The following is a 72,089-nucleotide window of genomic DNA, read 5'->3' on the forward strand; positions in this document are numbered from 1 at the left end:
ATATATCAAATAATTAGCATCATGTATCATAATTATGCACTATGTGTTGGTAATAAGAAGGTAACGATTTGAATGTCCTGTTGTAGTTGTAATGTGATGAATGTTTGTAATATGTGTACAATTCGCATCCATGTATGTATATATATAGCGATCCAGGTATTCATATCATCTAATAAACGACTTCCATTATGAGCATGTCATGATATCGGGCCGACCATCACTGCGCTATTGAAACGTTGTGTTTTAAAGCCACATACTCCCAAAGAAATATTTACATTTCGAGCTCTTTACAGTTTTTCAGACTTGATATATATCTAACAAATCATTGCGAATTAAAAACTGGAGGAAAATGTGTATTTATGAAAGTATACGGGAAATTCCCCAAAATAATACCTGGGTCCGACAGACCAAGTTTCTATGCGAAAAAGTCCCATAATGCAACGGGCGGGTTATCGGTCTATACAAAATGGCTTTTGAAATGCGTGAGCCTGCCAAAACACAGACAGATTCTGTCAAAAAGAAACGTAAAAGGGACTGAAATCGGCAAAAACCGATTACTTCCTTAGAAATAGAAATGGCTCGTTCAAACTTAGCGAGAGCAGAAAGGGGAACAGACTCGACTCCGATTTTGCCGGACGTCTATTGGATTGCTGGTTAGCTTTTGAACACTGTCAACGTCACTGATCTAAAATTTTATCGATGTTTTGTTGTATGCATATTGCTACATTTTCAGGTTAAGTATTTAGATAGATGTATGTTTGTTTCTTTTGTTCATTGATTACGCGAATATTCTGTTAATATGCTAAATGGAAGCATTATTAGGCAAAGTTCACGCATACTCGATATGTAAACAACGGCCATATGTGAAGTTAATGTGCACGTTGTTATAGCCTCGTTCTCGGCTCCGTAACAACTCGCGATAAAAATAAATGCGGAGAGTTGTGTTTATCCACTGAAGTCTCAAGGACTCCCCGGGTCAAGCGTCCAGGCCAGTGGTCATTTTAATATTAGGAGAGCGTGAATGAGCATCTTGGATTGTCACATGTGTGCAACTAGAAATTTAGGTTATTTGGGAGTATGTGGCGCAGCCGTATAAGCTGTGGGTATTTCTGGCTAGGCGATTGGGTGCCTTAGATCGTGAGTTCGAGGCCTGGTCAAGGCACGAGTCATCAAGTTGTCTGTCTTCGACAGTTATGTTACATGTATCGTATCCACAGACACGTTCATGTATACATTGTAATTCATACATGGGGCATGGGTTGAGAATACTACGCCTACGCTTCACTCACCACCGGTGATAAGTGTAGCGTAGCGTAGTGCAATCAACCGTGGGTCACCGACGATGTGGTTATATCTAGTCGACGGTCTATAGATATATATAATTACAATCACTAATTATAAGTCTGTGGTACAATGAAGTGCATATGCAGCTTTATATATGTAACAGAGCATGATTAATTAAATTTAAATCACTGCGTCCGTTAGGGATCGAACCCGGGACCTCTGGCTTATTAGTCTTACGCTCAAACGATCGAGGTAAAGAGAAGAGCGGTATACATTTTATTGTATTGCGACTAGAATTGACCAGTGTAGTATCCGTGTCCCTGACTCGTACCATCAGCATTTTATCAATGGATGCGATGATACAAGATTTAATCGGCATTTCTTTTTTATGATTGTATACATGTCTGTGTAATTGTATTTTGATGAGTATACAGAAACTATATGTATACTAATAAGTCGTCCGTATGCCTCGCGGGTTGGGCCCTATACACTGTCACTTCTGACAGTAACCGTAGCCAACTGGCCCGAGGGTATCGGATCTAAATGTTTATGTAGTGTTACCTGTACAGGTAGAGACCCTCGGTGTAAAATATTACAAATGGCTAGTCACTGGGATAGGCGAAGCCATTATGCTCCGGATGCCTAATAAGGTTGTTGGTTTTATGACATCGACTCATTATACGCCAGTTGACACGCGATTGCTCTTTACTTAGAAACTATGGCGAGACTCGAGCTCGCTCCTAATTCACATGTAATACAACGACACAGCACACGTGTATTATACAACAACAACTACACAACACACGTGTATTATACAACAACGACACAACACACTTGTATAATACAACAACAACTACACAACACATGTGTATTATACAACAACGACACAACACACGTGTATAATACAACACCAACTACACAACACACGTGTATTATACAACAACGACACAACACATGTGTATTATACAACAACGACACAACACACGTGTATAATACAACACCAACTACACAACACACGTGTATTATACAACAACGACACAACACACTTGTATAATACAACAACAACTACACAACACATGTGTATTATACAACAACGACACAACACACGTGTATAATACAACACCAACTACACAACACACGTGCATTATACAACAACGACACAAAAAACATGTATTATACAACAACGACACAAGACACATGTATAATACAACAACGACACAAAAAAAATGTTTATTATACAACGACACAAGACACGTGCATTATACAACAACGACACAAGACACGTGCATTATACAACAACGACACAAAAAAACATGTATTATACAACAACGACACAAGACACGTTTATTTTACAACAACGACACAAAACACGTGTATTATACAACAACGACACAAAAAAAAAAAGTGTATTATACAACGACACAAGACACATGTATTATACAACGACACAAGACACGTTTATTATACAACAACGACACAAGACACGTGTATTATACAACAACGACACACACAAAATGTGTATTATACAACGACACAAGACACGTTTATGATACAACAACGACACAAGACACGTGTATTATACAACAACGACATAAGACATGTGTATTATACAACAACGACACAAAAAATGTGTATTATACAACGACACAAGACACGATTATTATACAACAACAACACAAGACACGTTTATTATACAACAAAGACACGTTTATTATACAACAAAGACACAAGACACATGTATAATACAAGGACTCAAGACACGTGTATAATACAACAAAGACACAAGACACGTGTCTTTTACACGTGTCTTGAGTCCTTGTATTATACATGTGTCTTGTGTCGTTATTGTATTATACACGTGTCTTGTGTCGTTGTTGTATTATACATGTGTGTTGTGTCGTTGTCGTATTATACACGTGTGTTGTGTCGTTGTTGTATAATGCACGTGTCTTGTGTCGTTGTTGTATTATACACGTATCTGGTGTTGTTGTCGTATTATACACGTGTGTTGTGTCGTTGTTGTTTAATGTACGTGTGTTGAGTCGTTGTTGTATTATACACGTGTCTTGTGTCGTTGTCGTATTATACACGTGTCTTGTGTCGTTGTTGTATAATAGACGTGTCTTGTGTCGTTGTATAATACACGTTTTTTTGTGTCGTTGTTGTATAATGCACGTGTGTTGTGTAGTTGTTGTTGTATTATACACGTGTGCTGTGTCGTTGTTGTATTATACACGTGTCTTATGTCGTTGTTGTGGCATTGTCGTATTGACACGTGTATTATACAACAACGACACAAGATACGTGTATAATACAACAACGACACAAGACACGTGCATTATACAACAACGACATAAAACACGTGTATAATACAACAACGACACAAGACACATGTAATATACAACATTCTACCATGTTTGCTATGCAACGCCAGTTTTGATTGGTTTAAAACCATGTATTATTTTCCAATAACCCACGCTCGTGCCAATAATACACGGTCGTGAGTCACGGCTGTTACAATTTTAAATATCTAATATTCACCCATTTCATAAAAGGAAAAACACGAAATATCACAAATTTCGAATGGACCTTAAACGCAACAAAACTAACGATACAAAATTCATATAAGCATGTTGGAATGCTGATAACCAACGATCTTAAGGTCGAAGCAGCAATATCGAACGGATGTGAAAAGGGAAGAAAATCATTCAATCTTATGACAAGGTTTGGACAGGACTGTAAATCCACGAAGCCTACGGTAACCGCCAATTTATATAAGAAAGTCATCCTCCCTAGTGTGTTATATGGTTCACAATTCTGGAGTAACCCTTTGCAAAAAGATATTCAACGGCTCAATGTCTTTCAGCACGAAATTGCGAAAAGAGCACAGTGTTTTAGGAAACGTACGCGATCAGACATAGCGGAACCAATGCTTGGACTCTACAGAATCGCGGCAGAGATAGACAAAAAGAAACTTCTGTTCCTACATACATTAATTGCCCTTCCGTCGAATAAATTACCGAAGCAAATATTCTTGTCACGGCTTTATCAGCACCTGAACGAACCAACTTCCCAAACTGGATTTATACCTGATATTGTTAAAACATTGGCTGAATATGATCTACAGGATCATCTCCTGGACTACGTAAAATCTACGCATTTCCCCCCAAAAATGTGTGGAAACGACTAGTAAATCGCTCAATTAATTACACCGAAGATAAATTGTTAAGAGAAAGATTATGCGTCGACGGAGATTTCATTCGTTTTCAAGATGTACATTGTACATACCGTTCACCATACATATTATGGAATATGCCATGTACGCAGACAATACGTTACGCAGCCAAAATGCTAACTTTTACGCCAACATGGATTGAATCGAAATGTGAAAATTGTGAGGATCTATATATTGATCCTATATTGCATTTTGTGTCAAAGTGTCATACTACGAAACACCTTAGATTGAGATTTATGGAAAAAGTTCTTGCGTCATACGGACCCGAAGTTTGTATTTACCTTGATAACCTATCTCATGAATATTTTCTGAGAATACTATTCGGTACAAACTGTCATGCCTTCAAAACCATCTTTGAATCCGAAGAAATGTATCTACTGTTTTTGAAAGACGCTGCAGAGTTTTTGGAAAGAGCATACAAATGCTTTAACCAAATGTCCAAAAAAAAAAATGAAAGTATCCTATGAAATGAACTCTTCCTACATTTAACTAATAATAGACAATCAACTAAAATGTAGAAAACCAACGATTGTAAAGATTTAAAACACTTTATTTTTTTTGTAAATCTCATTTAATTGAGGAATAAAAGAATTGATTGATTCATTGATTGATGCAACGCAGTTTTGATTGGTTTAAAACCATGTATTATTTTCCAATAATACACGCTCGTGCCAATAATACACGCTCGTGAGTCACGGCTGTTACAATTTTATATATCTAAAATTCACCCGTTTCATAAAAGGTTACTATAGCCGAGTGGGCTAATGGGTTAGTCTTTCAATACATTTTTATCACGACTCGAGTTCGAATCCTACGGAGGCCCCCTTCTTTTTCTTTCTTTTTTTTATTCTTTTTTTTTTTTAATTTTCAAAATCAATGCCAAATGATAGATGCTTTTGATCGTAGTACTGTATTGCCTGTATATTTCATCAATAAATAATGCAATACTCAAGAAATAAATTACAAGGTTTTCTTGGGGTTTCTTTGCTGTTTTTCTATTAGAAAGAGGTCGATCTCAGAACTAAACAGTACATGGTAGAATAGAAATAATCAACTTTGACTCGTGTATTGTTGCAGGATATACAACTCGGACTCGGATATTTTGCAATTTTAATTAATAACTCAGGCCTGCGGCCTTCGTTATTAATTTAATTGCAAAATATCCTCGTCCTCGTTGTATATCCTGCAACAATACACGAATCATCGCTAACATGTAGCATATGATGCTATTACTGGTTGATTATGTTTGGTGATGCAACATTATCTCAAACTGGGAAATATGAAGCATGTGTAAAATTTAGGGAGTGTGTGTGTCAGAGTGAGATGTCACTAATATCCCGTGGCGAGCCCCTCACTAAAAAGTCGCTGCCTTCTGTTCCGCAAGCCGTTCATCATTTGAGCCATAGCGGCCTTCGGATGCACACGCTGTACATTCCATAGGAATACTTGCCGACTTTTAGCTAAAACTTTACCAAGGGATATACCAGACGACAAACAAAATGCTTCATCTTATTGGATTTGTTGTCCTTGTTACTTTCGCAGGTAAGCTGCTGTTTTTTATTTACACATTTGCATGTATTTTGTTGTTGTTTTTTTATAACAGGGACTCCCGTTTTACAAGGGCCTTTTCATACCTTGTGGTACAACGCAAATTCTTGTTGCTCAGGCGAATTTCTTTTGTGTGCTCATAGAAGCAAGGTCGCGAACCACATTCAAATCTAGACACAATGAACGAAACCTGTTGTCTGGACGTGTAGGTCTCATCTAAGTCCGGCCTTACCGGTCACGAGTAGAAACCGATCGGTGCCGATTTCCATGGAAACCAACGCCCTTTCTACACTTGCTTGATGAGCTAACGCGTTGTCTGTGTAACGATCGGTCTACACTTGTAGCTGGCGATGCGTGTCCCAACTGTATATAAGTGGAGTAAAACGTGAGACAATGACATTTGGACTTCATACACTTGCCATGTGACTTGCCAGAATTGTCTCTAAGATTCCCATGTACTAGACAATTTCGGTAAGGTACATAACTGGCGCTTATATATATATAATTGGTGATGTAGTAATTATATATATACTATATACACGTTAGGGATCGTCATGGTTCCCGCCCTTATTTTTTTTTATGTATACACGTGAAGGGTCGTCGTAATTCCCGCCAAACAGCTAATTACATGACACTAAAACAAATGTTTTTCGTCGGTAACTCTGTAAAAAGATTTGTACGTAACGCATATATGTAAACAATAGATACAATTTCTAGTGTTTTTTAATTGCCTAAAATATACAAATATACACGTATATGAATCGTGCTAATTTTTTGTGCAAGAAGATGTTGAACTCATTATAGAAATGGATTATGAAGAAAATTGTCTGCACTCCATCTGTTCGAGACTAAGTATTCTGTATTTGATGAGGTATCTACGCTATATATTACATTGTCCCTATCTTGCTGAGTTTCTGGTAGGGGTATCCCCAACCACTCTCGCATCTCCCTCGCCGTTGAGATCATTCATTTGGATCAAATACATAGCTTTTAATATACTGTTATTATATCAATATTATATGTAACCAATAGTACATGATTTGACTAAGTATAGCCTTTTATATTTAATATAACTTATGTCAGTGAATTGTATCATGCAAATCTTATTTTCGAAGCCAATAATATCCTGGCTATATGTACAAACTCTGAACTCGTTCTCCACTTTGTAATTTCTATTGCTGTTCACGTATATTACGACTTTGTATATTATAACATGTGCTAATGGGCAATATGGCCCACAGTTAATAAAGAAATTGAAATTGAAATTGATAAGAGAATCAGATAGTATACTTTTTGAGAAAACGTCATTAGTACATGTATTATTATAGCGCCCGCTCTTACGGCCTTTCAGATGACGATGAAAACGTCAGAAACGGCACTGTACCTGTATGTACAAAGTTGTACCACAGGAAGGCGGGCCACTTAAAACTAATGAAGGATATGTTTTACTGACAGCTAGCCCATGGGGCAACAGTGTCACGCGTGTCACACTGGTAGACTAGCAAAGCCAGGCACAAGTCCAGAAGATATTAAAGAAACACTCTTTCATGTGACAATTGTGTCCCGCGTAGGAAAAGGTTATCGCTGACTCGCTCAGGTAGACGGACTCGCTTTCAGCTGAGATCTAGACAATCACACACATTGTTCCACGCTTTGCTTCCCCAGTCGATCATGTACATGCAGCACTGATATAAATATGAGAAGTATTATTTATAGAGGGGTTCAAGAGGAGACAAATGGAGACCAGCGAAGCTTTGAAGCAAAGGAAGTTTACTCGATGGTAACATTATAACCTTGCATACATGCACGTGAAGGGGGTGATAGGGGGTTTGGAAAAAAAATGGAGACATGATATTGAGAAGGGATAAACACGACTTAAAACGGTGTTTTTGTGTATTCTATTTTGACGTGCATCCATATAATATGATAAGGAATATTTCTGGATAAACATTATATTTCATCCCAAACTCTTAAACTCTTTCTGGAACGTTACGCCCAGTCAATTTAAACTATTAATAGAAACCGACACTTTTCGGAATTTACTGTCGACCCCTATCCTAACATTCCTATTAGATGTAGAATCGAGGAATTGTTTTCATTGCAATAAACAAGGATACAATTGTGTCTGGTGTTCCGGTGGTTATAATTATATTTGTTATCTGGATCTTGGGGAATTGGCACAACTTCTCAACCCAGAATAGATGGCATGTCCATGTGCGTTGTCACATGCTTCCATTCCGCGGTCAGTAGAGATGTTACAAACAGGTACGCACATTACATGTCCCACATCCTGTGTACCAGTCCTATGTACCACACCCTGTGTACCAGTCCTATGTACCACGCCCTGTGTACCAGTCCTATGTACCACACCCTGTGTACCAGTCCTATGTCCCACGACCTTTGTATAGTCCTATGTACCACGCCCTGTATACCAGTCCTATGTGTACCAGTCCTGTGTACCACGCCCTGTGTACCAATCCTATGTCCCACGCCCTGTGTACCAGTCCTATGTACCACACCCTGTGTACCAATCCTAGCAAATTACTCTTTTTGATGCAATAGATTTGGCAAGAATTGTTAAGAATTACTCTTTTTTTGCTCAAAAATGGGCCAAATTACTATTTTTGAATTTGAAAGGTTGGCAGGTCTGTACCAGTCCTATGTACCACACCCTGTGAACCAGTCATATGTGTACAGCCTGTGTACCAGTCCTATGTACCACGCCCTGTGTACCAGTCCTATGTACCACACCCTGTGTACCAGTCCTATGTACCACACCCTGTGAACCAGTCATATGTGTACAGTCCTATGTGTATACCAGTCCTATGTACCACGCCCTGTGTACCAGTCCAATGTACCACATCCTGTGTACCAGTCCTATGTACCACACCCTGTGAACCAGTCCTATGTACCACACTCTGTGTACCAGTCCTATGTACAGTCCTATGTGTACCAGTCCTATGTACCACGCCCTGTGTACCAGTCCAATGTCCCACGCCCTGTGTACCAGTCCTATGTACCACACCCTGTGTACCAATCCTATGTACCACGCCCTGTGTACCAATCCTATGTCCCACGCCCTGTGTACCAGTCCTATGTCCCACAACCTGTGTACCAGTCCTATGTACCACACCCTGTGTACCAGTCCTATGTACCACACCCTGTGTACCAGTCCTATGTCCCACGCCCTGTGTACCAGTCCTATGTCCCACACCCTGTGTACCAGTCCTATGTACCACGCCCTGTGTACCAGTCTAGTCCCTATGTCGTCCTCCACACCTGTGTACAGTCCTATGTCCCACCCTACCGTCTATGTACCAGTCCTGTGTACCATCTATGCCACCCCTGTGTACCCCGTCTCTATGTACCCACAACCTGTGTACCACCATGCTGTCACCTATGTACCACGCCCTGTGTACCAGTCCTATGTACCACGCCCTGTGTACCAGTCCTATGTCCCACAACCTGTGTACCAGTCCTATGTCCCACACGCCCTGTGTACCAGTCCTATGTCCCACACCCTGTGTACCAGTCCTATGTACCACACCCTGTGTACCAGTCCTATGTACCCACCCTGTGTACCAGTCCTATGTACCACACCCTGTGTACCAGTCCTATGTACCACACCCTGTGTACCAGTCCTATGTACCACACCCTGTGTACCAGTCCTATGTGTACCAGTCCTATGTGTACCAGTCCTATGTACCACGCCCTGTGTACCAGTCCTATGTACCACGCCCTGTGTACCAGTCCTATGTACCACACCCTGTGTACCAGTCCTATGTACCACGCCCTGTGTACCAGTCCTATGTACCACGCCCTGTGTACCAGTCCTTGTGTACCAGTCCTATGTACCACGCCCTGTACCCCAGTCCTATGTGTACCAGTCCTATGTACCACGCCCTATGTACCACGCCCTGTGTACCAGTCCTATGTACCACACCCTGTACCCCAGTCCTATGTACCAGTCCTATGTGTACCAGTCCTATGTACCACGCCCTGTGTACCAGTCCTATGTACCACGCCCTGTGTACCAGTCCTATGTACCACGCCCTGTGTACCAGTCCTATGTACCACACCCTGTACCCCAGTCCTATGTGTACAGTCCTATGTTTACCAGTCCTATGTACCACACCCTGTGTACCAGTCCTATGTACCACGCCCTGTGTACCAGTCCTATGTACCACACCCTGTACCCCAGTCCTATGTGTACAGTCCTATGTGTACCAGTCCTATGTACCACGCCCTGTGTACCAGTCCTATGTACCACGCCCTGTGTACCAGTCCTATGTCCCACGCCCTGTGTACCAGTCCTATGTACCACACCCTGTACCCCAGTCCTATGTGTACAGTCCTATGTGTACCAGTCCTGTGTACCACGCCCTGTGTACCAGTCCTATGTACCACGCCCTGTGTACCAGTCCTATGTACCACGCCCTGTGTACCAGTCCTATGTACCACGCCCTTTGTACAGTCCTATGTGTAGCTGTATGATGCCCGCCTTGGTTTGTTGTGAAACGCACAACAAAGCAAAGAAATCAAGATATGTTATACAGTAATTAAGCAATGTTTTTGATTAATTACCGAGAATAAACTATGAATCCACACAAGACGTTTGCATTTTATTAATGAGATACATGTTAAATATATATTGCTCTCCGTTTTATCTGTTTTACGGTACCTCGCCACGATAACCCCCGTTGGTTGGCTTGCTGCGACTTTGTGATATATTGAATCTCTTTGATAACGCGTTGTCTGGCTTGAAGATACACAGCATCTTGTAACATGTGTTGGACACCGGAAGAAAAAAGTAAAGTAACGGCTTCATCTGTCAGAAACGCATTCCCGGGATAGCAATCGTTTCTGTCATAGCTGACACGAAACAGACTCGTCACCTGCTTGTACTTTCCACACACTCCAAACCGAACAAAAATGTACATACACATATTAAATGACATACAATGATTAAGAAGAAAACAATAAGGAAATAATATAGAGAGGGGATTCGTACACCAACATTGATGAATTTGGCGTTATAAACACCGAACGTGCTTGATCATGATGGTGTAGTTTATAATCTTATAAATGAAATATGAATCATACTCCCTTACTTGATTATGCACGAGACTTCCATTTACACGTGCCCAACTCGTATAATAGAACGCAAGACTCGTAACTGGCTAAAAACGTTGATGATCTCATTCTACTCACAGGGGTCCGTTATTCGGTTAAGTATCTGACTACGGCCAAATATCTCACCCTAGTGATTATACTGATGTTTGAAATGTTCAAGTACATCTCGAGTTAAGTAAGACTTGTCACACTCCTCTCCGTTCTACTTTGAGAAAGTCTCGCAAAGTTACAACGGTATATGACATATCAAAGTGTTGGTCTCCAGCTGTCGCTCCCACGCAAAGCCCCCTTCCCCGCCTCATTCAACACGCTGCCGACTAACCCTTGTGGATAGGGATTCTATACATCGGGAGTTCATGAGTCACTGGCAAACGATGTATTAGGTCAGGGCAATAAAGAGATTTAGTACTATTATGGGGTGGAGGTCGGAACTCTTCGAAGAAACTTGATCGATTTTGTATGCATGCAGGACGGACACTTCTCCATATAAATCGCTTTAGATGATGACACTCTCTAATACTGGTACCTCTTGGGATGCTACTTCACAGAAAGGCCAATATTTCCCATTAGTCATACGTCAGGTGTGTAGTTAACTTATAAATTGGGGTCAAGGTCTGTATCTACTTCCGGTTCTTACGCACGTGCTCCATCTCAAGAACAAAGTTTGTCACATGAAACCTATCCACGCGTGGTGCCAACTTTACTTTAGTCTAATGTCTAAAGTTTTCATTAACACCACACTATTCACATTATAGACCGAACCAATAGAACAATATTAGCCCCTACTGTACACCTTTGTAACACGTGATAATCTGACGATGCATCGACTATGGAATTGGAGTAGGCTATTGGTCTTGGCTATTGGTGGTTGGTCGACAATTACAGTTAGTATTGTTTACAGAGCTGTCGACCAATCAGATCCCATTGCATACCACTCTAAAATATACAGACTGACTTCCGTTGCACATTCGATGCACCGTCCGCTTTGATCCATTTTCTCATCTTTAAAGCATCGTCACATGACAAAAGAATAACATGCATTGATATTTTAAGGATTTTAAACCGATTTACGTTACCGATGTTTGTGTGATTTTGATATTTTAATCAGATTGAACTTAAATCCAAAGTGAATCAAAGCTCACCGCCACTTCCCGACTTTTCGGGTGGTACATTTTGTTGATCAACAATAAGAGTAGGGGCTAATATTTTTCTATAAATACTACCGGAAGCAGACGGCTGTGATCTGTTTTCCATCCCTGGAGTGTCGTCAGATTCCTTTCTGCGCTGATTCCATTGCGCCAGCTGGTAGTTCTGTGGTTTTCTCCATAACCGTTTTACCGTCTCCAGGCGCTTCAATATCTTCTAAAATTTTCTCTTGTAAAGACATGACGATTTTATTCGATGACGAATCTATACTTATGTAGCATTATTGTGTGGGTATTGTGGGGGTTTGTTTTGGTATTAAGTAATTCGCCAGTTTTTTTATAGGTAAAACTATGAATCTTTATTCCCTGTATAATTGATAACGTCACTGTATTGGTGGTCTGTCAGTTAAAGTGATCACGATCGAGGGACTACTTGTATCACAGGCAGCTGTTGATATAGTAGGAGGAGGGGTTAATATTTGTCTATAAATACTTATTTATTGTGATTTGGTATTCTCTGTTCTTATTGTGTCGACTTATCGCAATGAAATAAGTGACAATTTCCAGAAATACCGAAACATATAACGAAGATATGAGGAGAGATGGAGACATGAGGAATTTGTATGTATATTAACAAGATTTAAATTACTACTCATATGGTATGATAGTATACAACAATGGTTAATACCCGAGGAATTAATGTGACGCACAGTGAACTCTAGAGAAATTACAACTTATGTGTTGAACTTGGCCCTGTTGACGGGATTGGCCTCGGACTTGAATTGTTTTTTGGTAAAGAATGTGATCTGGCCATCGTTACAGGGCAACGGGGCTACGTATTTTATTCTAACGGAAGTGAAGGAGTTGTGGGTAATTTGGAGGAGACATTCTGAACTTGTTATATATATCGTTTTATCCTGTGACATTTAACATCTGAAACATGTTACACAGATGTATACGCGTGAGAAACACAGACTCAGAAATAGATAACCGGGAAAAGGTCAAATCAAACAAACTAGTAAAGTAGTAAGAGTAAGTGAAATACATTCAATATTATATTTACCCTCTTGGAATTGTGTGCTACTCTATAAATTTACTGTCGGATTTCAAAGATGTGTTGTACTTGATCATATGATTAAATAATTTCTAGGTGGTTTGAAATCAAAAACTTAAATCTTGGTGTTAAATTGATAGTTTCTCGTTCTTTTTTTCACAAGGTGTAAATTCCTGGCCGATGTTCATGTTTGTGTCATATTGATTGATACTAACACTAGCTGCATGAATATACACGATATATAATTAACGTACATTATATAAATAAGTAAACAGAAATAAAAAAAAAGATTGTTCATAATATCTTTATTAATGAACTTTGACCTTTTCGTGATTTCCACTGTAAGGCTAGGACAGCCCGGGATCAGTATGCGATCACCAGCCTTGTACGGTAATTGGAGGGGCGTCAAATTGGCTGGATCCATATAAACGAGACTTGTACAGAAAAAGGCATATCTGTCTCCAGAGCAATGAGAAACGTCAGGATAAAAGAACGCTGTACAAGATGATACCTTTAATATACTATTCTCACACGGCTAGTTTTAAATCAAGCCATCTGTATGTAATGTAAATTGTATACGTACCTTGTAGTGCTTTACATGTTCAACAGTCTTTTTGAATGTATAGCACAGTTACACAATTCAAGAAAAAAAAAAACCCAGGAGAATGCTGCCATATACGCCATACACACGTGTACATTACAATTCATTTTAAATGTTTATTGTTCAATTCTAATTACATCAGTATTTTCAACGGCAATAAATATAAAAACATAGTAGCGTATTAAAATTTTACTGGATTAAAACTGTCCAGTAAATAATAACTGTTTTATGAATAGATAAGTTCGTCGTATAATCTCAGTTAGTAACTAATATGAAAATAGGATTTTTATCTTCTGACATTTTTAATGAAATTTTTTCGAGATATACTTCTCTCACTTTATCATATAGATGGTATTTATAGAAAAATGCGGATTTCGTTGTAAGTAGAATTACAAACTTTACAGACTGTTTTGGTTTCTGTTTCTCGAGAAGCTGTAAAATGTGCTGGTCTGTACTGTCATATTTCTGTCCGTGGACACTTTGCACTGGATGACACGCGATGGGCCTCTCGTAGGTTGTTCAGTGAGCTGGTCACCAACTACTTCAAGACGACCCCGCCTCAAATTGACTCTGGCTGTTCACGGAGCGATAAACCGAGCAAACAAGCGAATAAAATCCATATAAAATACCAAGAACAGTAACGACAACTCTTTTACAGTGCTACTTCCCGGGGTCAAGAACAGTAACGACAACTCTTGTAGTGCTACCCCCGGGGTCAAGAACAGTAACGACAACTCTTTTATAGTGCTACCCCCCGGGGTCAAGAACAGTAACGACAACTCTTTTGTAGTGCTACCCCCCGGGGTCAAGAACAGTAACGACAACTCTTATAGGGCTACCCCCCGGGGTCAAGAACAGTAACGACAACTCTTTTACAGTGCTACCCCCCGGGGTCAAGAACAGTAACGACAACTCTTTTGTAGTGCTACCCCCCGGGGTCAAGAACAGTAACGACAACTCTTATAGGGCTACCCCCCGGGGTCAAGAACAGTAACGACAACTCTTTTACAGTGCTACCCCCCCGGGGTCAAGAACAGTAACGACAACTCTTTTGTAGTGCTACCCCCCGGGGTCAAGAACAGTAACGACAACTCTTTTCTAGTGCTACCTCCCGGGGGACAAGAACAGTTACGACAACTCTTTTATAGTGCTACCTCCCGGGGGTAAGAACAGTAACGACAACTCTTTTGTAGTGCTACCTCCCGGGTGTAAGAACAGTAACGACAACTTTTTTTGTAGTGCTACCTCCCGGGGGACAAGAACAGTAACAACTCTTTTATAGTGCTACCTCCCGGGGGATAAGAACAGTAACGACAACTCTATTGTAGTGCTACCTCCCGGGGGACAAGAACAGTAACAACTCTTTTATAGTGCTACCTCCCGGGGGATAAGAACAATAACGACAACTCTTTTATAGTGCTACCTCCCGGGGGCATTGTCATCGAATGTATGCATTTGTAATATGTATGGAGGGCGGGTATCTACATGTACATACATGAATGTAGCATGACGCATTACGTAAAATAAATTATGACAATGAGGCTTGAAGGAGCAAAATGTATAACTATATGTTAATATATGATAGTACTGCGGGCACTGCAAAATATGTCCGATATCTATACACTACTAATCAAGTCTCGCTTTTGAAAACGAGAATGTATTGATATACTGGGATATGGCCATGGTCCAGCGTGCAGCATGGCCGGTCGATATCCGCGATGAGGGACTGAGAATCCAAAAGATAAAAAAGTCCGATAGAAATGGACAGACGATTGCTGACGAGAAAGGTCTGTTTAGTTGTATGTATATACTCCAGATTACATTCGCTTCTATACATGTCACTGGTATCAAGAGATGGCAACTATGCCGGGGATAAATTCTGTCTGAGAGAAGCGGGAGCCGTCACATCTGTTCAAAGTCAAAGTAAAGATTTTCTCTTTTCCAAACCTCCGATTATATAGATATATATATACATTCCGGAAAGGATAAGAGGAACAGTAGAACAGTTCCTTATCTAACATATCTAGAGAAGACGGAATTCCACAATGCAGTTTTTACGGGCGTTGGCACTATGGGCTTACGATCATTTCTTGTAAATAGTGATAGCATTTTGAAGAAAATGATTAAGACGAAATTTGATTTTAGTTTTATTTCGAACTTATCTTGAAAAATCACAATGTATCATAGTATCCGACATGTTGTTTTCTTTATTGGAGAGTCTAGGCTGACCGCTCATACCGTGAAAATAAGATAAAGTTCGTGCCAAGAGGGCAAGTCCTTATAGACAATGACGTATGGTATAGCAGACATGTTTGATTTTCTCATATATTAGGTTTGAAATAGCAAATTATAGTTTTGTTTGCTGTATAACTCGGAAGACTTTTTTCACGAGATCTAGACGAGACTGGCAAACATCAGAATAATGGGCAGACTCTGCCGCACTCCGAAGGACTTTAGCAGATACACGAGACTAGGAGCACCGACCAATAATCTATTGACAACTTACTGTGCCGGTGTCGTATGGATCATAATAGATATATATGCGGACACAGAAGCTATAGATATATCTCTTATTAACTTAATGTCCTAAGCGTGTACATCAATAACTATTTCCATTTTTCAACTCGTAGAGATAAACATCACAGCAGACGGGAAATAACGGAGTTGTCTCTGTGTCTGTTATCGATCCAGGGAACATATACTCTATAGTATAACGGAGTTGTCTCTGTGTCTGTTATCGATCTAGGGAACATATACTCTATAGTATAACGGAGTTGTCTCTGTGTCTGTTATCTATCTATGGAACATATACTCTATAGTATAACGGAGTTGTCTCTGTGTCTGTTATCTATCCAGGGAACATATACTCTATAGTATAACGGAGTTGTCTCTCTGTCTGCTATCTATCTAGGGAACATATACTCTATAGTATAACGGAGTTGTCTCTGTGTCCGCTATCTATCTAGGGAACATATACTCTATAGTATAACGGTGTTGTCTCTGTCTGTTATCTATCTAGGGAACATATACTCTATAGTATAACGGAGTTGTCTCTGTGTCTGTTATCTATCTAGGGAACATATACTCTATAGTATAACGGAGTTTTCTCTGTCTGTTATCTATCTAGGGAACATATACTCTATAGTATAACGGAGTTGTCTCTGTGTCTGCTATCTATCTAGGGAACATATACTCTATAGTATAACGGAGTTGTCCCTCTGTCTGTTATCTATCTAGGGAACATATACTCTATAGTATAACGGAGTTGTCCCTCTGTCTGCTATCTATCTAGGGAACATATACTCTATAGTATAACGGAGTTGTCTCTGTCTGTTATCTATCTAGGGAACATATACTCTATAGTATAACGGAGTTGTCTCTGTGTCTGTTATCTATCTAGGGAACATATAATCTATAGTATAACGGAGTTTTCTCTGTGTCTGTTATCTATCTAGGGAACATATACTCTATAGTATAACGGAGTTGTCTCTGTGTCTGTTATCTATCTAGGGAACATATACTCTATAGTATAACGGAGTTGTCTCTGTGTCTGTTATCTATCTAGGGAACATATACTCTATAGTATAACGGAGTTGTCTCTGTCTGCTATCTATCTAGGGAACATATACTCTATAGTATAACGGAGTTGTCTCTGTCTGTTATCTATCTAGGGAACATATACTCTATAGTATAACGGAGTTGTCTCTGTCTGTTATCTATCTAGGGAACATATACTCTATAGTATAACGGAGTTGTCCCTCTGTCTGCTATCTATCTAGGGAACATATACTCTATAGTATAACGGAGTTGTCTCTGTCTGTTATCTATCTAGGGAACATATACTCTATAGTATAACGGAGTTGTCCCTCTGTCTGCTATCTATCTAGGGAACATATACTCTATAGTATAACGGAGTTGTCTCTGTCTGTTATCTATCTAGGGAACATATACTCTATAGTATAACGGAGTTGTCTCTCTGTCTGTTATCTATCTAGGGAACATATACTCTATAGTATAACGGAGTTGTCTCTGTCTGTTATCTATCTAGGGAACATATACTCTATAGTATAACGGAGTTGTCTCTGTCTGTTATCTATCTAGGGAACATATACTCTATAGTATAACGGAGTTGTCTCTGTGTCTGCTATCTATCTAGGGAACATATACTCTATAGTATAACGGAGTTGTCTCTGTGTCTGTTATCTATCTAGGGAACATATACTCTATAGTATAACGGAGTTGTCTCTGTCTGTTATCTATCTAGGGAACATATACTCTATAGTATAACGGAGTTGTCTCTGTGTCCGCTATCTATCTAGGGAACATATACTCTATAGTATAACGGAGTTGTCTCTGTGTCCGCTATCCATCTAGGGAACATATACTCTATAGTATAACGGAGTTGTCTCTGTCTGTTATCTATCTAGGGAACATATACTCTATAGTATAACGGAGTTGTCTCTGTCTTGTCTGTTATCTATCTAGGGAACATATACTCTATAGTATAACGGAGTTGTCTCTGTCTGCTATCTATCTAGGGAACATATAATCTATAGTATAACGGAGTTGTCTCTGTGTCTGCTATCTATCTAGGGAATATATACTCTATAGTATAACGGAGTTGTCTCTGTGTCTGCTATCTATCTAGGGAACATGTACTCTATAGTATAACGTAGCGAACGCATACTGAATACATAATCCTGTTTAACAGTATATGGTCTGTGCTGGTTACATATTTTTTCCCAAATTTTGATAATTATTTTATGTTTTTTTTTGCGTTTCATGTTGCTTCGTTGTACATGCTCTTTGTAGACCAAGGTTGATAACAAAGACTGTCTGTGTCATATTGTACCTACTTTAGTATGAACTACCCATCTCACATTATATGTTGATACATGTACATTTTGAATCGTGGATACTTCAGTGTGTATGGAAGTAGGTCACTGCGACCTCTGATTTGACTAATGATATTAAACAGTCATTAAATACACATTAAAAATGTGGTCCATCTCCAATCTGTATCTAACCTTGAAGAAAATTGGTCAATGGAAGTCTCGGTATACAGTGTTTGAAATATCTATACACTGATTTGTGATTTGACTTTTAAATCCACTTATTGGGACATTTTGCTCACAATTTTGCTTTTACTTACTATGCTGTTTTTTCTGGAATGACCAAGTTTAGCATACAGACAGATATTGAGATGGTAAATTGCAACCTAATAGACGGTCACTACTGCCCAAGGTTTGACCGCCGACCAGTCACCTTGAGTCCATTTCATTCTTGGAAAGGCAAATTGCAATTTTCAAAAATAGGTCACTGCTACCAATGTTTTTATTTTTGTTTTCTTTCAAAGTAAATATTGCTGTTAAAATTTGTGATTTTGTTTGAATATTTACACAGATTGTTTACAGTCCATCACACACTATCGCATCGTCGTGTTGGCACGTTCTTTTTGTCACACTGTCGCAACAACGGCAGGTGGCAGAAATACCTCATGCAGTAACATTGTACATGTATATACAAGCAGTTTATTATATTGCCTTCTGAAGTGACTCCAAGCACGGAAGAGAAAATGAAAAACTAGGCCACCATTAGACTTCTAGTCGACATTTACAGCCAAATTATTATAATCGAATACATAACATGAGTTAGTAAAAGTACCGCCGGCAAAGTTTGACACGAGGGCTTCTGTCGATCTGTAAAACCTTTCCTGTGTGACACTTCGGTGCGATTGATGAAGATTGTATTCCATCATTATCGATAGATGCTCTCGTTGGATTGGTGTCGACAGTACCCGCAGGCCATCCGCGGAAAACTGATTAATTACAGCTGTACATCGACACAAGTCTATCAAAAACCTATTTACCAAACTGTCACAATCTGTCTCAGTTCTTAATCTTCGACATTTGTGACCTTGGGCAAGACACTACCAAAGCTAAGTGTGGATAACAACGGACCTCCCTTATGTTGAGGTAGCCCCTCAAGGTCAACCTCACGGAGTCTTCTTTGACGCTTTACTCTATACCTGTATGACCACTGGCTTGAAAACCGTCAGTTTTAAACAAATACTGTTATTTTGATCGATTTATCAAATGCAACTCTTTTTCATCCGGATTAAATATAACCGGCATGCATGATATGTACCAATGTTATTTCTCGCACATGTGTCAGCATGGTTTGTACATCTGCCATCATGCCAAATAAACCAAAGAACACATAAAACGGGGTTGGTAAGATTTTCAAAGCAAATTTCAACGAATCAATCAGATAACTGGATTATATTCATGACTTAATTACATGGTTTTACTGAATTAAGTAAGTCCATTCTTAGCTGATGACGGAACGTAAAACAATACAAAACAAAAGTCTTTGTATAGGGTATATGACGTGACTGCGATTCAACCAATCGGGATAAGATGAAACCACGTGTGTGTCTACAAGATTGGTAATTCGTCACAATGTGTACAGATTATTGTTCCTATCTACAGTTCAATGGCGTTTGTCACTTTTAACTACATTGAGTTTCACTGAAGACAAAAATGGCTGATCATCACGTGACAATCATATGACACGAAACGTGATTCATTTGATGGTTTTCGCCCTTAATCAATGGGCTATCGCCGTGTCGTGGTTATATCCTTGGGCAAGATACCGACTGTGGTGGCAGACGACGGGCTCTCGTATGTCGCGGTGTCGTGGTTATATCCTTGGGCAAGATACCGACTGTGGTGGCAGGCGACGGGCTCTCGTATGTTATTTAGTGAGGTATACGTAGTCGCCAACTCCTACAAAGAGACTCCCTTCAAAATGACCCTGGCTGTTCACGGACGCGATAGATATATAATCAATGGAGACGTTTGTAATCTCGTTTTCGACAAAGTGACCAACATTCGCTTGATCGCCCACTAAAACATAGCCATACATTTTACACGAGGAGGTCAAGAATAGTGACCACTCGACGATGGACAATCGATCACGGACAAATGAGAAAGTCTGTGGATGTTAACGATATTGGTCTGCTTCCAACACAGGGTGATTAGGCTCCAGCCAACACTGGTCATCTGCCAACAATTCGGACATACATAAACTTGTAAAATGCTGACCAAGGATAAACACCATTACTTGGTAGAGTGTATAAAATTAGAAGGACGAGATCGCTGTCATTGATTTTCCGGAATCGGTGTCAGGTCTGCGTGTCCCTCCCTCGGGGTCACACACGCGGTCTGACATTTATGTTCTATAAGTACATTTAGTTAGTGACAAGATACATGAAATAGACATGAACTTGATGACAGGCCTGTATATTAATAGTTCATTGTGGTGAATCTTATATTAAAGTATAATCATAATCGGTTCACAGGTGCTGCCCACAGTAATTAACCCACAGGTTTGACGTTCGTACCGTTTACTGCCCACAGTAATTAACCCACAGGTTTGACGTTCGTACCGGTTACTGCCCACAGTAATTAACCCACCGGTTTGACGTTCGTACCGTTTACTGCCCACAGTAATTAACCCACAGGTTTGACGTTCGTACCGTTTACTGCCCACAGTAATTAACCCACAGGTTTGACGTTCGTACCGTTTACTGCCCACAGTAATTAACCCACAGGTTTGTTTGACGTTCGTACCGGTTACTACCCAAAGTAATTAACCCACAGGTTTGACGTTCGTACCGTTTACTGCCCCACAGTAATTAACCCACAGGTTTGACGTTCGTACCGTTTACTGCCCACAGTTATTAACCCACAGGTTTGACGTTCGTACCGGTTACTGCCCACAGTAATTAACCCACAGGTTTGACGTTCGTACCGTTTACTGCCCACAGGTTTGTTTGACGTTCGTACCGGTTACTGCCCACAGTAATTAACCCACAGGTTTGACGTTCGTACCGTTTACTGCCCACAGTAATTAACCCACAGGTTTGACGTTCGTTACGGTTACTGCCCACAGTAATTAACCCACAGGTTTGACGTTCGTACCGGTTACTGCCCACAGTAATTAACCCACAGGTTTGACGTTCGTACCGTTTACTGCCCACAGTAATTAACCCACAGGTTTGACGTTCGTACCGTTTACTGCCCACAGTAATTAACCCACAGGTTTGACGTTCGTACTGGTTACTGCCCACAGTAATTAACCCACAGGTTTGACGTTCGTACCGTTTACTGCCCACAGTAATTAACCCACAGGTTTGACGTTCGTTACGGTTACTGCCCACAGTAATTAACCCACAGGTTTGACGTTCGACCCACAGGTTTGACGTTCGTACCGTTTACTGCCCACAGTAATTAACCCACAGGTTTGACGTTCGTACTGGTTACTGCCCACAGTAATTAACCCACAGGTTTGACGTTCGTACCGGTTACTGCCCACAGTAATTAACCCAATGGTTTGACGTTCGTACCGGTTACTGCCCACAGTAATTAACCCACAGGTTTGACGTTCGTACCGGTCCTATCAGAATTTGAAATAATGCATCTCTGCATAACGCATCTCATCTTGGCCTTCATCTTTAGGATCCACGCCTGGTACATCAGTCATCCGTAGATGAAAGTCCCCAGCCTTTTGTCAGTTTCCAAGGACGGACACCTGCCAATAAGGGAATACATATTTTATAAAAAAAAAAAAACTGGCTAAAAGGGGAAAAAACATCTGTACCACTTCTTGTTGTGCTTACTGTCAACAATGCTACACCTGCCTCTTGGAAGAATGACAACAATTCAATAATGCGGCAGAGCTCTTCAAAGTTTTAAGTGTATGACTGTCGCACTACTAGCAGCTTTTAAAGCACAGTGGATGTCCTAAATGTCAAAATGGTGTGGCCGAATTCTCCTCATTGGATCCAACATCTTTCTTCTGAAAAAAAGCAACCAATATTAGAATATACTGACAATCTGTCGCCTAATTCTGTATAGATACTAGTACATGTACATGGTATTGGTGTTGCAGCTTATTTTACCCCAGTTTGAAACTTCTAGATACATGTATCTAAGAGATAGTTCATTGTTCTTTTGAGGAGTCCGAGTGATACCCGGTTGTTCATTATCGTGTAAGGAACCCGCCTCAAATTTTCGAATGTTTTACATAGACTTTATTAGTGTAATGTTTCGTAACAAATGGCTGTCGTTCAATTGTCAGGCTTTTAGAAAAAATCTTCCTGCAATAGGCAGAAACCAAAGGAATACGTCTCCTCGATGGGATGTTTATAATATGCATATGTCGCTTTCTAACCCATAACTGATCACTATTATACACGGAATCGTCTACTGTGTATGTAATTTGATAGCAAATAACAGGGTCTTTATTCGACATGTGTGTATGCCCATGCTACTTACATGAATAACAAATTAAAAAAATGTTTGCTTTATTTTATTAATCGAACGCAATTACTGCATTCCCATTGTTCATTGTGCGTTAGCACGAGTCTTTCAACGTTTATGACTTTTCCATTATACATACTGTATTTCGGATATGAGAGTGGTGATATGGAATACTATGCTGACGTAAATTGTTGAATTTCCTGTTAAACGCCCGGAACCGTGCGATAGCCAGTGTTCCACGCTGTTTAAATAATTTGTGATCCATGTAGAATGATTTTCATAAACAATATTAAAGTGATGTATTACTTTTTATACGGCATATACTTGTATCCATAGCTGTTCTGGGATGTAGTCATGCAGAAATTGAATTTCAATCAAATTTACAGCATAATACGAGACTAACGCTAAATTCTCTTAAGTGGCAGTGTCTGCTAATTTCCTGATTACTAATAAGTATATAAATGTATATACTGTACATGTATATTTGGATAGATCAAATCAACACGGTGGTTACGTTTCGCTGGCGTTTTAAGTCCTATGTTGTTTCTGAAACAGGATAGATATTGATGCAAAACTTGAAGAGTGAATGACATCAATTCAGACTTATAGAAAATGATCACAAGGACTTGTAAATACTGTTGGACCTTTGTACCGTGGGCTGGAAATTCGTGCCAAGTCCCTGTTTATACATCCAGTTGTATAAATTGATTTTATAAAACATTGTAAATGTCTGCCCGATTTAACCATTCATTCCCCGGGGCATTTGTACCCATATCTACTCGTCCCCACTAGTACTTAGTCAGTCTTCGAAACGAATAATTGGTGCAGAGGCCAGAGGCTTACATTGACAGTTAACAACAAATTTCAGTGTGTATATTGATAGCCTGGGGTTCCCTCCCATATGGCACGCTGTACTCAACAATGTACAATGTACCTCTCCCCCTTTCTAATGCATTATATGAATTGCCTCTTTACAAAATTGAAGCTAACCTCAGTAACTTGAATCGTTACGAATGTACATACATGTGGACGACCGCCGTGATCCTGTGACGTAGACGTACATTGTACATGTACATACATGTGGACGGCCGCCGTGATCCTGTGATGTAGACGTACATATATGTGGACGGCCGGCGTGATCCTGTGATGTAGACGTACATTGTACATGTACATACATGTGGACGGCCGCCGTGATCCTGTGATGTAGACGTACATGTGATGTAGACGTACATACATGTGGACGGCCGGCGTGACCCTGTGATGTAGACGTACATGTGATGTAGACGTACATACACGTGGACGGCCGGCGTGATCCTGTGATGTAGACGTACATACATGTGGACGGCCGGCGTGATCCTGTGATGTAGACGTACATACATGTGGACGGCCGGCGTGATCCTGTGATGTAGACGTACATTTGACGTAGACGTACATATATGTGGACGGCCGCCGTGATCCTGTGATGTAGACGTACATGTGATGTAGACGTACATGTGATGTAGACGTACATACACGTGGACGGCCGCCGTGATCCTGTGATGTAGACGTACATACATGTGGACGGCCGGCGTGACCCTGTGATGTAGACGTACATGTGATGTAGATGTACATACATGTGGACGGCCGGCGTCTGTTTTGACATCATATGATTGCATTACACACGCTGTTTTGTAAAGTACATAGTGTACATGGATCGTGGGGTTGGGGATCCGTGCCAAGTCCTGAAAGGTCGAGATTCCTAGCTCATAGATCAAGGTCAGATAATTTATCTTTTTACAGCTTGTGTAACATGAAATCGTCTCCTTTTGTGGCAGAGCTTGCAGAAATCTTCGATTAGACGTTATCTCAGAAATATCTACATTTCCATCCTCAGTATGTGTTGTCAGCTGGACCGAGATCCGAACGCCCTGTGAAGTAGAGACAGCTTGCATTCCAAGCAAATCCCGAAGCTTTACAAAATATTATAGAAATAACTCAGTTTTTACGTGTAGACCTGGTACATTATAGAACGCCCGTTTTTATCACTGGAAACGTTTGTCGATAAGTCGAGTCAGCAAGATGTGTTTTGAACTGAGGGCTCTGTAGGATTAATTTAGCCCCAAGGTGTGGACTTCTGTGCTTTAGTTAAAGTTTACTGACGGCCACCAATAAGTAACAATATGTTAACCTGTGAAGTATTCACATGAACATCTCGACCAATTCCGTCCAGACTCCATCAATCAGTTCTGGATTGTATGTCGAATTCAGTCTATTTTTGTGCAATAAGTAATGGATTACGATTATTAAAATGGCGGCGTCCATGGAAACACCAGTGGAAATTTTATGACGTCATATTTCCAGCTGGTGCTCCTTTATCCTAGTGGTAGAAACGTCCCCTTAGATATAGTTTGCTAGGTTTATTGCCCCTTGAACAGCCAGTGTCATTTTGAGGCAGGACTCCTTGTGGTAGTAGGTGGCTACCTCGCTGAACAACATACGGGAAGCCCGTCGCATGCCATCCATGTGTCTTTCCCAAGGACAAAACTGCGACAGCACAGCCTGACTGGTTTCTCAGCAACCAGGGAAACACAAACTGGCCCGATTATAGAGCGTCGAACCACACACCTTATCATTCATTATCATAAACGGGTTTAGCGTCCACTATTATGGCCTTACGGCCTTTCAGACGACTAGAAAAGATATTTCACATGAAGTTACGAAGCCGGCGCTCTAAACAACTGAGCCACCGCGGCCACTCACTTGGAGAACGAGAGATGGACGGCGGATGCTGTGTTAAGGTCGTTTCATTTTTCAAAAGAAACGCAACTGTATGTTTTTTTTTAATTCCGACGAAGGAAATATATTGGTTTCATGCATATTATTGGGCGTCGGGTCCCGTGCCGTGCCGTCCCCGTCCCGTCCCCGTGTCGTCCCCGTCACGTCCCCGTGTCGTCCCCGTCCCCATCCCCGTGTCGTCCCCGTCCCCGTCCCCGTGTCGTCCCCGTCCCCATCCCCGTGTCGTCCCGTCCCCGTGTCGTCCCGTCCCCGTCCCCGTGTCGTCCCGTCCCCGTCCCCATCCCCATCCCCGTCGTCCCGTTCCGCCCCTTCCCGTCCCGATGCAATGTTACTAGCCTAATCTCGGAAACTGCTTCGGGGTGTCGAGTGGTAGACTGGCCCACTGTCTCTAGAATATTAAAAGTATGAATAACATTGAGCTTTATGATTTTTGTCCCAAGGATATGTCTGATTCTAAGTTTCAGACTAGGAGCAGATAATCTAGTATTAGAATTTAGCTTGGAAATTCTCATCAAAAAAAAAACTTAGGTGGCCAGTCTAGTCGAGTGGCAGCGGGGCATTTATGTGTTAGACATTTTCTAGTTTGTTTTTGAAATATGATCCACTATTCCTCCTGGTCTATGTAAGGGCCCTACTAGTGTCGGGGCAGTTGTCCAAGGCCAGGATAGCCGATAAAATGTCCATCATCCGCGATGCTAGTGCAGATCGGTGTGCATGGGGTCAATCCGCGGTCAGATTCGTAGTATTTACGATAAACCCACTGTCGTGTAGGACCTCCACACAAAATAGATGTTGTGGAGGCTATGGAGACTTTAAAAGCTGACAACGTCACACCGATCTCAAAAATACTCTAGAACGATTCGCAATATTTAGAGATGATCGCTTTTTATCATAAAAGAAGAAATTTGTGTTGATAGCAATTGTTTGTAAGGTCAAAGTTTAAACTGTCGTTCGGACATTGTACAGCCTATTCCTGGTTTAATGATTTTCATTGATAATGTCCGCCCAAGGCCACCCTTAAACTTGGTTTACTGTAACCCGACCAGGGGGGTTTACATATGGGTAGGTAGGTAACATAATGTAGGGCTGAATTTTTTTTATTCAGTTTTAAAAAACAGATTTTAACCTTTAATAGGAAAACAAACTAGAATATGGAAATCAATATTTATTTTGTGTTCTTAAACAAAAGAAACACAGACCAACATATATTTGGGTTTGAGAGACGTACGTACACGTAGTTACAAACATGCACAGCAACTTCCGGACATAAGTATCCGGAAGGGCCAGATCGTTAAAAAACAATATTTTGTTGTCCACAATAATTTGTTTTAGTCGGTGCATTTTTCTGGGTCGGGCGGGTAACGCCAAACCAACTACGTAACATTGTAATTTTTAGCTCGTCTCTTCGAAGAAGAGTGAGAGCTTATGTCGTCACTCCGGCGTCGGCGTCGGCGTTGGTTTTCCAAATGTTAAATTTTTGGTGCAAGTGTTGAAAGGCATAGTAATTTATGGTAATATGGTCCCTGTGGTGGTCAAACTATCCCCTGCCGGAGTAAAACTAAAAGATTTTCTGAAAAAAACCCCAGATTTTTGAAAAATTTTGCGTTAAGTTTTTGGTGCAAGTGTTGAAAGGTATTAATACATCACTTTATAATTGTACTAGGGTGCTGATAGTTGGTAATAGACTCCCTCTTGGGTTAAACTATCCCCTGCCGGAGTTAAACTAAAAGATTTTTTTGGGAAAAAACCAGAATTTTCAAATTTTTGGACTTAGAATATTTCTGCGTTAAGTTTTTGGTGCTAGTGTTAAGAGGTTTTAATACATCACTTTATAATTGTACTAGGGTGCTGATATTTGGCGATAGAGTCCCTATGGAGTAAGACAATCCCTTCCTGGAGTAAAACTTAAACAAAAAATTGGAATTTTTCTTTTTAAATCTTGTGTTTTTTGTTTTTGTTTTTAAATCTTTGGACTTTGTGTTAAGTTTATATTGTGAGTATTGAAAGGCATAGTAATACATGGCATTAGGTTCCCTGTGGGGGTTAAACTATCCCTTGCCGGAGTTAAACTGAAATATTTTTTGGGGGAAAAACACATTTAAAAAAAAAAAATTGTGCAAATGTTGAAAGCTATTTAACACATCACTTTATGATTGTACTAGGGTGCTGATATTGGGTAAAAGAGTCCCTATGGAGTTACACTATCCCTTCTTGGGGTGAAACTGAAAATAAAACAATGTGAAAATGCTCACAATAGACAATTTATATCGGTCCACATTTTTCAAGGGAGACAACTCTCATTAGGATAATATTTTGTCAAAAAATTGAAGAAATATGTCCAAAAGCAATTACATTTGTATTTAATATATTCATTTAATCTACGACAGCATAGCTTGTCTCCCGAATGTTTGTCAATAAATAATTTATATATATATAAATTGTTATGGTTTTGAAAATTGCATGAATTCACAAAGCATAATCTGATCAAGTAAACAATATAAATATTATTAATGCAATTTGCGAAACCATTCCAATTAATATATTTTAATTATTTATTGACAAACATTTGCGAGACGAACTATTCTGTTCTCCAACAGCTCTTGTTTATTTTGGCCCAACAGACACAGCTTATCGGGTAGACTGGCCCACAGGAAATAAAACTATAGAAAATATGACTTCCAATTTTTTTTGATATGACAGTGGTATGTGTAATCTGTGTACTTAACAGATTACACATACCACTGTCATATCAAAAAAATTTGAAAGTCATATTTTCTATGCAAGCGCCTGTGGACTGGCCAACAGACACAGCTTATCGGGTAGACTGGCCACCAGACCCTAAGTTTTTTTGTTAAGAATTGCCAAGCTAAATTCTAATACCAGATTATCTGCCCCTAGTACACTTCATCCGCATTTGACCAGTCTCTAGAATCAGACATATCCTAGGGATCAAAATCATAAAGCTCAATTTTATTTATAATTTTAATATTCTAGAGACAGGGTGCCAGTCTACTTATCGGGCTGTAACCCTGTTACTTTCCGAACAGATTTATCGGACAGCTAATGATAGCAAGACCAGCAGCACGTGGTTCTAAGGATGGTTTGTTTGACCTGAGGTCACGTGTACTTGATTATAATGATGCATAGCTTCGCAATGGTGATTTCCTACCCCACTGTGGACCCAAGGTCGCATTAATTACTTGATAGTTTCGGGTTCAATCGCAGGTCGGGGTACAACTATAAAACACTTTTTTTTATCTATTTATTTCTTTTTCTTTTCAATTTTGCACATCAATTAATTCTCTAACTGACTACTTACCTTTGTTGCTTATAAACAGTATACATGTAGAGATTTGTTTGTGTCCCGTTGTATGTACGTCATCACTGTCAATCCCCCATTTTAACAGAAGTATTATCTTGGCCTCACATCAAACCATGTTTACCTCAATGCATAGAACATCGGGAATGAGCAAAAACAGCTCAACTACTTTCAAGAGAATTCTATTTATTTTAGTAAAATTGAAGGACATAATAAACAAAATGTAATCAAGTATTAGCACATTTATCAAAATAGCAGATCCGTTATTGAAATACTTCGGAAAGTAAGCTTGTGATTGCTTTTTAGCGCAGGGACTAAAAAGGACATATAATGATGTGATATTTATATTTTCACTTCTGTCAGCCTCGATGCAGATTTTGAGTCGCGTGCTTCTGTTCTAATTGACGAAACACTTTTTGCCGGTGTGTGTGAATACATTCATTAATTTTTAAATTGTGTAACATTGTTACTTCTAAAAAGAAGTCTAATATTCACTGTAATATAGCTGTATATGGTAAGAAACTACCAGTTGTAGAAAGTATAACTCATGTTGGTGTTTTATTAAATAGTAAAAATAACAATGTCGAACGTACAGAACGTGCATGTTCTAAATTGAAATGTGGTGTTATGTCATTAATACGTTCTGGTGCACATCCATGTGCGCTGAATCCTTTAACTACAGCAAAGATTGTTAAATGTAAAGTATATCCGTCAGCACTATATGGTTGTGAACTGTGGCACTTAAAGAAGAATGATATTTACATGTTAGAAAAAGCACAGAACTTCATTGTGAAATCAATTCAAGGTCTTATTGTAAGAACAAGAACGGCTATGTGTACGTCCCTTATTGGCTGGTTTTCCATAGAGGTTTACATTAGCATAAGGAAAATGTTATTTCTAGGTAGAATATGTACCATGGAGGTTGGCTGTTTAACACGCGAGATTCTTATTAAGCGTCTTTTTGAATTCAATTTGTGTCACTTTAGCAGAGGATTTGTTCCTGACATTGTTAATATTCTACAAAAGTATAATTTGTATCATGTTCTCGATGTATACTTGAAAAATGGTGTGTTTCCAAGCAAATGTCAATGGAAATGTCTAGTCAACAACCATGTAATACACTATGAACAGTTTAAATTGTGTGAAAGAATGAATGCTGACAGTGATTTTTCTCGCTTTATTCTTGTACATAAGAACATACAACCATGTACAATATGGAAACTTGCTCTCAGGTTTCCACAATACAGTTTATCTTTTAATAAAGTTGTTAAACTTTGTGTTGAAATACGTAATAGTGAAAATATACATTTATGTCATTACTGTGGATATATGTACAATGACGATATCGCTCATTGTGTACTGGAATGTTCGCATACAGAACCATTACGTGACCAGCTCTGGTGCGAACTCAGTACTGTAAAAGATATAGATTTCTTATTTTATCTTAACGCAATGTCTAATTACCACTTAATTCACGTTCTTCTTGGTGGTTTTCTCAATTATGACTTAACACCTTATGAATTAGAGGAATTTAGAATAAAATCCATAGTTATAGAATTTAGAATAAAATCCATAGTTATTATATCTAAAATTCTTCAACAAAGTGGTAGCATATAACTTATATTTATCCTTGAGGGAGAACTCTGTAACCAATACAGGATATACATACATGTATATTTTATATTAGTTGACCAACATTGTCTACACTTTTCCTTTCCTGATATACTGCATTGTATTGCACAATTAGCATGCACGATTAGTGCAACTCACTACTAGTCTGATTACTGTATTTGTTTGATTGTTTGAACTTTTCTTGTAAGGTGTACAAGATGCTATTTACATTGCTGTGTGTTGTATGTATTATTGCACACACTATGATGATAATGTAGTACGAGGAGTGTAAGTTGTCTATTTTGAGTGATAGAATGTATGTCATTTAATATCACCGTACGATTCTACATTTGTATTTGCCCCTGTTATATTTCTGTGTTGTGTATAGTGAACTGCGCATGTTATTATATCATTCTATAATGTTTTTATGTCAAAGCGTGTATCACTATGTAAGGATGTAAACCCGAGTGTGAACGAATTTTCTTTTCTTCTTATGTTGGTTGAGATTTATGTGTATTTTGTGTTATTTCTATTGCTCTTCAAATTTGGAGGAAATAAAGAAATAATAATACATATATACACACAAGTTTACTGCTGATTTATGTGTTAAAAACAAAATGCCAGTACAATGCTGTAAACAAGCAAATGGCATATGAACTTCTCCGCAGTTTCCTTCATTTGCACGAGGTTGACTTCCCTTCATCAGTCTATCTAAAAGGCACAATTTTTAACTTAATACGTTTCACGTATTGTATAAGTGACTCGGAATGCTTGGCCAATGCCTTTACACACGTTGGTAATACAAATATTTCACTTAACTTAAATGTAAAGTGAATTGCTACTATGTATATATAATTGTTTTAAAGGGGCATTCCTTCGTTCGCACATCTGCCGGAAACATGCACAATTTCTATTGATAGAATCTATATTAGAACGATGATTATACAAGTGTTTGTGCCTACAAGAAATGAAATTAACGCCGAAATGAACAGGAAAAGGCGTATTGTATACAAATACCGTATGTTTTGGCGGTAATTAAGGATACTTCGGGTCGAATTAAGAATTCTCAGGACTTATTAAGAACTTCGGTTCATCTTGACAGTAAAACTGCCTTACTAATGTAAAGATCATAACTTTTACTATTTGGATAAAAATACATATTTTCCAGTAAGTTTAATTTTGACGAACTAAACTTAATTGAAACGAAGGAATGCCCCTTTAACGAGTTTAGTCAGCTAAGAGTAAATTATGTATTCTTCATACATATCATACATTTGATATTTTCACAAAGAAAAGGATAATTTTCGTCTGTGCCCGGATTTAAATCTTAAGATTAACGGCCCCCAATCGCCATCTTACATCCAAGTTTTCTAAATTTCATTATTCAGAAACGTTATATTACGATAAACATTGGAATGTATTAGCCGATATTAATTGTTTCATTGTTATGTGTAACTGTTGCAGCACATCGCTTTGAATAGCTTTACGAGAAGTGTAGGAATTACTCATTACATTTCTAAATTAACAACTACATTTTACAGGATAAAAGGTGTTATATATAAAATGAGATTATAATAGATCACATACGATTATGCATACACGACATTTGACAGATTATTTAGGAGTTGTATCTTCCTATATCGTGGATTTCCCAGAGGAAGTGGCAAGGTTTTTGTCTTCATCATTTCCGGTCCAATGATCATGCGTCAATGACACCACTCTCGTTTCCTATAGCATTCAATGACCTGCTTAGTTTTTGTACTTGTCCGAACAAACGGTTGTACAATTGATACACTACTTCAGGTTTTGACATCATCACTGTATATAAATATAATATACATCAATCTCCCAAAGTTTCATAGGAAACTGCTATTCTAATCGGAGGGGATCTTGTTTGTAATCAACTGCCATTTTAATACTAGTGTAAATCTGTCTGTGATATCTTTATATTCCATCTTCATGTCATATCGCATCATTTTGCAATGTACAGTATATCATCGAAAAACATAAAATATGTTTCGTGTAACCGTTCGCATTCTTGCATGAACAGATTGCTGTGGTCACAGCTTGATTTGACAGCTTCCTTCGTTCTCCATTTGTTTTTCTCTCAAAAAACAACCAGTGGTGTTGATAACTTACATTGTACATGTGAACAACAGCTGTGTACATACGATTATGCAAAATTATTTTGACAGGATAAATGTTTTATTTATGCGACTTCTTGACCCTCACATGTTTGACCAACCAATGCAACGGTAACTTTTAAAAATCATCTGTTAACTAAACTATTGACTAATCACCTTTACTCTCGCGACAAATCTCCAGACACTCTAAAATACAGTAACGTAACTCGCATAACAAAGTATATGCCTTTTGTCAGAAAGATTGAGTTGCCCGCCACCCCCACCCCCAAACTCCCCCTCACCAAGTTACAGATTTGTGTGTATGTACTATTCACGTTTCGTTGTTGTTATAGGGAGGAGATGTTGCACAGAGTATCTAGAAAGTAATGAGACAATATAAACAATATTTATATAGTAACCCGTAGGAACGATGTGTATAGTTACCCTAGAAGAAACAATGGGTAGAGTAACCCATATAAACAATATATTATACAGTATAGTAACCGACAGAAACAATGATAGAGTAACCCATAGAAACTATATATTATACAGTATAGTAACCGACAGAAACAATGGGTAGAGTAACCCATAGAAACAATGGGTAGAGTACATGTAAGTCATAGAAACTATATATACAGTATAGTAACCCACAGAAACAATGGATAGAGTTACCCATAGAAACAATGGGTAGAGTAACCCATAGAAACTATATATACAGTATAGAAACCCACAGAAACAATGGTAGAGTAACCCATAGAAACTATATATACAGTATAGAAACTCACAGAAACAATGGATAGAGTTACCCATAGAAACAATGGGTAGAGTAACCCATAGAAACTATATATACAGTATAGAAACCCACAGAAACAATAGGTAGAGTAACCCATAGAAACTATATATACAGTATATTAACCGACAGAAACAATGATAGAGTAACCCATAGAAACTATATATACAGTATAGTAACCGACAGACAATTGGTATAGTAACCCATAGAAAGGTATAGTAACCCATAGAAACTATATATACAGTATAGTAACCGACAGAGACAATGGGTAGAGTAACCCATAGAGACAATGGGTAGAGTAACCTATAGAGACAATGGGTAGAGTTATCCATAGAAACAATGGGTAGAGTTACCCATAGAAACAATGGGTAGAGTTACCCATAGAGACAATGGGTAGAGTAACCTATAGAAACTATATATACAGTATAGAAACCCACAGAGACAATTGGTAGAGTAACCCATAGAAACTATATATGCAGTATAGAAACCCACAGAGACAATGGGTAGAGTAACCTATAGAAACTATATATGCAGTATAGAAACCCACAGAGACAATGGGTAGAGTAACCCATAGAAACAATGGGTAGAGTAACATATATAGACACTATCGTCAGTCATCATACACTTGTACCCAGATGTTATAAAACGCTTGAAGCATGCACCTGGTTGTAGCCATGTTATGTTGCAGTAAAACGTAAGCTTTAGAAAGGTCGGACACAACTGCCAAGCATATATTTTAAAACGACAAAAGCATTCTCACGGGTTTTCCGACATCATTCGAAATCATCGGCGTCACCAGGTAATGATACTTCTACTAAAACCCTGGTAATACCAGTTATCGTTTACGTCGTTCGCTATAGGTATAATCTTGTGTCCTCCCTTGACACGGGGATATCGTATACTTATCACACTAAACTTATCTGTCTCAGGGCCCCTAATCACACCAATCGAATTCAGTAATTGCATAGTGTAAAGATTTGGGACTGGCGGTAAACATGCGCTCATCGAACCGGAAAGTTGTATTTTCCTTCGCATTATGAATAATTCAATGTACGTGTCTGTATGCAAATTAATCTGATGAATCATCAAATCAAGGAAGATAAGACTACTGTTATTTGTAGCTAAGTATAATCAAAAGGATTGATATGCGAAAAGAATTCATCTGGAAAACAGTGTGAAAGTAGACTGTGTATCATCAAATTTTGGTCCATTAAGGTCAAATGTTTCGACTTTAGAGGGATCAGTCTGCCGTTGTTCGACCGTTTTATATAGCATGCGTGTACTGTGATCTTGAATACCAACGTAAAGTGCTTTAACACGTTTACGATACCTAGTTGACAACATATATAGACATACACGTGCAGTAGTACCTTGTTATGAAGACATAATACGTGCAGTAGTACCTTGTTATGAAGACACAATACGTGCAGTAGTACCTTGTTATGAAGACACAATACGTGCAGTAGTACCTTGTTATGAAGACACAATACGTGCAGTAGTACCTTGTTATGAAGACATAATACGTGCAGTAGTACCTTGTTATGAGGGAATACCGACTCTATATAGAAATAGTTACGGTGACACTCGTAAAACCCCGGCCTGATGTCAACATGACAACTTCAGTCCCATAAGCGCCAATTTATTACCAAGTAGACAATTTCAGACCCCGTAAACCCAGGTATAATGTCAATTGGACGATTTCAGCCCCCATAAACCCCGATTTATTATCTAAGTGTCAATCGCTTTTTCAGGCCCTGTAAACCCCGATATAATGTCAATTAATCGATTTCAGGCCCCGTAACCTCCGATATAATGTCACTCCTCGTAAACTCCAATATATACATTTTGTTGCCATAATGACGATTTCACTCCTCGTAGACCCCGATATGTGCCAAGTTGACGACACATCTGTATAGAGGTCGCTGCCTAATGTTCGATGCATCATCCCATTCCGTGTTAAAACTAGGTATTATTGTTGACCTTGGTGTTTGGTCGTAAAATTCTGAAAGGCTATACATTTGGCTGTGTGTTGGTCGACTAATTATATCTAAATGTTGTCGGCTGTGTACATTGATGTTTACATCATGCACATGCTGCCAAGTATACGAAGATCATTCGAAATGCGTTATCACGTGTAAACGCTATGGCGTAATTAGGTACTACAGGGGCCCGTGAAGGGATCAAACTAAACTGAAGACACATTAAGTTAGACAGGAGGACCGTTAGACTGGCCACCTGACCCTTAGTTTTTTTTGTTGAGAATTGCCAAACTTAATTCTGATACTAGATTATCTCCCCCTAGTTTGAATCAGACATAAAGCTCAATTTTATTTATAATTTTAATATTCTAGAGATAGGGGGCCAGTCTAGAGGACCGGAAGAACCACTGTTTCAACTCAACACTAGCCGTTTGTTCTCGAGTGTCAACCGTAACTGCCTTTATCCTGGGTAGATTTGTAAAATACAAGATCCCCTGTCATTATAATTAGTAATAAGAAACATTTGTACTGTACATGTAATCCATTTGAAGAAGCTTGTAGTTGATAAATCATCGCAGATAGAGGTCAAATTAACACAGGTTACAGGTCAAATTAACAGGTTACAGGTCAAATTAACACCGGTTACAGGTCAAATTAGCACCGGTTACAGTTCAAATTAGCACATGTTACAGGTCAAATTAACAGGTTACAGGTCAAATTAACACAGTGTACAGTTCCAATTAACACAGTGTACAGTTCCAATTAACACATGTTACATTTCCAATTAACACATGTTACAGTTCCAGTTAACACAGGTTACAGTTCAAATCAACACAGGCTACATGTCTAATTAACACAGGTACGCGTTGAATGTAGATTTCGGTTAATTCAGAAACCGCTGACACCCCGTGAACCAGTAAACCGAAAATCCGATATATAGGTGTTGCTCTGTCGTAGTAGTCCATGGGAAGGCCAACCCCGTTCCTCCTACATGTATGTGGCTTGAAGTCGGGGTCAATATTAGAAAGAAGTTAACCCTACTTTGAGGTATACCTTTAGAATCTAGATTCTCAGGACTTGGGACTCCGGGATTCGTAAGAAGGATCCTTATCAGTGTAGACTGACATTGGTCTCTCGCATCATGTCCTGTGTACGATATTATAAGACTTCCTTTTTTTTGTTTCAGCTGGCGCAAATGCAGCATGTGATTTAAGCGCTCTGAGTACTTGTGTAACGGCTGCAACACCGACTGACAATTCAGGGGGAGGTAATACATGCGAGTGAGTATTACTTTAAAGTACAAATGCATTTGAATATAAATAAAACTGGTATTCACCCCCGTATTGGAACACTTTAAATAAATTGAAGTTTTAGACGTTTTTATCACACTGAACGTCTTTCTTTGTATGGATAATTAATGCAAATGATCAAGTGTTGGGTTTCACCCCAAGTTTAGGGGTTGTATGTCGGTTACAATACGATACTGCAACAATTACTGTTAACGTAGTTGTAGACAATACAGTTACTGTTTACTGGTTTTTGTAGACAACACAATAAATATTTACTGTAGATGTAGACAACATAATTACTGTTTACTGTAGATGTAGACAACATAATTACTGTTTACTGTAGATGTAGACAACATAATTACTGGTTACTGTAGTTGTAGACAATACAATTACTGGTTACTGTAGTTGTAGACAATATAATTACTGTTTACTATAGATGTAGACAATATAATTACTGGTCACTGTAGATGTAGACAATATAATTACTGTTAACTGTAGATGTAGACAATATAATTACTGGTCACTGTAGATGTAGACAATATAATTACTGTTTACTGTAGATGTATACAATATAATTACTGGTTACTGTAGATGTAGACAATATAATTACTGTTTACTGTAGTTGTAGACAATATAATTACTGTTTACTGTAGATGTAGACAATATAATTACTGTTTACTGTAGTTGTAGACAATATAATTACTGTTTACTGTAGATGTAGACAACATAATTACTGTTTACTGTAGATGTAGACAATATAATTACTGTTTAGTGTAGATGTAGACAATATAATTACTGTTTACTGTAGATGTAGACAATATAATTACTGTTTACAGTAGATGTAGACAATGTAATTACTGTTTACTGTAGTTGTACTCAATGTAATTACTGGTTACTGTAGTTGTAGACAATATAATTACTGTTTAGTGTAGATGTAGACAACATAATTACTGTTTACTGAAGATGTAGACAATATAATTACTGGTTACTGTAGTTGTAGACAATATAATTACTGTTTACTGTAGATGTAAACAATAAAATAAATGTTTTTCTAGATGTTTACAATATAATTACTGGTTACTGTAGTTGTAGACAATATAATTACTGGTCACTGTAGATGTAGTCAATATAATTACTGTTTACTGTAGATGTAGACAATATAATTACTGGTCACTAGATGTACTCAATATAATAACTGTTTACAGTAGATGTAGACAATATAATTACTGTTTAGTGTAGATGTAAACAATATAATTACTGTTTACAATAGATGTAGTCAATATAATTACTGTTAACTGTAGACGTCGACAATATAATTACTGTTTACTGTATATGTAGACAACATAATTACTGTTTACTGTAGATGTAGACAATATAATTACTGTAGATGTAGACAATGTAATTACTGTTTACTGTAGATGTAGACAATATAATTACTGTTTACTGTAGATGTAGACAATATAATTACTGGTCACTAGATGTACTCAATATAATAACTGTTTACAGTAGATGTAGACAATATAATTACTGTTTAGTGTAGATGTAAACAATATAATTACTGTTTACAATAGATGTAGTCAATATAATTACTGTTAACTGTAGACGTCGACAATATAATTACTGTTTACTGTATATGTAGACAACATAATTACTGTTTACTGTAGATGTAGACAATATAATTACTGTAGATGTAGACAATGTAATTACTGTTTACTGTAGATGTAGACAATGTAATTACTGTTAACTGTAGATGTAGACAATATAATTACTAATTACTGTAGATGTAGATGTAGACAATATAATTACTGTTTACTGTAGATGTAAACAATGTAATTACTGTTTACTGTAGATGTAGACAATATAATTACTAATTACTGTAGATGTAGATGTAGACAATATAATTACTGTTTACTGTAGATGTAAACAATAAAATAAATGTTTTTCTAGATGTTTACAATATAATTACTATTTACTGTAGTTGTAGACAATATAATTACTGTTTACTGTAGATGTAGACAATAAAGTTACATATTACTGCTATTTTTTAGACAATGCAAATACTGTTTTCCTCTATTTTTAGTCAATACAATGCCATCATGACTTGTGTCACCAAATACAACGCCACTTGTACCAATGAAGTAAAATCCTATACTTCTAATCTGGGTCCCTTGGTGAACATGTGTGGCGGTGGCATGGGCGGCGGAGGTGGAGGTATGTGTAAAGCAAGAATCAGTATTAATCATCTTAACTTACAAGGCTCGATCAACACTAGACTTATTGGGTCAATCATTAAAATCTATGCTTCACAGTTCTGTGTTAAATAGAAATGTGCTATAGAATAGAGATGCAAATGTGTGGGAAGTAAACATTTTTTATAATTTGAAGTGTAGAATCTCCTGATATGACACATTTCCTTGTGTCTTCTGACTAACATCTTTTGTTATTTTTCTGATGTATGTTCTTCCTTGATTCAGCTTTTGATTTGGTATCACAACTAGTTTATCCACACAATTAAATATGGCAAAAAGATGCAATAATCAGTAGTGAATAAAAGGTTTTGTTTACTGGTGTAGGACAGGGAGACGGCTGTGACATGGCAGCATTGAGTGCCTGTATGTCAACAATGCAGAGTGTACAAGGTATTGTGTCGGGAGATAGTCCACCCACTGGAGCAGACCTCAAACAAGTCTGCGAGTAAGTATATGTATCTGATTTTGGTTGTAACTGGTGACTCAAATGACTCAAACATCAGTGTTTGTATGAGGAGACATCTCAGTGTGTAAATGAGTAATGCTTGAGTAACTGATAACTCCAAGAGTATGTAAGCAAGTGATAAAGACCTTAAATCATACATTTTATTTGATTAGGAAATATATAGATAAAGACTTACAAAAATTGTGTAGTATCACAGAGTATATAGTCACTGTAATATTATAGCTGTAAGCACATCTGCTCCAAAAGGACCAGTTTATGCCATGGTCTTGGCCAATAAAATGCCACTTTTTCAGAATGACTGATATATTTCTGCTTGAGGGAAATACATTTTGTATTTAAGAAAAAAGTCCCCTACCCCTTGGGTTAAAAATGTGGAAATAAAAGATTCTAGAACATTATTGGGTGAAGGGCTCTGGTTCCCTGGGGAACAGGGGAAGTAACCAATAGGGGAATTAGAAGTGGCCATTAGAATTCTTCTTCTGTATGGAGATATTGATGAATAGGATTCATCGTATAAATTGAGGACATTTCCTCTTTCCCCTTGGACAGATCCTACTATGAAAAACACAATTATATATTTGAGTAGACTTGAGGTAATCTGAACCGAAGGGTCATGATTTTGGCTTTAATTTGTTTGAATTCTGTTGGAATTCATTCTTACCTGGTTAACATTATCAGCTTGTGATGGCAATTTGATAGTATACACATGATGGCCTTGACTGACCCCCAGGGGCTGATGAGCGGGGCTAAAAAGTGTCAGATTGACTGAATTTCAAAAATCTTCTTCTCCAGACCCAAATAAGTTAGAATCAAATACTCTTCATAGATGTAAGGGTCTTATGGTGCTTTACTAAATTTATGAATTTCATGACCCTGGGGTCACCAGTTTGCCCCTGGGGAGGGGGTAAACTTTACTATAGTTTATATAGGGAAATCACTTTTTTGACTGATTTGTTTGATTTCTATTGGAATTCATTCTAACTTTGTTAACATTATCAGAATGGGATGACAGTTTAATGGTATACACATGTTGGCCCTTACTGACACCTAGGGGCTGATGGGCGGGGCCAAAAAGGGTCAATTAAGTTAACTGAAATATTTCAAATCTCAGGTGACCGTTAAGGCCCATGGGCCTCTTGTTCAAACTTCCCACCAGTGGGATTCAACTCAAACTTGGCTACAATGATCCTGAGATGGTCCTGACCATGTGTTGTTATTTTTCTTGTCAGTGTAAAATCCCAAATGGTCACAATGGCCAACATTACCACTTCATAGTATAAGGGTCTTTAGAGTTGGATGACCGTTAAGGCCCCATGGGCCACTTATTTTGCAATTCAATTTTATATGAATCAATCTGGGAACCATTGAATCAAAAGCTAATCAATAACTTGCGTAAATATAAATTATGTAAAATATCCAGGTTTGTGATACAGGTCATTTGACTCATTGTCATACTTTATAAGAATATTAGTATGCTGTGTCGTAAATACATTCTAGTGGATACAGTTCATTTGGACTCTTGTTATTGTTTGTGACAGTATTGGTACATTGTGTGGTAACTATATTGTAGTGGATACAAAACATTCCAATCCTGTATTGCTGACTTGCCTCCTGCCTGTAAATCAGTCTTCGAGAGTAACAAGATGGCGGCTGATCAGATGGGCCAGATGGTTAGCCAGTATTGTGGTGGAGATGGTATGTAAGCTGTTGGCAGTGTTACTCAATTTGCTCTTTCAGCTAAATGTGATGTGAAATACATGTTCTCATGAAATGTTATCTCTGAAGATTTCCAATAGAACATCAGATCTGTGATTGAGAACAGTTTTGTAAGAGTTATCCCCCCCTTTCCCCCCACAAAAACAGATTATTCTTGAAAAAGATTAGATGCCAAGAACAATGGAAGGCAAAGAATTTTTTTGCAGCAAAGCAAATGGTGGCTCAAAGATCACTTAATGTCAATTATTTATGACAATTAGTTCATAATTTACCGGCAATATCAAATTCCCATCACTTTGAAAGCAAAACATATCAAGCGGAACGTTATACTGTTTTTACATGTCCACAAAGATAGGAGATAGTACGATATGACATTGTCTGTGTTTTGGTTTACAATTCTCCATTAATCATGGGTTGTGTGGACCCACACTTTTTCAGTTCTCTATGGCGATGTGGTGTACAATGTAGATACATATATCATTCCAGAACAAAACCTTCTCCCCTTATATAGGTATTATCCTTGCTTCTCATTCTTATTTTCGACATTTTGCCTAGAGTCATTCTGCATCATAGAGTTACATAGGGATTACTTATATGTTCCATGATTTTCAGGACCGTGTTGATGATTTACAATAGTAACAATCCTCAGACCTTCATGCTCAGTATTCCAGGGGTTATGTTCGCTATCACTGTCCAGAGATGAACTCTTTAAATATCAAGATGACAGGCCTTGGCCTTATTACGCTATAACTCTATCATAAGTGATGTTGATAATTGCAGGCTGTGATATGATTGGAGTACAAACCTGCATGGTTCCCATGCAGGGCCTCAACTTTAATGGGGAATCGGTGATGTCCTCCCTTGTATCGGTGTCCGGCCAGTGTGCGTAAGTATGACCTATATTTGTACATAATCGGTTATTTGTGGTGAAGAGATGCATACTGTAAAGATTAACTACAAATTCTCACTGTAGAGATTGGACAAATCCTCCATGTAGAGATTGGACAAATACTCCCTGAAGAGATTGGACAAATCCTCCATGTAGAGATTGGACAAATCCTCCCTGTAGAGATTAGAGAAAATACTCCCTGTAGAGATTTGACAAATACTCCCTGTAGAGGTTGGACAAATACTCCCTGTAGAGATTGGACAAATACACCCTGTAGAGATTTGACAAATACTCCCTGTAGAGATTGGACAAATACTCCCTGTAGAGATCGGACAAATACTCCCTGTAGAGGTTGGACAAATACTCCCTGTAGAGATTGGACAAATACTGCTTGTAGAGATTGGACAAATACTACCTGTAGAGATTGGACAAATACTCCTTGTAGAGATTGGACAAATCCTCCCTGTAGAGATTGGACAAATATTCCCTGAAGAGATTGGACCAATCCTTCAAATAGAGATGGACAAATTTTACTTGTAGAGATTGGACAAATCCTCTCTGTATGGATTGGATAAATCCTTCCTGCAGTGATTGGACAAATTGTACCCATAGTGATTGGACAAATCGTCACCATAGGGATCAGGAAGAACCCATTCTGTAGAGAATGGAGAAATCCTCTCTGTAGAGATTGGACAAATACTCCCTGTAGAGATTGGACAAATACTACTTGTAGAGATTGGACAAATACTCCCTGAAGAGATTAGACAAATCCTCCCTGTAGAGATTGGACAAATACTCCCTGTAGAGATTGGACAAATCCCTCCTGAAGAGATTAGACAAATACTCCCTGTAGAGATTGGACAAATACTACCTGTAGAGATTGGACAAATACTACCTGTAGAGATTGGACAAATACACCCTGTAGAGATTGGACAAATACTCCCTTTAGAGATTGGACAAATCCTCTCTTTATGGATTGAATAAATCCTTCCTGCAGTGATTGGACAAATTGTATCCATAGTGATTGGACAAATCGTCCCCATAGGGATCAGGAGAAACCCTTTCTGTAGAGAATGGAGAAATCCTCTCTGTTTAAGTTTTCAGTAGTAGTAACCTGTTAATATTCTGAAATCTGATGTAATTATTCTGTAAGAGTCCAAAACATATGTGAGGCATGCATATACCATTTATTGATAGGGGGTTAGGGTATATCTGTGTAGGTCAGGAATATACCATTTATTGATAGGGGGTTAAGGTATATATCTATGTTAGTCATACATAAACCATTTATTGATAGGAGGTTCGGGTATATCTATGTTAGTCAGGAATAAACCATTTATTGATAGGGGGTTAGGGTATATCTATGTAGGTCAGGAATATACCATTTATTGATAGGGGGTTAGGGTATATCTGTGTAGGTCAGGAATATACCATTTATTGATAGGGGGTTAGGGTACATCTATGTTAGTCAGGAATATACCATTTATTGATAGGGGGTTAGGGTATATCTGTGTAGGTCAGGAATATACCATTTATTGATAGGGGGTTAGGGTACATCTATGTTAGTCGCACATATACCATTTATTAATAGGGGGTGGGATATATCTTTGTGAGCCCCCACCCCCACCCCCGCCCTCACACCATACACCTGATAAGGGGTTGTATATCTATGTGAGCCCCCCCGCCCCCTGCCCTCACACCATACACCTGATAAGGGGTTGTATATCGATGTGAGCCCCCACCCCCGCCCCCGCCCTCACACCATACACCTGATAAGGGGTTGTATATCTATGTGAGCCCCAGCTGACTATGTTTATTGGATTCAATGATTATCATTAATTCCTTTATCAGGCAACTTGAGGGAGTAATGAACTGTCTTCAGCCAAAGTTAGAAGGATGCAAGGACAATAAGATCGTGCAAAATACAACTGCTCTCCTAGATCAAATGAAGATGATGATTAATTTCGTGTGCCAAGAGAAACAACAAGGTAAATTTGTTTTACCCCTTACCACAGGGGCTTGGCACGATTTTCCAAATGATAGTCTATATATAACTATATACATATATATATAGACTATCATTTGGAAAATCGTGCCAAGCCCCTGTGCCCCTTACTAAACTTATAAAAATGTCATTGATTATCATTCTATCAAAAAAAATATGGTCATTTTTTCTTTATTTATTTTTTTCTTATTTAAAGTATTTTTCACAAAAATGTTATACATTAATTTGGATGGATTTATTTTATTTGATCATCATGGCTTTTTTTACAATTTATAAGTAATATACAGGTACTTTACCATGAATTGGTTAGATTTTACATCACAGGAACAGACAAAATTATATTTTATCAATATTCTTCAGCAATCATGGAGTTGGCAGCATGTGCCGGTAAACCTGCTGCTCTGCAGAAACTGAGTGAGTGTGAAGCCAATCATCCAATGTCTAGTGATCCAACCAAAGAGTCGAAGGAACAGCTCTGCACGTAAGTTATCAACTGTTTGGTGGTATACTTGTTCACTGGAAATCTTGTACAAGTTCCTCTGTCTATGAATTTTACACTGCCTCTGGCAGGGTGAATTGAAGAACTTGTGAGGAAAAACTCTCATATGACATGAAAGCAAATATCAGATTTTGTTCTTCACATAACTAAAGAATGCTTGTACACATTCTTATAAAAACACCATTTTATTGGCTGATATGAAAATGTTCATGCTGATTTCACAATGAATGTTACACCATAGAGATAGGAGATCAAAATTGAAATGATGTGAAGATATAAAGCTAATCACAGCTCCCCGAAGTGTCACACTTCTATATAAACAAAACTTGTATAGTGCACTATATAATTATTTGTAAAATCACTATGATGCACTTCACATTAGATAATAAAATAATACATTTTGTATTACACAACGTACAGAATTATATAGCATATATTGACTCCAAAAAAATTAGTTGACCCTCTGTGAGAGACTATAACAAAATGTATATAATGGCTATTGTTATATTGATACCAGTTCATCAACTTAGCATGATTTAAAGTCATCAGCTGAGTGTGTTTATATTGTAGCGAGGTGAACACCATGTCCTCCTGTCTGGAGACAGCTACTAGCGGTGTTTTCAGCTGAGTGTGTTTATATTGTAGTGAGGTGAACACCATGTCCTCCTCTCTGGAGACAGCTACTAGTGGTGTTTTCAGCTGAGTGTGTTTATATTGTAGCGAGGTGAACACCATGTCCTCCTGTCTGGAGACAGCTACTAGTGGTGTTTTCAGCTGAGTGTGTTTATATTGTAGCGAGGTGAACACCATGTCCTCCTGTCTGGAGACAGCTACTAGTGGTGTTTTCAGCTGTTTGTGTTTATATTGTAGTGAGGTGAACACCATGTCCTCCTGTCTGGAGACAGCTACTAGCGGTGTTTTCAGCTGAGTGTGTTTATATTGTAGCGAGGTGAACACCATGTCCTCCTGTCTGGAGACAGCTACTAGTGGTGTTTTCAGCTGAGTGTGTTTATATTGTAGTGAGGTGAACACCATGTCCTCCTCTCTGGAGACAGTTACTAGCGGTGTTTTCAGCTGAGTGTGTTTATATTGTAGCGAGGTGAACACCATGTCCTCCTGTCTGGAGACAGCTACTAGTGGTGTTTTCAGCTGAGTGTGTTTATATTGTAGTGAGGTGAACAATATGTCCTCCTGTCTGGAGACAGCTACTAGTGGTGTTTTCAGCTTAGTGTGTTTATATTGTAGCGAGGTGAACACCATGTCCTCCTGTCTAGAGACAACTACTAGCGGTGTTTTCAGCTGTGTGTGTTTATATTGTAGCGAGGTGAACACCATGTCCTGTCTTGAGACGGCTACTAGCGGTGTTTTCAGCGGTGTGTGTTTATATTGTAGTGAGGTGAACACCATGTCCTGTCTTGAGACGGCTACTAGTGGTGTTTTCAGCTGAGTGTGTTATATTGTAGTGAGGTGAACACCATGTCCCCCTGTCTGGAGACAGCTACTAGTGGTGTTTTCAGCTGAGTGTGTTTATATTGTAGTGAGGTGAACACCATGTCCCCCTGTCTGGAGACAGCTACTAGTGGTGTTTTCAGCTGAGTGTGTTTATATTGTAGTGAGGTGAACACCATGTCCTCCTGTCTAGAGACAGCTACTAGTGGTGTTTTCAGCTGAGTGTGTTTATATTGTAGTGAGGTGAACACCATGTCCTCCTGTCTAGAGACAGCTACTAGCGGTGTTTTCAACTGAGTGTGTTTATATTGTAGTGAGGTGAACACCATGTCCTCCTGTCTAGAGACAGCTACTAGTGGTGTTTTCAACTGAGTGTGTTTATATTGTAGCGAGGTGAACACCATGTCCTCCTGTCTGGAGACGGTTACTAGCGGTGTTTTCAGCTGTGTGTGTTTATATTGTAGCGAGGTGAACACCATGTCCTGTCTTGAGACGGCTACTAGCGGTGTTTTCAGCTGAGTGTGTTTATATTGTAGTGAGGTGAACACCATGTCCTCCTGTCTGGAGACAGTTACTAGCGGTGTTTTCAGCTGTGTGTGTTTATATTGTAGCGAGGTGAACACCATGTCCTCCTGTCAGGAGACAGCTACTAGCGGTGTTTTCAGCTGAGTGTGTTTATATTGTAGCGAGGTGAACACCATGTCCTCCTGTCTGGAGACAGTTACTAGCGGTGTTTTCAGCTGTGTGTGTTTATATTGTAGCGAGGTGAACACCATGTCCTGTCTTGAGACGGCTACTAGCGGTGTTTTCAGCTGTGTGTGTTTATATTGTAGTGAGGTGAACACCATGTCCTGTCTTGAGACGGCTACTAGTGGTGTTTTCAGCTGAGTGTGTTTATATTGTAGCGAGGTGAACACCATGTCCTCCTGTCTGGAGACAGCTACTAGCGGTGTTTTCAACTGAGTGTGTTTATATTGTAGTGAGGTGAACACCATGTCCTCCTGTCTAGAGACAGCTACTAGTGGTGTTTTCAGCTGAGTGTGTTTATATTGTAGCGAGGTGAACACCATGTCCTCCTGTCTGGAGACAGCTACTAGCGGTGTTTTCAGCTGAGTGTGTTTATATTGTAGTGAGGTGAACACCATTTCCCCCTGTCGGGAGACAGCTACTAGTGGTGTTTTCAGCTCTGTGTGTTTATATTGTAGTGAGGTGAACACCATGTCCTCCTGTCTGGAGACAGCTACTAGTGGTGTTTTCAGCTCTGTGTGTTTATATTGTAGTGAGGTGAACACCATGTCCTCCTGTCTGGAGACAGCTACTAGCGGTGTTTTCAGCTGAGTGTGTTTATATTGTAGTGAGGTGAACACCATGTCCTTCTGTCTGGAGACAGCTTCTAGCGGTGTTTTCAGCTGAGTGTGTTTATATTGTAGTGAGGTGAACACCATGTCCTCCTGTTTGGAGACAGCTACTAGTGGTGTTTTCAGCTGAGTGTGTTTATATTGTAGTGTGGTGAACACCATGTCCTCCTGTCTGGAGACAGCTACTAGTGGTGTTTTCAGCTGAGTGTGTTTATATTGTAGCGAGGTGAACACCATGTCCTCCTAATTGGAGACAGCTACTAGCGGTGTTTTCAGCTGAGTGTGTTTATATTGTAGCGAGGTGAACACCATGTCCTCCTGTCTGGAGACAGCTACTAGTGGTGTTTTCAACTGAGTGTGTTTATATTGTAGCGAGGTGAACACCATGTCCTGCTGCCTGGAGACAGCTACTAGTGGTGTTTTCAGCTGAGTGTGTTTATATTGTAGTGTGGTGAACACCATGTCCTCCTGTCTGGAGACAGCTACTAGTGGTGTTTTCAGCTGAGTGTGTTTATATTGTAGCGAGGTGAACACCATGTCCTCCTAATTGGAGACAGCTACTAGCGGTGTTTTCAGCTGAGTGTGTTTATATTGTAGCGAGGTGAACACCATGTCCTCCTGTCTGGAGACAGCTACTAGTGGTGTTTTCAACTGAGTGTGTTTATATTGTAGCGAGGTGAACACCATGTCCTGCTGCCTGGAGACAGCTACTAGTGGTGTTTTCAACTGAGTGTGTTTATATTGTAGCGAGGTGAACACCATGTCCTCCTGTCTGGAGACAGCTACTAGCGGTGTGTGTACAGAGAAGGAGACTACCTCTATGGTGGATTTGTTGAAGGATGCCATGAAGATGTTCCTCAAAGGAGAAGATCCATGTCGTAAGTATATCGTAAAGAGTCAGGACTTTGATTCTATATATAAACATTTAGTCCAATTTGGAGTTTCCTACCTTTTCCTTTTCTGGACTTCCCATTCGGCATTACTGAGGAGTTAGAAATTAAGGGACCAAAAAAGCTGAAAATTTATATTTATTTTACGTCGTTATTAGCTCAAGGTAAGCTGATGCCATACAGTGGTGTCCGTCAGTTCAAATTTTACCAGCACTCAAATTTAAAACTGCTGCTTTCTAGTTTTCTCTGAAGGTGTTCATATCTGATCTATTACATGGGGGCAACATGTACATTATCAAGGGTTTTATTGCCTTCACATGTCTGATCTGTCAGCTTCATGAAAGTGACTCAATGAAACGTCATAACAAATTTTCGATTTCTAATTTGTTTTGCTATATGAACTCATTTCAAACCTCTTCTAAAGTGGGATTCCACTACAACTTACCTGAAAGGATCCTGAGATGGCCCTGACTGCATGAATGTTGTAAATTTTCAAGTCTGTCAGAAATCCAATATGGCCGCCATCTTGAAAACACATTTTAAACTTCTCCTTAATATAGGTTTGGTCTTGGACAGTCATAATTTTTTTTATTTTTCAAAATTAAACACATAAATTGACAGCACTGGCCACTTTTCCTTGGAATTCTCTCCGTCCCCAATCTTCCACGTCCCCTTGATCCTCCTATGTAACCTCTCCAGTCCCTATCTATTAACGGAAGGTAAATAATTAATAATGATACACTTATCAGATACAAAGAAAAAAATTGTATTTTTGACCGTAAAGTCTTGAATGGTGACAAAACATTAGTAACACCTTTATAACGCCTAATAACCCTCGGTGTCACACCTAGATCACGTGCAGTGATAGGTACCCCATCAAGACATCAGTTACTTTGACCTCTTACCTATGATTGACCTCTCACTTATGACTCTTTTGACCCTTCCACCACTTTACCCTGTTTACCAATAACGATGTACTGTGACTATGATAAATACGTTGATTTTTTTGGTTGGTCAGAAGTCCAAGATGGCCGACATGGCCAACAGTACTATGTGCTCTACTTGCTACTGAGTATGTACTCTGCATCCTACAATAGCTCAAGGGTCTTTAGAGTCAGGTGACCGTTTAGGTCCATGGGCCTTTTGTTCATAAATATGACAAGTTTACCTAGCATCGATGGAAGTCCAATGTACATTAACCGTGATATCCCACCTTATAGGTTTATCCCACCTTATGGGCTAAAGTTATAATTTGATACCTATAAGTATGCCAAGTGAGACCACAGCCTGTCCAAAATCACTAACATTCCTGAAAATATTATCATCATCAGTAGCCATTCAGGAATGCATAATTACTGAAAAGAAGACTTTCTTCCTATTTCCTGCCATTTTATACACTACTTGCTGTACTCCTTTGTTTCAAGTTTTAATGGGCTGTGATGTCAGTTAGAGCACTGGCTATGTAACCTCAGGTAGTAGTTCATCTCTCCCTAACCATTTATGTTTCTCGGGGAAACTGAGCAAACAAACAAACAAACCTTTGTTTCAATGCTTTGATTTGTATTGTATATTGTGAAGTTTTAACATCTTGGTCATTGTGTTTTGTTCACAGAGGTCAGTGGGGCTGGTATGTTGATGAGCAGTGTGTGGACAAGTCTAGCACTTGTTTTGGCGGCCATCTTTCTGTAGGCAGGGACACTAGATGTTACTGGCGGACCTGTAGACCATCTGAAAATGTTGACGTTCTCCTAATCTGGATTGGCAGCAAATCGTACAAAACCATGACACTGTACGCCATCAGTGTACATCAACTTTAGAATCTCCTGATAAAGCATGCCATTCAATATTTTATCAATGATAGCAGGTTATGGTCAACAGTGTATAGATCAACGGTTATTTATATTGAGGTATCATAATATCATATCAGAGTCAACACTGCTACCAAAATAACAACAGTTTTGTGACACAGGTCTTGATTTCTGCAGGGTAGCACTAGTGATGGTCATGTGACACATCACATGTTTCATGGTAGCACTAGTGGTGATCATGTGACAGGTCATGTGACAACATGATAGTACGAGTGATGGTCATGTGACAAGTCACGTGTGTACATGGTAAAACTAGTGATGTCATGTGACAAATCACACGTTGACATGATAGTATCAGTGATAGCCTGTGACAGACCACATACAGTAAACAATTTCATTTTATAACAAATATTGTACTTTTCTTTTTAAAATTCATATTTACTTTATTTCAACAAGTGCTAGTAAAACTCATGCAATCATTTAAATAATATAATTTGAAAACATCCCTCCATTTACAACCACTGGATTGGGATATGGGTTATTACGGTATGTAGAATTATGTTTTGAGAAATGCTATGTACAAAAAATGTATTTGGTTTATTTGAATGTGTATTAACATGGTAAAAGTATTTTGAATGCTATTTTGTCCTCACTCACAGTCTTCTGAACTTCAGGATGGGCAGTGTTGTATGTATTCCATCTACATGTATAACCAGGCTAAACTTCCTTCTCATATTTCCTTGTTTACATTTTACCTAGCACACACACTGTCACTGTTGTTCTGTTAACACCTATGGCAAGTTAAAACATTTTAAATTGGAGTAGTTTGTTGTTTATAAAAATGTTCATGTACAGACAAGACGATTTAAAACTTGCAGTCTGAATTAGGTAAATTTAGATGCTGTTTGCCCTCTACATATATAAGACCCCCGTACAGTAAGTATTGTTATATTGAGTTGGACGTTATTATTTGATACCACAGGAATGCTCCTAAATCACAAAGCACATCAAGGCACATCTATATGTTTTAAACAATTATATTACGGACGTCCAATACATACACCTAAATTGATATGCAGTTTTCATTGGATATATTTTAAATGAGGTTATTAAAAAAATCAGGGAGACAATGATAATTGTAAACTGACCGTGTCTTAGTTGACCATGATTATTCTGTATGTAAAGTGCCTGATGAACCAGCCTAGTAATGCTGTCCATAGTTGGAGGGTTGTATTAGATATTTTGTTTACTTGAGTGTGTGTGTGTACACAGTATGTATGTAAGTGGTTACATTCCCTCTCTGATCCTTTGTTTTGTATTAGGGCCTTTACATTTCACAGATCTCTTTATTTTCTCCGATATAAATATACCATTCCTTTGGCATTTTTATTTCATTTTCCAAAATGTTAAAATTCAAACAAACAATTCATCAATCGTTTTGACCTTTAATTTTCCTGACTTGTAGATTCTTATGGGTAAACTTCATCTTCCTCTAAATCTAGGCACCATATTGAAGAACAGGAAAGAAAGACTCGATCACTATGCCTTCCAGGAGTGATTTTGATTTACTTCATAGTATGTTAAGTGCTAGAATATATGTACAATGTATAGAGCCTATAGCCGTGAGAAAGATTGCTAGTCGATAGGTGTAGGGTTTGTTTAAAACTGTACTTAACGTAGATGTTGTATGTATGTATGTGTGCATGTAAAACTAAAACATTTCTTTTAAATATGTTTATATGTATTAATCTTGTGTAAAGATAATTTTGTTCCTAAAACTCGGAAGTTCCTTAAAATATGAACATGCCCTTTGGATTCTACGAATTATAAATGAAAATTTGCATGATTGGACTCTGTGTACATGTCTTGTATCATTATCGTAGAGAAAACTGCTGTATTTAAATATAACCAGTTAACAGTAACAGATATATATACGTATATACAAATATAGCTTAGCTTCGTGTCTATGTGTGTTGTGTACGCGTTTCTATAATATATTAAGTATGTACACGACTGTTCCCGGCTAATCAATACCAGGACTATTTCAAAAGTTTCAATAATATTCAAACATGTCTTCCATAATATTTTAATAATCAAAACATAGAGAAAATACTCATTAATTGATAAATACACGGTTTAAGTGAATTCCTGGTCATTTGTATGTTTAGAATATAAGATCTTCTAGGTCATATTATTATGTCACAAGACAGCATACACAATATTGATCTGATACAGTCTGTTTAGTCCGTCTTTGTTTGTACGAGTGTTTACGTATGTCTGTGTATTTCTGAAAACAATAAAAGTCACGTGATGTTCTAACATAAAGGTGTGGAATTCTTTATTTGCCGTTGAAGAAATTTTCTTGAGACATACATTCTTGCGACTTGATTTTATTAGTTTTTCTTTTAATAAAATGGTCATTTGATAAAATTGTGCAGGGACATACACTGTACCTTTGTGTGTGTATACAAATATACATTACCCTTAACTATCGGAATTACAAATGATTCACATATGGGTTCAACTAATTGTACTTTCATTACATATGACAAACATTTATTTCCGGACCTTCCTCTTCTTTTTAGATCACCCCAGCTCATGCCATAGTGCGGCGTCCGTTGTCCGTCCGGCGTCAACATTTTCCTATTTAACAAATGCTTCTCAATAACTATGAGGCCCAGATACCTGATGATGGGGCTGTAGCATTCTGGAGTGGAGGGCTACCAAATATGTTCAAATGAATGACCTTAACCTTCATTCAAGGTCACACTGGGGTCAACTAGGCTGAAATCTTTAGATGTTTTGTTCTCGATAACCAAGCGGAGATTAAGTTACCCGATATTGGGCCTGTAGCATACTAGGGTGAAGGGTATTACCAAGCTTGTTCAGATGAATGACCTTGACCAACATTCAATGTCACACAATCAATACCTCTTCTCGTATCAATATGACCGAACTGTTAAAAAGTCAAACACCCTGAACAACAAAAATGTACATAATGTAACTTTTTATCTGATTGCTGAATATTTTGGCATGAACTACTTCAATAATCTTACCATTATGAATAATGGGAATTAAGGTTAAAATAACATCTCTAATAGTTTCTTTCCATTGTGGTCAATATTACATACATATATTTACATTTTCCATTTCTTCAGCCTTCTAAACTCTGACTGCGTTAAAATTAGTGTAAACGCAGTGAAAAAAGGTTCAACGGAGTAATAAGCATGGGAATTGGTAACATAATCATGACGTCGTCTCTTTGTGACGTTACCGGGACGTCAACTAGACGGCGCCATTTTCAAAAGACTGATGAACGCAAATTTAGCGTTGTTACCTGTTACCCGATGATCTATGTACAAAAAAATAATGTCAAGTGAGTATTTTGTAAGAAAAACTAAACTGAAGATTGTGGAAATGAGTGAATATGTAACTTCTCTGCGAGGTAAGCTAACAACAAATTGCTGAAGCGTACAGTTCGTATCGAACATTTGACCACGTCACTACTACATTTTGTAAATCTGTCAATACTCGTTGTGCTGGACAACCACAGTTAAGACGGAAATTGTGGATTGTGAATATATCAATTAATTGGAAACGTAAAATGGTCAAAACATCTCAAGGTTGTACTGTTCCCATTGGTATAGGCAGAGACCTATATACTAGGGATTCGCAACAACCGCTTTGGCTTACCAAACGTCACCGCCGAGCGGAAGTTCGGGTAATTTATCCCATAGTGCATTGCTGCTCCTACTGTTTAGACGCCATATTGAAGGTACGCCTGAAACACGGTCAGCTTTATGACAGCTCATAGAAGACTATTGTCCGATAACAAATCACGGGAATCAAACGTAAGTGCAATTATTTTTATGTAAACTGGTGTTTCAAACGTATTCCGTCGTCCTTAATGTTCGGAAGACTGCACATGTGACCGTTCTTTTCACGGCGATTACCACGCTGGTTAGCTTATGTCTGGTGTTAAAGACGATGCTACATGGTTTCAGTTTATATAATTAACTCCTTTTTTATTTATTGACCAATTTCAAAATGGTTTTCAAATAATTGTTGCTCGGTAGTTACTGTATCGCGTTTAGTCAAATTTGTTGTGAAATTCATTGTGAATATTTAGTTATTGCCCAGTGAAAATAAGTAAACAAAACAAATCATGGTTATACTGTGAATGGCTGGTGTTAAGGACAGTGCTACATGGTTTCAGTTTATATAATTAACTCCTTTTTTATTTTTTGACCAATTTCAAAATGGTTTTCAAATAATTGTTGCTCGATAGTTACTGTATCGCGTTTAGTCAAATTTGTTGTGTAATTCATTGTGAATATTTAGTTATTGCCCAGTGAAAATAAGTAAACAAAACAAATTATGGTTATACTGTGAATGGCTGGTGTTAAGGACAGTGCTACATGGTTTCAGTTTATATAATTAACTCCTTTTTTATTTATTGACCAATTTCAAAATGGTTTTCAAATAATTGTTGCTCGATAGTTACTGTATCGCGTTTAGTCAAATTTGTTGTGTAATTCATTGTGAATATTTAGTTATTGCCCAGTGAAAATAAGTAAACAAAACAAATTATGGTTATACTGTGAATGGCTGGTGTTAAGGACAGTGCTACATGGTTTCAGTTTAACTCCTTTTTTATTTATTGACCAATTTCAAAATGGTTTTCAAATATTTGTTGCTCGAAAGTTACTGTATCGCGTTTAGTCAAATTTGTTGTGTAATTCATTGTCTTTAATATCATATTTATAATTAGATTAGTGATTTTATAGCTATAATCTGTAGAATTTTATATAGTATAATCATGACTTCTGTTAACATTGATCTCATGAATAATAAAGCCATTATTGAAAGAAATCCATTAATTGAAACTAATTGAAAAAAGCATAAATCAGTCTAATGTAAATTAAATTAAATATTATACTTTTTGTAAATTATTTAGTGTTTCAAAACAGATATTTGATACAGAATTGCAGGGATTGATCGAGGAATGAGTGTGTTTGAATATAATAGCTATGATATCTTTTGCACATAGCAAAACATTAAATACTGCGGTGTATATTTTATTGTATTGTGTGGGAAATTATAAAATCAAAAGGTTATATATTTTTTTTTCCCCATTATGACCGATATATAGACCCCCCCCCCCCCCCCCCCCCCCCCCCAACCTTTGGGGCATTGATCACACCTCACCTTTGATAAAAACATTAACACCTGGTCATGGGGCATCTCCTAATAAACTCAAAGGGGGGTCCATTCAGAATATATGTAGAGTATATACCTGTATGTACCTGTACTTCTGGGTCTACAGAAAAAAATATTGCCATGGTGATCACCTGGGCTCCCCCACTCCATCCAAACCATAGGGACATTGACCACACCTTTATTACCTTTGAGATATACATGAATCAACAGGTGTGTCTCATTGTCAACACCTGTCCTGAGGCTGGCCATGTCCATCTCAACAAAATACTAGAGTTCACTAAAGGCATGCTGTGCAGTATACAATCTAAATATTTACCTGTACTCTGGAAGACAAAAACCCCTTAGGTGTGTCCTCATTCCCTTATTAAACTTAAATGGGTCCATTCATATTTAGATATATATGTTTTTAGGTTAATTTTGAATTTACGAATCTGTTTAATCAACATTTGGGGTATATGAATTTACCGCAGGGTATTTGAAATTTGAATGTTTCAAATTTAAATCTTATAGAAGCTTCTCTGCCTATTCTACACCATAAATTATCAATACTTATTAAACTTGATTTTTTTTTTCAGAAAGCCAAAGAAGAAAAGATCTACCATTGGTACATGACCTAAGCACTATCAAAGTTTTCAATACTAAATAATAAAATATTATCAATCATCAAACATGACAGTGTTTTTTTCTTTTCATTTGACTTAAGACTTTTGCTATAGCATTTGTCTAATAAACAAGAAATATCTCCAAAAAAAGATAAAAGGCATAGTTTTAATGCTGGTTTTTATACTGTAAAACTGCTGGTGAAATAAATCAACGAATCACTGGTATAGTGGTGGGTGCAGATGAGCTCTAAGGCCTATAGGTATATAAGATATATAACATTAAACAACTACAGATGTGTACAGGAGAGTGTTACATACATGTACATAAAATTATCTACACTAATAAATTTTGTCTTTTGCAAGCCAAGTATAGATATTAACCTAAATTTGACAACTCTCTAACATTATTAACAGATAATAGTTGGATTAATTTAAAAACAGAATGTCTTTTGTAGTAATATTGTTTTATACATTTTACCCTCAGACCTGTATATAATGGACATATCAAAATAAAATGAAACTCGCCCTCGATGTCACCCAAATCACAATTGTTACAGGTTCTATTTCTTTGGGTAATATTATTATGTCTACCTATTTCTATATTTAATTTGTGTGAGGATGCTCCACATACATTTATATTTAGTTTCTATAGGTTTAAAACTGTACATAGTGGCTATCTATCAGATATCAATATATAATCTACCTTTCGACGAACTAGATATCTGTTAACATGTTTTGTTTTGTAACATCGGTCAATCTCTGCTCAATGCTTTTAAAAGCATAGTCTACTGGTGAATAAGAATAAAATATGTACTCAATACCTAAAGCGGCTAATTCATTTTTAGCTCACCTGCCCGAAGGGCAAGTGAGCTTATGCCGTGGCGCGGCGTCCGTCGTCCGTCCGTCCGTCCGTCCGTCCGGCGTCAACTTTCCATTCAAGCAACTTCTTCTCAATAACCAAAAGGCCTAGAGACCTAATATTGGGCCTGTAGCATGCTGGGGTGAAGGGCTACCAAGTTTGTTCAAATGAATGACCTTGACCTTCATTCAAGGTCACAGGAGTCAAAAAGGCTAAAATCTTCAAACGACTTCTTCTCAACAACCAACAGTCCCAGGGAGTTGATATTGGGTCTGTAGCATGCTGGGGTAAAGGGCTACCAAGTTTGTTCAAATGAATGACCTTGACTTTCATTCAAGGTCACAGGAGTCAAAAAGGCTAAAAAAAAATTAGACGACTTCTTCTAAATAGCCAAAAGACCCAGGGACTTGATATTGGGTCTGTAGCATGCTGGGGTGAAGGGCTACCAAGTTTGTTCAAATGAATGACCTTGACCTTCATTCAAGGTCACAGGAGTCAAAAAGGCTAAAATCTTCAAACGACTTCTTCTCAACAACCAACAGTCCCAGGGAGTTGATATTGGGTCTGTAGCATGCTGGGGTAAAGGGCTACCAAGTTTGTTCAAATGAATGACCTTGACTTTCATTCAAGGTCACAGGAGTCAAAAAGGCTAAAAAAAAATTAGACGACTTCTTCTAAATAGCCAAAAGACCCAGGGACTTGATATTGGGTCTGTAGCATGCTGGGGTGAAGGGCTACAAAGTTTGTTCAAATGAATGACCTTGACCTTCATTCAAGGTCACAGGAGTCAAAAAGGCTAAAATCTTTAAACGACTTCTTCTCAATAACCAAGAGTCCCAGGGACTTGATATTGGGTATGTAGCATGCTGGGGTGAAGGGCTACCAAGTTTGTTCAAATGAATGACCTTGACTTTCATTCAAGGTCACAGGAGTCAAAAAGGCTAAAATCTTTAAACGACTTCTTCTCAATAACCAAGAGTCCCAGAGACCTAATATTTGGCCTGTAGCATGCTGGGGTGAAGGGCTCCCAAGTTTGTTCAAATGAATGACCTTGACTTTCATTCAAGGTCACAGGAGTCAAAAAGGCTAAAATCTTTTAAACGACTTCTTCTCAATAACCAAGAGTCGCAGGGAGTTGATATTGGGTCTGTAGCATGCTGGGGTAAAGGGCTACCAAGTTTGTTCAAATGAATGACCTTGACCTTCATTCAAGGTCACAGGAGTCAAAAAGGCTAAAATCTTCAAACGACTTCTTCTCAACAACCAACAGTCCCAGGGAGTTGATATTGGGTCTGTAGCATGCTGGGGTAAAGGGCTACCAAGTTTGTTCAAATGAATGACCTTGACTTTCATTCAAGGTCACAGGAGTCAAAAAGGCTAAAATCTTTAAACGACTTCTTCTCAATAACCAAGAGTCCCAGAGACCTAATATTTGGCCTGTAGCATGCTGGGGTGAAGGGCTACCAAGTTTGTTCAAATGAATGACCTTGACTTTCATTCAAGGTCACAGGAGTCAAAAAGGCTAAAATCTTTAAACGACTTCTTCTCAATAACCAAGAGTCCCAGAGAGTTGATATTGGGTCTGTAGCATGCTGGGGTAAAGGGCTACCAAGTTTGTTCAAATGAATGACCTTGACCTTCATTCAAGGTCACAGGGGTCAAAAAGGCTAAAATCTTTAAACAACTTCTTCTCAATAACCAAGAGTCCCAGGGAGTTGATATTGGGTCTGTAGCATGCTGGGGTGAAGGGCTACCAAGTTTGTTCAAATGAATGACGTTGACCTTCATTCAAGATCACGTCGATCAAGTATGCTTAAATCTTTAAATGACTTTTAGAGAAAAGCCAAAGTGCAGAGAGACATTATATTGGTCCTGTAGCATGCTTTCAAATAACTGCAGGATCCATATATGAAAAGATCACTGCATTGCAGGTGAGCGATTTGGGCCCATTGGGCCCTTGTTAATGTCACATATCCACACATCATTCTCATTTACCATTTCATCAAGACATGTTTTCAATACCAGATTATCCGACTGTTTCACCAATATTTGAACACTCTTAATTTTGTAATGTACGCTTTCGACATGCGGTGCTTTATGAAATCCCCATATTTCCGATGCATAACATAAAATACTATTTACATACGAATTAAAAATAGAACAATAAGTTTCTACATTCAAGCAATGATTTCTAAGAGAAGTTGTCAGAGAAAATAAAGCTTTTCTGCCTTGTTCTGCAAAATGTTTTTGTGTTTTGTAAAACTTCCCATTGTAGTTGAACAGCATACCCAATAATTTAAAACTGTCAACAATTTCTATATTGTCATTATTATTCATTATTATATTTCCATGGCTCATTATTTCTTATTTGTCCACAATTTCTAAACACCATGATTTTAGTTATATCAACATTGACCTCCAGATTCCATTTTATGGTATATGCATATAAAGAATCCAACATAATTTGTAAATCTTCTGGGCAGTTAACAAATAAAGCCATGTCGTCGGTATACATTAGCAAGAAAAGATCAAGCATCTGTAATTCAATACTTGGACAGTTGTCATTAATAAAGTGTATTTACTATTTAGATACAAAGAAAACAACACAGGTGATTATATTTCCCCTTGTAAGAGTCCGGTATAATTAGGGAAGCACTGACTGAAGTCAGTATCACTATCGAAAATATAAGAATCGTCGTCAGTATATTTCTCTATACATCTAAATTTAGATTATCGTCTAATGGCAGAAAATCGGACGACATTTTCCATATGTTTCTATATGAATCTTTAACGGGAAAATGGTGCTTTTTTCGGTTAGACACTACTTAAATATCGTTGTTCACATCTGTCGATATACATTACAGTGCATAGAACTATCGCCAGTGTGAAGTTATCTCGGCCAAACGCGGTGACACATGTGCACAGACAGTCGTCGCCATCTCTTGGCACGGCACATGTCACTAATATAAACAACTCCGATATCCATCTATTGCGCAGCCGCAGCGCTTGGTCTCGCTAGATCTCGTGCTAAATATACCTCCGGTTATGAGAACAATAGGTGAGGTCGTGACTCTGCGAGAAAAGCGGTTGTTGCGAGTCCCTAGTATATAGGTCTCTGGTATAGGTAGACTGGCCACCAGACCCGAAGTTATTTTTTTTATTAAGAATTGCCCAGCTAAATTCTAATACTAGATTATTTGCCCCTAATTTGAAACATCAGACATAACCTAGGGACCAAAACCATGAAGCTCAATTCTATTTATAATTTTAATATTCTAGAGACAGGGGGACAGTCTATGGTATAGGGTCAATAGTAGTTTTTTTTTACAAAAAAAATCTATCGCTGATAGCAATACCGCGGTAGGCAGTAGTAAAAATACTGAATGTATTTCTTCTGTTGGCCATTAAAAAACAATGGAAAAACATACACGATAGCTGAAGCTTTGGATGGAACCGGGTACATTACATATATACATATGAAAGTAATCGGGAAAAGTATGTTGAAAACTGAGTTATGATAAAAACTCTCTATTACACTGAACAATATATTAGACAACGTTCGAATCTAATGTACAATTGTACATGTACGAGGGCTGATTGATAAGTTGTGAGCCTTGTATTGAAGGAGGTACGCAAGGATGTTATTTCTAAGTCCTACTATTCTCTGACTATATATGGCCATGTACCCAAGGACTGGTCTCATTTGGTTATTTCATATCGACGAGATAGCACTCTAAAGTAAACAAGACAAACGGCTTTTGCAAAATGGACAAAATCGGTTAGGGTGAAAGAGTCTGTCATTGCCATATGGCTGCCATTCACGATGGTGGATTTAAATTGATTGCGCATCGACCTTATTCACCTGATCTCGCTCCAGACTTTCATTTATTTGCAAAACTGAAAACAATTATTCCAGGCACACTAACTCAAACCCCTAACCCTAACCCTAACATGCAGTGGATGACTTTGTGAACAGCCAAGACAAGGATTTCTATAAAAGTGGCATTGAGGCCCTTATAGCTAACAAGAAACATTTAAATATAGCAAGAAATGATAGCCTTGTCTGACACCCAATGAAATTCTTAAATTAATGTCGTAGTGTGCGCCAAGGTGATGTTATTAGTCCTTTTTGCTTTGGACATGTTTGACAGGCTATTTTCTCAAATTATTCCGTAGAAAGTATATATATATGGGAAGTTTTAAAGAATAATGAAATAAATACTGCGATTACAACTAAACTAATTTAAGTTGACAAGATTGTAAACACTTTAAATTTTCTTTTCGAAAATTTTGCATGTATTCTAATTAATTGTATCACTACGACTATCAGAAGTAATAATGACTGCTCATTTATGTGGTTATTGTTCATTTTCATACCTCTACAAATTGTGAAAAAATAAAATAAATTGAAGTGGGGGCCAAAGATGACCCCACCGTTTAGTAAAATCAAGAGTAATAACATATTCTTTACAGTTCAAGTTTTTCATACTGTCATTCGAGATATGTCTTTTTATATCAATGCGTTGGAGTAACTCACACTGTCAGTGGAGGTTAAAACTTGGGAGTCAAGTATTTGTGACAATGATGCCTCAGTATCATCAATCATGGGGTCACTCGAGACATCTTCATCCAGAGTTGTTAGAGGGAATAACTATTCAGTGCAGCTGGTGGTGAGTACGAGACTCGGGAAGTGCATTGCCATGGTGTGGACAACAGGATACCAGATCATTCGGCTAACCTCGGCCGATTCCGGTACCCTTCGGAATCGGCCGAGTTGTGACGAGTGGATACCAGATCTGTTCTCCGGGTGGGGAGCTGGGAAAGCAGGTAAGAACAGAAGAGGTGACTATTTTTTACCTTCAGATGGTCAGTTCTATGGATTGGCAGGTCCTGATCTGGTCAGTAAGTGGTCATTGTTTTTACAGAGACCGAGTTGGCACAGCTGCAAGAGGATGTTGAATCCTCTACCAGAGCAACCTTCGCTAAGAGTACCCATAATAATATAAAACGCAGTGGAAGGCTTATAATTTTATCATATTCTGTGAATATTTTGAATTGATTCCTGTGCCAGCTACGGTAGGGCAAAGATGCTTATATGATCAATTTCTGAGCCGTTCTTTCAAGTCTACGGCATCTTTTATGAACATTTATCGCTGGGGACAGTGCCCCGAGTAAGGCTCATATGATTTAAAACTGTTATTAAGTGGACTTTCCCGGCTCCATACCCAAACCCCTAATTACCCCGAGGTTGGTACATAAAAGTTACTTTACTATGAATCTAAAACAAGGTGTTTGAAGCCATTTTATGAAGAGACTCTTTGGGGTTGTTTGTAAGGTATATATCATGTACATGGTAGGTTTCTGAAGTTTATACTGTTGCAATTATTTTCATATTTTCTTTATACATGTACGTGTGTATGTATTCATAGCTTGGTTGAGATTTGTGTGCAATGTGGCTGTTTAACTTTGTCACATGTGCATTGTCACGCTATTTGTAATGGTAATAAGTTCCGCCAAAAAACCTTTCTCATTCGTTTGTGTCTTGTGTAGGAAATGCAATTATGCCAAAATGTCGCCGTTTGTCAGAGCAATCCAAAACGTCAAAATAGTTAATGAAATTCAACCCTACATGGAATGTCGAATTTCCATGGGTCAGAGGTAGTGGGACTCGAATAAAAACGCATATTGTAATATGTGACTTCTCTGTAGGTCACGGTGGATGAAACGATGTCAGCAACATTCTCTAACTGATCGTCATTCAGGACTTACAAAAAAACTCATACTTCTGATATCACCAATCTGAAGTGATGTTCACTACAATGTTGGCAGAATACAACATTGCATTTCTTTTTGCGGATCACTTAATCGAAGCAGTGTTTCATGATTCTAATATTGCTAAAAAAATCAGCTGCAAACGTATAAGACTACAAATATTTTGGACAATGCCATCGCGCCAGAATTAGATAGGGATGTGACTATTGTTCCAACAGCAGAAATTTTGTTTGATGGTGGAAAAGAGTAATGACAAGGGGGATAACAAGTGCATGATTGTACTAGTCAGACAATTTGACTCAAAACAGATTTAAATTTGCAATTTCAGTAAGAGTGAAGATTTAGTTCATGTCATTGAACAGATGTTCATGGACACATTCCATGAGAAAACTATATCGGTTACATCAGTGACATTGCAAATGTAACGATTGGAACAAAGAACAATGTGCTTTTCCGAATTAGACAAAAAAATCCGCATATTTATGATCTTGGATGCATTTGTCACCTCACAAATCTTTGTGCTCAAGCTGGAATAAAATCACTACCGATGTCAGTGGAGTACATTCTTACGGATGTCTATTTTCATTTTCACTATAGGTAAGTTAAAGTATCACCACATGTTTTGCTGGCTATGAAAAAACCATGGTATGATTGAAACACTTTGATCAAAAAGTCATAATTGAATATCAAAACACGCAATATCAGATAACACAAGAAATTTTTAATCTTTTTTTTTCTCAGTGCGAAAATAAGAAAGCGAAACTTTAAGCAGTTTCGGGACTTCACTGACACAGATCCTATGTGAAACAAGATGGCTCAGGTTGGAAAAATGTGTTGAGAGATTTTTTGAAAAAGTGACCTGTCTTCCAGAGTTACTTTGAAAGTAACACAAAGCGTGACTCCCCTAGCAGAGTTAAGAGATGTACAGATACACTGCAGTCACACACAGTGCATATGTACTGGCTTTTTCTGGATTACATCCTGCCAGTGCTAACTGAATCAAGACGCTTTTCCATGTATGCTTTGAAACCATATTCTGTCTTTTCATAATAGATTATTAACTACGTTAAAGGTACTGTCAAAATAATAATTTAGCTTTATTTTTTTTATTCATTCAGACTGACTGATGTATACCTGATAGGCTACCTCCATACCAAGATGCAGATACTGATAAGGTGGCTCTTGGGCAAGTTTGTGCAGGTCAAGGAAATCACAGCCCACACAGACTTAAGAAATGTGCAGTGCCTTGATCAGGAAAACAGCCAACAACTTCCCTGCGATTGGACTTTTAAACTTAAAAATATAGTTCCAATCACCCAGATGACCTCCTACCCAAAGCTGTTGAAACAATATTTATGTTTGTTACAATTGCTAAAAGAATTTAACTTCATTGAACTACACACAATCAGTTTTATGTTCCTATATAATCAATGGTATTGGTATTATTAGTTTGGACGTTTTCTATCTTGCAGCTCAATCAGAACTTTTTATGAAAGGGCGACAGAAAAGATGACGAGAAAATTTCCATTTGATGATTTTGGTTTGGTTTGGTCTTATTTGTTTTACTATTAACAGCTAAGGTCATTTAAGGACGGCCTCTCGTGCGTGCGACATGCATGCGTGTGGTGAGTGCGTATGTGTGTTTTGGGAGGCTGCGGTATGTTCGTGTTAAGTCTCCTTGTGATAGTCCAGAACGTTTGCCGATGTATAGTGCTACTTCAGTGAAACATATTGCCGAAGACACCTAGCAAGACACTCCGCTCGGTCACATTATACTGACAACGGGCGAACCAGTCGTCCCACTCCTAATAAGCTGTGCGCTAAGCAGGAGTAAAAACTACCATTTTTAAAGACTCTGGTATGTCTCGGCTAGGGGACAGAACCCAAAGCCTTCCTCACAGGGGCGAACGCTCAACTAAAGGCCAAAAGTGAGGCATTGTCAAGGCAGACATTAGAAAGAAGAAAGTTAGTAAGAAAGAAGAGAAAAGACAATATCCCAAATTTAGTCGCCTCTTACGATCATGCATTTGGGGCAGTGGGTACAATTCTTACGCCCTACCTGATCTGTATCATATGAGATTTTTGAACCCTGAAGAAAGGGAATCTGTTACACAGAGCGAAGGTAGGTGCCCAATAAAGTCATCCACTAATGTTACAATCATTATCAGCCACTCTATGTAATTTGGGTTAGCGGTCATTTTACCAGGATTATACCAGTGCAATCCAATTGTAATTTTCTTTTTTTACCTGATATTCCTAGACAAGTCATCGAGGACGATGTGCTAGACTTCATCTTGTCACCATCATCATTCCTGCCTTCACATGGCCCGCCCCCAGAAGCCTGAAACTTTCTGGGTAAAAATGGGCCACCAAAAGACCCATCTAGAAAGCAATTTTATGGGAATCCTGTTCAACTTGCCCTTGCTTTATGTAGTATGGTCAACTCAAATTCTGCGTTTCAGAGGAGTTTTCAGGAAACTTGTCAAACAAGACGCCAATCCATTGATGTCTCTGAAATTTTACCCCAACTAATGCTGTACTTCAAAAAGCTAAGAAAACATTTGCGATGTAAAAAAAGATACATTATTGTGAATGAACATGAAACCATTTGTTTGTTTTTATTTTATATAGTATCATGTCACACAATGTGCCAATATTTTTGGCGTGAATATACATGTACTTCCTTTATTTCAGACCAAAATCCCTTAAAATGTTTATCAATCTCTCTTAAGCAAATTGTAAATAAGTTTTCTCTATGCCTTATTTTGGGGAAAAAAAGAGAAATAAAATACATTTCAATATGTGCAGTAACCAAAGTTTATCTCGTACCTGGTGGTCTTGGCTATTCGATCATATACATCTCACTAATTGGGGGTGTGCCCTTTAGATGTATCCCGGACACAAAACAAGAAGAAATGAACGTTTAGACTCCCTTAGAGTGACTATACCTATACATACCAATGCTTTGGATGGTCATCGCTTGTTAAGGAATTAGGTCTCGACGCCTGGCTTATGAAAACGGACATAAAATATGCGTTTAAGTTGTTACCTATAATCTGAGTTGTGGTTTAGTTTGGTTTATTTTGTTTAACGTCCTATTAACAGCTAAGGTCATTTAAGGACGGCCTCCCGTGCGTGCGATATGCATGCGTGTGGTGAGTGCGTATGTGTGTTTTGGGAGGCTGCGGTATGTTCGTGTTAAGTCTCCTTGTGATAGGCTGGAACTTTTGCGGATTTATAGTGCTACCTCACTGAAGCATACTGCCGAAGACACCAAGCAGCACACCCCACCCGGTCACATTATACTGACAGCGGGTTAACCAGTCGTCCCACTCAAAGTATGCTGAGCGCTAATCAGGAGTAACAACTACCATTTTTAAAGACTCTGGTATGTCTCTGCCAGGGGACAGAACCCAAAGCCTTCCTCACAGGGGCGAACGCTCAACTGAAGGCCAATAGCGAGGCATTGTCAAGGGAGACAATAGAAAGAAGAAAGCTGTTAAGAAAAAAGAGAAAAGATAAGATCCCAAATTTAGTCGCCTCTTACGATCATGCAATGGGGGCAGCAGGTATAATTCTTACGCCCTACCTGCAGGGCAGACCTGAGTTATGGACATATCATGCTAATCAAATGGGATGGAAAATATTATTTTTGCACACGTTTGGTTTTCGGAAGTCGTTCTAGCCTAAAACTTTTTGATTTTCTCTCTCTCGTGCAGTTTGTTTGATAGCTCAGAATAAATATAAGACAGACACATCTTACATGTACTGAATGATTTCCTTATAGAACCAACGCTTGTGGATGCGTTAGACACTGTGGAAATCTTCCTCGATATGTTTAGAGACTTAAATATTCCTATCGGAGCACATAGGACTGCGGGGCCAGTTAATATCTAGGAGTGTTCTTAGACTCGAAGCGTATGGAATCCAGACGACCAGCCGAGAACGTTACCCGTATTATTAGTGTGTTAGAGTCGTTTGCATGCAGGAAGTCTTGCACTGAGCGTGAGCTACTTGGTTTATGAGGTCACATACATTTCGCTAGTAGGTGTGTTCAAGCCAGGGAGGTCCTTTGGGTCACATCTTATTTCTCTTTCGACTGCATGTTAAACTCACCGAGGGATGTCCCTCTGACCTTAGTACTGGAATGGTGTTTGGTTTTTTCCTGGATGACCAGTGACCATGTCCACAGACCTGAGGAGCTAAAACGTGTTGAACCTTATATGACCTTGTTCGAACTATACCCCATTGTTATGGGGGTCATCAGTGAAACCAAGAAGTGAAGTTTGTTCTACTGTGACAACATGACCACTGTTGATATTATAACCGAAAGGAGGTCCAAGAATGTGAGCATCATGAGATTAGTTCGAACATATTATTCAGCTATGAACAATTTTGTAATACACGCTAAGCATATACCTGGGTCAGAAAATAACATAACTGATGCTATCTTTCGTTCACAGATGGGTCGCTTCCGGAGGCTGGCCCCTCGCGCAGACATGCAGTCTTTCTTTGAAATCTCTTTTGATGACCTGAGTGAAGAAGTTGATCTTTTGTGGGACTCCGAGCTTAGCCGAAGCACTCGAGCTACTTACCAGTCAGGACTAAACTGTTCCTTGACATTTGTATTGATGCAAGGGATTAGCTTCCTTTTGAAGTCTTTGCATCCTATCAACAAAGAGTTGCTCATTTGTTTTGTTAAACATTGTCAGAAGGCTCTACATTTGAAGTTTGACACTATTAAATTGTATATAGCCGGTATCAGGTTTTACTATATTAAAATCAATTCAAGTGAACCTATTGCAATTATTTTAAAGATTGTCTTATATTTTACATGTCAATCTTTGTGGGATAAAATTCTAATATTCACATATTAATACCCGATTTATCATGTTTTATTCTCACATTTAGATTGTCCTGCTATTCCGCATTCAGCATCTAAAGATTCGTTAAGAGAGTCTAACAGCTTCTTTGTTTGTGCTTCTCTCTCTTTGGAGTCTTGCTCTTGTAGCTGCTCTGGGACACCTCAGAGTGCTGCTGGGTGTCTTCGGCAGTATTCTTCAGTGAGGTAGCACTATAAATCGGCAAAAGTTCCGGCCTATCACAAGGAGACTTAACACGAACATACCGCAGCCTCCCAAAACACACATACGCACTCGCCACACGCATGCATGTCGCACGCACGGGAGGCCGTCCTTAAATGACCTTAGCTGTTAATAGGACGTTAAACAAAATAAACCAAACCAAACCAAACCATTTTTTAAAGGTTTTGGTATTGATTAAGTAGCCCCTGATACGCCATATGATATGTCTCGTATATATATAACTGTAGTGGAATAAACAGGTTATAAACGGAGTCCCACAGCACTGTTCATGTATGTTTCGTTGTATATATCCTTTCACATCCAAATTGAAAGAAGAACTGGTAAAACAAAGTAGCTTTAACAATATGAAAATAATCCATATCAGTACATCACGTGACAGGAAGCTGGCTTCCCATTTGCTACACACATGGGTACTATGAGGCTATGGTGTCACTATCGATTTGGCGCCAGATTGAACGTGAAAAATTTAGGTTTGTGATAAATCACGAAAAAATATACAAAAGATGTGATAAGATATTCGGCGCTATTTTTTCGTGTGGATGTGGAGTTTGGGCGGGTATTTTAACTGTCTGACTGTTGTCGTTATCTGACAGTTATCTGACGTTACAGTAGGCCTTTTGTTATAAACACATTTCAGTGAATGTTATAAAATTGTAAGGGTGTTGTACTAAACCCATTATAATCCTGTGGAGAGGGCACTATTGCCTTATAGAATGGTCTCGTGTGCCGTCTCAACAGGGCAATGATGAACAAGGTAGTACAAGGTTCTGTTGCAATGATACGCAACTTGCTCCGATAAAGTCGCATCATGGCAGTGTCATGGAGTAGTAAATATGAAACCATAAACTGAATGTTAAGGGATCCGGACGGCTGTAAACAGTACACCAAGGATCAGTGCTAGACCTGTCATTATTTTATTTCAAAGCACGTTCAGACATTATATGAGATGCGGATATCAGAGACCCGTATATAGTAAATATGCTTGCCCTTCAAAGAGGCACATATACTATAGACCTATCCACATAACTTTTTTTGAGTTATCCCCCGTTGTAACGCGATAGTGGCGCCCGGAGTAATGAACTTCCGGTTTTGGTAGGCGTCTATGGATACGCTATCGAAGTGAGTTGTGTTTTTTACTATCAACACTACGTTTCCCATGTTATTTTATATCGTATGATATTTTGCGATAAATACATCAATTTTCTACATTTTCAAAACCTGTTGTTTGCCATATTATTAATTACACGCATATTTACAACGTAAGCAGCCGGCTGCATTATGGATATAGACGATCCTGGTGATATGACTTTGGAGTTATTTTCTATGTGGAGAGTCGATTCTCTCAAACAATTTCTAGAGAAACGAGGTATATCTAAATAAAGAACGAAAGCAGAACTTGCAGCTCTTTGTTATGCTGCCAATAGACTCCGCATCCCAATAAAACTTTCATCAAAAGAAATAGCAGCAGCCAATAACAAAGCTTACGAGGACTTATTGGTTGTTGAATCTGCTACCTCCGACCTCTTGTGAACTATACTTGGCTTTTTACTTAAAAATGTATTAAACTTTGTTAAACTTTTGAAAAGTGTTTTTATTTTTTTTATTTTTAATTTTACATTCCATCATTAATTTCAACATTTCATTTACATCATGTTACAAAGTTTCAACAGTAAATTCCATGACTTATATTATTGAAATTGTTAGATTTAGATAAGGTAAGATCAGACACTTTCCCACTTTTTCCGGGTCTTTTGAGCCATACTGGTTGGAAGATTGTAGACCGAATATAGATCTAAACTTCTATAATTCTTATAAAGGTTTTACAAGTTTCTCAATTTGGAATGTGTTTGTATTGTCTTTGCAGAGATATGTATTTCTTAATCAAAAGAATTACTAGATTAAGACCCATTGGTTGTCTATCATATGTGACACCAAGTAAGAAAGAGTCTGGGCTTCTTTCTAGCCTTATACTATAGCAAAAGAGATGGCAAATTGTTTCTGGTGCTCCACTACAAAAACTGCAATCTCCGTGTTCAAGAACTTTCATTTGTAATAACATTGCATTAGTAAAGAACACTCTATTAGTCATTCTGTATTGGAGACTTTGTAGTTTAGAGACAATTGTTTCCTGAAACGAAATAACATGTTTTTTTCCCCCAACTCGTTTTTGCATTAAAATATATCTAATAAGGTATGCCATCTCTCATGAGATTTAACAGGCCATTCTGCACCTTTAAAATAACCTTTTTATTGAAGTTGTTACATGTATGTACTATATTTTTAATATTTTGTCTGTGGTCATTGACCAATCTCTTCCAGCCTCTTGGAATCGCACTAATGAGACTATTGAAGTTCATGAAATTAATGTGAACTTGATGTTTTTGTATAAATTGTTCATATGTCAAAAAAATTCCATTTCCAGCAAGAAGGTCCTTTACATAGTATTGTGACAAATGCTGTTGTCAACATATTGAATTGGACTCGGCCAGTGGCCATGTTTCACGGGACGAATAGTTGTATATCGGAATAACGACTCAAAAGGCCTGTGTATTACTTAAAATAATGTGTATTCAGTAAAACATGTACGAGTACAATGTCATAAGCATGGGCGGAATAGGATAAGACATGAGCAATGATAAAACAGAGTGTCAAAAACAAGTCCATTCATCACAACGATCAGGCTCAGTCTGCCTGAACAAAGGCAGACGATTTAAAAAGAAAACTCTGTGACGACTTGACCTCACACTATTACGTTAAAGAACACAAGACATCTCTCTCTCGTGACAAGACATTCCGACCCACACACACGCAATGAACAGGTACCCGAGCCGGTTATCCAGGTGTGGCGGCTAAATATAGATCGCCTCACCTGGAGAGCGGCACGTGCACATGAACATGACAATAAATAAAGGCACTTGTTCACTCACATAAACACACGTATCTATACATACATACACAGGCTAATAATTACATGTCATACATAAATAAAAACTAACTACCTGACAGTATATATATATCAGCATCACATAATTTCTTTAAAAAAATAGGGCGTCTATTTATTTTAATACTTTCATTAAACCATAAAAGCTGGGAGAATATCCTCAGTGGTTGCGGGGAGCTATTCATAAAGAGAACCCCAAATCTGTAAAATCTCATCCCAAAAATGTGTGTTTCTGTAAAAACAGTGTCTTTTTTTACTATACAAAGAATAAAACTGAGATTGTTCTTTTAATATATCATGAATGTCATAAATCTCATTTCCCTCTGATGAAATTAGTTTAGTAATCATCTTTTCAGTATATTGCCTTTTTTCTAGGTTACAAAAGTACTTGGTACTCTTTTCTCCCTCAATCTTCCATCTTACATTTGCTCTGGTATTTTTTTTATCCCTCAGTGTTTTAAGTTGTCCTTCAATGTCTGCTATATCATGTTTTACACTATCAACATCATTTGACCGATGTATATTATACAAATCTCTTTTTCTGACTTATCTCTTTCTTTTTTCTTAAAAGCTGATCGAGTAACCGATAGTTTTCCCCCTTATCATTAATTGCAGAGTTTCCCATAACAATTTATCATCTATGCTATATACTGCATTCTCTATATCATTGTGATCATCTGTCCTTTATATACTGAGAAATCACTTCGTTTATGGTATTTTTAATTATGTTTACATATTCTGGATCCCCCAATAAACTATTATTAAACTTCCATGTACCATATCCACGTTCTGTTTTGTTAAATTCTAACTCAATATAGACAGGCGAGTGATCAGATTTATATGCTATGTCCGTATCTGCATTTTGAATATAATTTTGCAAGTTTGACGAGATCAGAAATAGTCAAACTGACATTTTTTCCTATAAGGGCTACGCCATGTATATTTTCTTGACTTTTCATTTAACTCTCGCCAAACATCCATTAAATCTGTGTTTTGCATGATGTTATGAATTCCCTATTGGCCTTTGTATTATTATGATTCCTATAATT

General features: G+C 38.3%; 1 protein-coding gene across 5 annotated transcripts; it reads left to right on the top strand.

The window, feature by feature from the left end:
- Window positions 1-5,898: 5,898 nt before the first annotated feature.
- Window positions 5,899-52,862, top strand: LOC117339969. Of its 5 annotated transcripts, XM_033901692.1 has the most exons (10): window positions 5,900-6,061; window positions 37,110-37,203; window positions 39,293-39,423; window positions 39,786-39,906; window positions 41,498-41,622; window positions 42,424-42,529; window positions 44,384-44,520; window positions 44,898-45,018; window positions 48,591-48,721; window positions 50,346-52,862. In XM_033901692.1, exons 1-10 carry the CDS (start codon window positions 6,019-6,021, stop codon window positions 50,420-50,422), a joined length of 1,086 nt encoding a protein of 361 aa, XP_033757583.1. In that variant the 5' UTR covers window positions 5,900-6,018; the 3' UTR covers window positions 50,423-52,862. The 5 variants fall into 5 exon arrangements, with proteins under 5 accessions (XP_033757584.1, XP_033757583.1, XP_033757586.1 ...); XM_033901693.1 differs by lacking the exons at window positions 48,591-48,721; window positions 50,346-52,862 and adding an exon at window positions 47,691-47,838 and having other exon boundaries at window positions 5,899-6,061; XM_033901695.1 differs by lacking the exons at window positions 48,591-48,721; window positions 50,346-52,862 and adding an exon at window positions 45,907-46,064.
- The last annotated feature ends 19,227 nt before the right edge of the window (window positions 52,863-72,089 follow it).

Source organism: Pecten maximus, chromosome 12, assembly GCF_902652985.1.
Source record: "Pecten maximus chromosome 12, xPecMax1.1, whole genome shotgun sequence".
Classification (NCBI taxonomy): Eukaryota; Metazoa; Mollusca; class Bivalvia; order Pectinida; family Pectinidae; genus Pecten; species Pecten maximus.

Bases quoted from the DNA above. Each gene is read 5' to 3' on its own strand.
- LOC117339969 (XM_033901692.1), top strand. From the start codon at position 6,019: ATGCTTCATCTTATTGGATTTGTTGTCCTTGTTACTTTCGCAG. The intron at 39,424-39,785 runs GTATGTGTAAAG...TTACTGGTGTAG, and splicing joins CATGGGCGGCGGAGGTGGAG to GACAGGGAGACGGCTGTGAC. The intron at 39,907-41,497 runs GTAAGTATATGT...ACTATATTGTAG, and splicing joins GACCTCAAACAAGTCTGCGA to TGGATACAAAACATTCCAAT.